This window comes from Myotis nattereri (genome assembly GCF_964212035.1).
Source record: "Myotis nattereri genome assembly, chromosome: 4".
Taxonomy (NCBI): domain Eukaryota; kingdom Metazoa; phylum Chordata; class Mammalia; order Chiroptera; family Vespertilionidae; genus Myotis; species Myotis nattereri.
The window spans coordinates 45,743,614-45,815,702 of NC_138079.1; the positions used below are offsets into that span (position 1 = coordinate 45,743,614).

Here is a 72,089-nt window from a genome sequence, read left to right on the forward strand (position 1 = left end):
TAGGCATATTGATTGCTCACAGATATTTGAGAGCATAAAGGCAATACACATTATTGCTGGCATTTTTTATTATTTGCATAGAAGGAAGTGACTTTCATGGCCTCAGATCAATACTGTATGTTTGTAAATTAATTTTTTAAAGGCTTCTATATGTGAAAAGTCACTTAATATTTATATTTCAAGTGGGAGTAAACTTTAATTATGTTTTCAGTGTTTCACTTATCCTTGAATTATTTCCAACACTATTGGAAAGACTTTATTTATATTACATGTCAAAATGGACTTGTGAAGCAAGGCTTAGCGAATAAGATGAGACGTTCTACAGCCCAACTGCCACAGAGATAGGTTTCCTCCATGGGCTCTCTAGTATCAGGCACAGTGTCTAGACACCATTATGCTGTACTGGTTGTGTTTCTAAGTTTCCGAGGTTCATCCTGAGCAGTGCTCTCCCACCAACCCTCCATACCTTGATGCTGAAATTCCCACCTCTGACCTTTAGTATGGAGCAAGTTCCCAATGAATTTGTCATATATCAACAGTTTTCTGTATCTTTTTGGTGTCAACTAACTACTATATTGTTAGCACACCTTTCTAACTAATGTTTATTCTTTTTAATCCAGTTAGGTAATTAGTTAACTTTTTGCCTTTCCCTTTGGAATTTAGAATTTTTCTTCCCAGTGGAGGGAATACAAAATAGAATGTTATCCTCTTTTTTATTTGGCAAAGAAGTGCTCTGATAGGAGGCCTCCATATCTTTAGCTGCTAGTCTTTCCTTTGTGTTGTCTAAAGCTAGGAAACGAAGGGGCAGGTCCTGTTCCCTCTGCCAATGCCAGGCCATTGGCCTCTGTGCCCCCTGCAGGAGACTCGGAACTAAAGAAGCTGGAGGACAGTAAAGAACATTTCTAGCTAATTTATTATTGAATTGTATCGTTGGTGTTTTTCACTTGCATCAGGGTGAGTTGCCGCAGATTCAAATTGCTACACCAGACCTATAAGCCAATTAGGAAATTATTTATACTTTTATTATGACACAGTTTATACATTTTACATTTTTTAGAGTTGATTAATCAATTAATTAATTTAGCAAATATTTAAATAAAATCTATATCATTGATCTAATTTTTATTAAAAACTATGACTTATTCACATACTTCATGGAAAATACAATACTATTAAACAAAATAAACCTTTATTTTTCCCCTTGATATTTGGATTATGAATGATTTTCATTTTATTTCTACCTGTATTTTCCAGTATTTTTACTATAAATATGTGTTAATATATGATAAAAAAATATTATTAATTTTTAAACTACATCCATAACACTATGCTAGCCTTTGAAGTGAGAGTGGAGAATTATTAAATTAATATTAGTAGTCTGTGCTTTTGTAAACTTATAATTTAGCTTAATAACCAAAAGTGTATGCAAATGAAAATTTTAATTATATATTAAAGAAATACACAGTCACAAAATGAACAATAATGATATTTCAAGGTAGTGTTTAATGATGAGTTATAATGAACTTCAAATAATCTCATTTAATTATGAGCAAAAAAGGTATAATGTTGGTACTCTGATCCCTGTTTTCAGATGAGGAAACTGAGCCTTCTTTGTTTATTTAACTTGTGAATCTATGTATAAACTATAATTTAATAAGTACTAATGTTTACAGAGTGTTTACTCTGTACCAGGAGCTGTTCCATCATTTCCCATGAGGTTAAACGTGGTGCACTGGTTAACATCGTGGCTTCTTCACCCATCTCTTGATTTGCTACTGACAAGAAGCGATGTGACCTTGAGCAAATCATTTAAACTCTCTGGGCCTTTGTTTCCTCATTTAGAAAACATAGATGATAATATCTATATTACAGGGTTAAGGGAATTAAATAAATTATATATGTAAAATATTTAGCACAGTGTGGTACATTGTGTTAACTATTACCAAAATACATTAATTCATTCAAATTTTATAACCCTATGAGGCAGGCATTAATCAGATATCACTATCTCTATAGTTAGTTGGGGAAACCAAGGTCAAGAAATATATGATTTCTCCAAAGACAGTACTTGGCAGAGCTGTATTTGAACCTCAGCACTCTGACTCTGTGCTCTTAACCACTGTATTGAATGCTGTCTTCAGATCATAAAACAACCCAATGTCTTTTATGTGATGAGTGAATTAGTGATAAGTAATAGGGAATGCTTGTTTCCATATGCATATGCCATAAAATAAATATGCTTTTGAAAAGCAGATACATTTACGTATTTTAATGTGTATTCTTAGAGTTTTAAAAAGTTGTCTCTGGCACCTGGTAAATTGATTTCATCAAAACATATATCTTTACTCAGGACAAAGGTAGATTCTTTCTCCCGCCTCCCTTTCCTAAGTCTCTTCTGCTCTGTCTCCTGCACCCCCAATCCGCTTTTCTATTTCACCAGCATCGTGTTGGCTTTTTTTCTGAAAGCCCCATGTTTGTAATGTAGAGCTCACAGTGGGAATAGTTCTCTTATTTCGGAGATATAATTGAAGACTCAGAAGACATTGACTTTAAAATTTTTTTAAATTTTTTTAAAAATATTTAAAAAATATTTGACACATTTACAGTTATAGCCCTCGGATATTAGTACTTTAGATGAGAAAGAGTTTGATCAGGAATGTGTATAAATGGTTTAAAGTCATCTTTGCAAAAGTGACAATAATAGGGCAGGCAGGCAGAGAAGTAGGTTCTTAGGTGCACATAACTAATGGGAACTATAACCAGAAGAAAATAGTACATCAAATGGAGGGAATATTTGTTTAAAGACTATTCTAAGTTCAATCAAATTTAAACCAATTATACTATTTTAAAAAGTATGTTTAATTGTGAACTATTAATAACAATATAATTCTAACTATTAATAACAATATAATTCTATATTGTTATTAATTGAATAGCTTTAATTTTTTTTTAAAGCTATTAAATTAATATATATCAATTGAATAGCTTTAATTTTTTCCTCCTAAACCTATTAAGATCAGTGGTTCTCAATCTTGGCTGCATATTAGAATTAACTGAGGTTGAGGAGAGATTTAAAAATTCTTTATGTCTTGGTTGCACTCTTTTTATTATTTTTTAAAGGTTGTTTTTGTTTTTTATATATTTTTATTTATTTCAGAGTGGAAGGGAGAGAGAGAAAGAGAAACATCAATGATGAGAGAGAATCATTGATCAGCTGCCTCCTGCACATCTTGAACTGGGGATCAAGCCTGCAAACAGGGCATGTGCCCTTGACTGGAATCAAACCTGAGACCCCTCAGGTTTGGCTATAAAGCAAGTAGTATTCCTGTGCTGAAGAAACTTCAAGGAGGCTAGTCACTAAGGAGAGGAAGCCAGGCATCATGATGTGACATCGTTACCCAGACGGACACTTAGCATATTAGCCTTTTATATATATAGACTAGAGGCCCGATGCATGAAATTCATACAAGGGGCTCAGCCTTTGCAGCCCCGGCTGCCTCTGTTGGCCCTCACAGGCCCTCGCAGCCCCTCGCAGCCCCAACTGGCCCTCGCAGCCCTGGCTTCTTCCGGAAGGACGTCCAGTCTAATTAGCATATTATACTTTTATTATTATAGATGAGTTTTGGAAGGCAGAGTTTACATTGATGAAAATCAATGGGAGAAACATATAAACAAAACAAAATGTATTTCAAGCAGGATGGAGACTGGCGATTGAGCCCTTCCTTAGAAAGAAAAATATGGGAATAAAATATTCTTAGAATTCTATCACCATCTTACATTTGTTGACAAAGCCAATAGTTTCATTGTTAGGTAATGGAGAATCTGTGCTTTCTCTCCATCTGGGGAGGGCTCCCCTAATAAACAGAGCTCAAGCTGTGGTCAGGTACCAACTGAATGAAAGAGCCACCTCTTAATAGCTGAGGCAGGTGATGCTGAACAGCCCCAATGGTCAGCGATAAGCTAAGAAGGAAATTGGTTGATTTCAAGAAAGGCCTGGAATCACCCTCTGGGCTGACCCAAGTTGTTTCAGATGATGAGTGGCTATGAAGGTGACAAGATTTTATTGGCCTGAAAGAAATACAGAGAAAATAAATGTTTTGTTTGCTTCTCTAAGGACAAAGAAAATGTGTGTAGTGAATTTCCTCCCTAAGAGTGGGGATGTAGTCTGCTGTCAATGTCCTGATATATCCTATCACCAGCTGAGAAGCAAAGACTACAGAGGCATTTTAAGTTGTGCCTCTAAATACTCCTAAGTGGACAGCCCAAGAAATCAAGACAGGAAAGGGAATATGCTTTTCTTACACTTTCAGTGTTAGTTTATCATTAGTTCATCCACGTCTCCCTCATATGCTCCAATAATCTTTTGCTTTTATTATTTTCCTGGCATATCTGACTCTCCTGGACAGGGTCCTTTTTACTCAAGAATAATTTTAGGATTAAGCTTTGTCACTTGGTTGGAAACTAAGGACATTACATCTGAACAGTTTAACTTGTTTTTATTTAAGCATGATGAAACTCCATAGGACTCTTCAGTACTAGTACCCAGTGGGTTTTATATATGATCAGGTTATAACAATACATGAAATTTGCATGCAAAGTAAAAATTATATACTTCATCTGCGTTAGAATTTAAACACTAAAAGAAGTTTAATTTCATCTTCTTGAAATTTCTTCTCCAAGGTTTTTCAATGTATTCCAAATTAGAATGGGAAAAAATTTAAGTGCACTTTTTGTTTTAATGTCAATGACTCAAACTGTTTTGGATGTGTTTGTGTTCAAGTCATTGTATCACCAATAGACTCTTGCACCCAATAATCTATTTCTACATACTAAGAAAATCCAAAAACAACTTTCCACACTGAAAATTCAGAAAAGGAATGGAAATATTAAAAAAAAAATATGCCCCTTGTTATTGGAGTGGAAGAATTTTATTATATAAACAGAGATCTTTTAACTCAGAACTAATAATTGAAGTCATAAAGTATCTCAAGTATTTTAATCTAATCACCAACACAACAGATTTATGGAATTGCTAACCAATGAGCAAAATAAATTATACTTCGCATCATATAAAAAGAGAGAGAAAAAAAGCCATTAGATTCTGGGATAGTACTACTGTTGATTTAGCAACACCATAAATATACTCCTTTTTTTCCTTAACATTGCAAAATTCCCAGGAAATGGAAATTGCTATGTGTTTACAATTTGAACTCAAATGTATTACCAAAAAATGGGTAGATGTCTTCTTTAAAATAATGTATTTATAGCGTTTGACACAAAGAATAATAGCTAAGGTTATACAATTCAGAAGAATCAAAAGATACTGCATTAACACAAAATTGTCTTTTAATGTTTGTTTACCAGTTCATTGTATCTTACAGAAAATGAAAACATTATTTTTATAATACAGATTGGTTCTTTTCCTCCGATTTGTACTCAGGAGGTATTAAATGCCTTTAAATACTGATTTTCTTTAATCAGGTGCCTTACTGACTTTCCGTATTTTTTATTTCTCTTGTTGTACATCATTGCTGCTCTGGCAGTAGTGAGCTGTGATACAGTTAACTTCTCAACAAAACTGTCAGTTATCCACTGATCATTCTTGATGCATTCTGTGCTGAGAACTGATAGTAATTCCCTTTAAATCCTCCCCTCCTAGTGGTCAGCTACTCCATAAGACCACCATATTCTTTGGAGCACTGAATCCAGAAACCCAGTATGGCTGCCAGCAACCAAATTGGAATCTCCTTTGAGTCTACATTTAATTGCCAAAATAATAAGCAACTACATTATTGCATAAAATAAAACTTTACCAGGTACCGGCCCCCTTCCTATGAGAAAAAGTTTAAACTTACAAATACCATATTTGACTAAAAATTACTGTGCTAAATCTGGCAGCAGTCATTAAGAGATGGCTTCCAGTGTTAACGTGATTAACTTGCTTCCATTCCTATTGTCTTTTCATATGAATCCTTATTGTTTGGTTTTCAAATGTAGGTCTCCAGGTGAAACTTGCAGATAAACTTTGTTGCTTATATGGGCTACAAGTGTGAATCATGGACAAAATGATCCAAGCAAGATTTTCTAACCCTGAGTCCCATCTTATTTCTCTGATAGTCTTAGAACCGAAGTCTGAGGAGCAATTTCTGAATTAGTCAATGTTGTACTGATTTTCAGTTCAGAAAGGTATTAGGATAACCTTTCTTTTTTCAATATTCTCAGTGATACATTGGGGAATGAAGTAGGAAAATAGACATTTGGTGGAAAAATGGAAAATGATAACATTAAAAAAGCAAACCAAGAACTATTCAAGTAGAAGTCCAAAAGGGTAAGGAGATCCTCATCCTTTAGGGGAAATCAGAAGATAAAAATTCTGCCCGGCAGTATTTATTTTCTTTACAAGCTTAGAAAAATGGTGTGCTATCAGTTTAGATTTTAATCAGCTAAAAGTCAGTCCAGAGTTTTTGATCAGCACCAGTTCCTCTACTAGTTAGTATTCAAAAGTTAAGAAATGGTAGCTACTATGCTTAACATTATAAAGGTAGAGCTTTGCAGCAATTGACTGAACATTATATATCTTCTTCAATATAAACTTGTTCCTACTTGCATTTCCAATAAAAATCTTATAACATGGGTAATAATCATTCAAGTATGGGCTTCCTCCAGTGAGCTCACCCCCATAGTTGAGGTGTTAGAGTCACTCTTTTGGAGTTAGTCCCATCTTTAAATAACATATTCATCTTATTATAGACCATTCAGATATTTTTAATTTAAAAGTTCAAGTTCTATTTATATCAGCAATGTTTGAGTTAAACCTCACAATCTCTTTGGATTTATATTTGTAATTTTTGCACAATTTGCATATCCAACCTAATGTAAAAATGTACATGCATACACTGTCATCTTTTAATATTAAAGCATCTGAAAATTTCCAGCTATGCTTTTGATAAAAGAAGTGATTTACTTTTATTTACAACATTTTATCTAGATAATGTAAGTATAGTTATGGTTTTATTGACTTCCAATTGTTCTGTATCTTCCACACATGTAACTCTACATTTAGAGAGTACATTTATTAGAATTATTACAGAGCTTTAAATGCAACCACAATCAATTCAGGAAACAGATTTATTAACTCATGTTCACGGGAAGAAAATCTACATAAAAACATTCATGAAAGCACACCAGCTATGTCATACTTGGGTTATGATACTAAATCCCATTTATTAGAACTCATTGTGAAACAATGGGAAACCAAAAAATGTAATTTGAATACAAATATTGGTCCCTGTGGGGTCTCAACAGTCATAAAAATATAGGAAAACAGAGCTTTATTTAAGATTGGAGCTGCTAATGCAAAAGTTGTTTTTCTGAAGCTGGCCTTACCTTTCCCTTACAGCCTGATGAATTTAGTGTAAACTCTATGATGACAGGTTCAGTGTTTCATTTACACCTAATGATGACCAGCAGGGAAAGTGATATCATGGACCACATTTTCTTATGGAGGAAGGTTTAGAACTACTTGGTTGACATTTTCCCCCCAACCACAGGCACCAGTTGGGCTTTCTAATGTACATACAAATAATAATAAAAAAAGAATTTTGAAAGTTGGGTCCTTACTTCTTGGTTAGGAAAGTGTGCAGTTATTCATTCCTTTTATGATTTAAATGTTTTAATGTAATGTAAATAAGAAGGAAATATTAAATAGTTTAAAGTTATTTTTATAGGACAATAACATTTCATAGGCTAACATAAAATCAAGCTGCTAAATTTTACAATTTTTCTGTCCAGCAGTTTATCTATATAACTGCCCTGAGTAGATGCTAAATGCTGCTTAGCCAACGACCCTCAGAATTTAAATGTAACTCAGTAAAGCTACTCAAAAGATAACGCAATTCTTCTTAGGCGTGTGTAATTTTAATTAGAAGAAGGTAGAGTCTCTCATGGGTTAAATATTATCTGCTTATTTAAATTTCATACTTCATATAAATGGGGTTATTAAGGAATTTTAACTGTTCTTTTTACTATGCATTGGAGTCCATATGAATTCTTCTTCTTCTTTTTTTTGGTCAAAAGGCAGGATGTTTGAAGAGTAAAATATTCTACTGGAGACTTGCAATAGGAACTTTTAGAAAAGTGTAGATTATTCCCCTGTGAGACTGAGTTTTGTGCCACCTCTCAGAATCTCAGTTTATGGAAAGAAGCCTTATGTCAAATCTGCTGCTCTAACTTGTTTCTTGTGCATTTCAAAATCGTACAAATGTGTAAAATTTGTGCTTGTGGAAGCTGCTGCTCCGGGTAACTTTCCTTTCCTTAACCCTAGCAATCCTCAAATTATTGCATGGCCCGCCCATGAAAGGATGCTTCCTTGGGATGATATAGCCTAAAGGGTTTGGCTCAAAAGCCTCCTTATGTAGGACTTTCCTTAAAATTATATTAATTTAAAATATATATTGAATGATAGCTTTACAAAAACAAATTAATGAATTGGTCTTTATGAAAATGACTCTTTACAGTAAGTAAAAAAAGGGTTATCACAGTTTTGGTAACTTGCATGAGTTCATACGGAAAACAAAACAAAACACCTTTCACATGTTCTGAATGACTTTAAACCCGACGTGCTCCGGGGCACGCTCAGTTGTATGCTCTGAAGCAGTAGACACCGTACAGCTTATGCTTTTTATCTGGGAAGCCGGCGAAGCGCACGGCGGCCTCGGTAGGACTGCAGCGCCTTCGTGGCCGAGAGATAGGGTAGCGGACGCTGCCGTCCTCCAACCAGCCCGCATCGCAGCGGTCATATCCCAGAAGCTTCCAGGCAGCGAACATCTGGCCCACTTTCGCAATCCGAGCACCGTCGTTGAGACAAGCTTGCACCGCCTCGTCGTAGGTCAGCTTGGTGGGGTGGATCAGGTAGTAGAAGCGGCCTGCGGAGAGGAGGAGAGGGGTCAACGGGCCTGTGTGCCGCTGAGCCACGCAGGGAGGGAAGGAGCCCAACAGACGTGGGTTCCAGTGAAGTGGGGTATGGAGCAATGTCTGCAGAGGTTTTGGAACCTGGGAGCGCAATCAAATGTAGTGCCCCTGAGTCGCTCTCCATTAAATCAGTTGATTTTTCTTTGCCGCTTAATCCATGTTCAGACATGCCCTTTTATAGCTTTGAAAAGGAAAAGGGAAATGGCAGATGCAGTTTCTGTTCGCTAATTAGTGACTAAAAGGCCCTTCTGTGGCGCTAGGGAAGACAGAAGTCCATGCTCAAAGCAAGGGCTATTGAAATTCTGGCTGTGGCGGGACTGAACCCCAGCACAAGTTTCTGGAGAGGCAAAATTTGAATGTGAAAGGATCAAAAAACATTCCTGACATAAAAGTCTATTTAAAAAAAATCAAAGCCCTCAAGTCCTTTTCATTACAGGTATCAATAAGACATTCTTCTTCTTCAAAGACTACAGTATGAAAATGCAAAAAAAAAAAAAAAATACAGGAAGTCACTTGCCATAAATAATACTGGCTCAGACTGTGGACCTAGTCTGTTCACTCCCTAGCAGAGGATGCATTTATTTTTTCCAATTTTATTCTGTGGGAGCCTGATACCTAAGTGTTTTTGGTTTTTGTTTTTTAATTTCACAAGAAAGAGCAAGCTAGTCTCACCCACTTATTGAATAATGTTAATTACTGAGATTCCTTCAATATGTATAAAATACATAAAATATGACATCAACTGACTGAAGTGACATATGCCAATTGAAGATTTCCGGTAGAATATAATCACTCTCTTATCTGATATACATTGTAATGTAATATCTCCTTACCCCTCATTAAACATAGATTATTGAAGTGTAAATCAATGCTTGCCAATTCTTTCTAGACTAAGATGATGTGGTTCTGAGAAAGAGTGGCGGCCGCTGGAACATTAGCTACTAGCGTTAGTTCTATCATCTACACCAGAGGTCAGCAAGCTACAACAGGAGTCAAATGAGGTTTCATTTGAACATAACCACACCCCTCCATTTAATATTGCTTATGGCTGCTTTTGTGTTACTATACACAAAGCTACATTGATTGAGTAGTTGAAAAAGAGGCCATATGGCCCACAAAACAAAAAATATTTACTATCTGGCCCCATACAGAAAGTTTGTTGATCCCTGATTCCTTGCAATTTTTTTCCAAACATGTCACCAGGGAACTTATATACCAATGAAGGGGGTCAGAGTTTACTTCACGGGTGTTTAGCCTGTGCAGTGGCACATGGCCTCATGATTAGCTTACTGCCTTGCTGTCACCATCTTAAAATTCTCAATGATTTTTGATCAAGGAACCAACATTTTCATCCCCACATTATGTGGCTGGGTCTAGATGGAGCAAGGTAGGCCTGGGAGTGATGTTGAAGGCAAAGAATCAGTCATCAACATGGAAGCAACCTGGATCTCTTTTCTTCTGCTTTCACTGGCAATGTTATTTCTATTTATTCTTTTTGCAAACTTCTCTTCATCCTGAGCTTTGTTGATCATTTATGAATATACTGACATTGTAAGTTAGTAAAGGAGAACATGACACAGAAGCCACCCTTACTTCAACCTGGAGAGCTATATCCTAGGGAGGGCACATCGTAGCAGCAGCATCCTAGCAATAAGAAACAGACCCCAGACAACATTATAGCTTAAACTATTTTATAGTAACAATCAGATGCAATAAAACCCAAGAATAGTGGAAGTCTACACTTTTGCTTGACTTCTGTGGATTTTTAAAAAATTTAGGACATCAAAGAACTTTTTTATATCTTTTCAAACTAGAGCAATACTTCAAAGCTTTTATCTTTTTAAATAGATAAGATTGAAAGTCAAGTGTAGCGTCATAGTACCTATTAGTCTATGGTATAGGGAAGAAGGCAGTTCAGTTAATATCTTACCATTGAAGTTGGATGTAAAGCAGAACACATCATATCTGCTTTTATCTTTATCCCAAAACCCATAGTTCCTGACACCAGGCACGGTATTCTGGCCTCCACAGGGCTCTCTGGGCTTGGTGATGGGGTATTGCACTGAGCCATCGCTGAGCCAGCCAGCGTTGCACCAGTCCAGCCCACCCCGCCAGGCATCATACAGCTGGTCGAAGGAGGCAATCACAGCATCCTGGTCAAGACAAGCCTGCTGTGCCTCATGAAAATTGAGATTATAGCGCCCCAGTCGTGGAAAGTAAGGGAATACCACACCTGTCCAAAGGAGAAAGCATGGGGTTATTAGTGGCACCAGAGTAACAGGTATAGGCAAATCACACTTTACTGGCAAAACAAAAACAAAAACAGAAACAAAAACAAAAGAAAACATAATAGAATCTCCACCAGATGAAGTAGCAGTTTTTGGACAACTTACAATGGTTTCTCATGGTCCCTCTCCCCTTCAAACAGCCTCTCAGCTCTAAGCATGTCCCAGTGTGCTATTTGATTTGATAACTTCAATGATTTATCTCTTTTGCTAAGAGTTCAACTCAAGCCTTGAAATTCTCCTTTCTGATATGATTCACCTGCAGATTATATTTTCCAAATAGCTCTCCTTGAGAATTTAACATCTGCTACTGGTTACTAAGCCTAAAAGTGTATTCCTGAGCTCCCTTTGTCTTGGAAAAAAAATCAATATTGAATACTAAGCATGGTAGGGGATGTAGAAATAGTGCTGAAAGAGAAGGTATATGTCAAAATTCACAATGTTTTTTTCTTAGTAATTATTCTTATATAATTACTAATTCATTTAATATTGTATTTTAAATGCAAAAACAAAGATCAATTATTCAAATGTAGATACTAATATATAATTTGTTTTACACATGCTCCTAAAAACTTGCAGATAAGTAACTTTCACTTAGAAGGCTTCTGATTTGGAGAAACCCGAAAGTGAAATCCTTTGCATATCTAACAAAAATCTAATTAAACAGTCTTATTTCATCTTAATAAAGCAGTTCTTTACTAGGAAAAACACCTCCATAAAAAACATCATAGCTCTCTTATTTGTTTCAATTTTTACTATAGCCCTTCATCTCCTCCCCCCACCCTCCTCCGCCCCCGTCCTATACAAGGTAGGTACAGAAGAGACATCTGTTGATTCAGTTAATGCCAAAGAATTAAATATTTTAAAGAGCAAAACCTTTAGCAAATGTAAATGGTGTGACTTGGCACTTGGCTTTGCCTGGGATGATACAATGGTTTTCCAAAAGCATGCTTTTCAGTCAAATAATCAAGAGGTGATTGAGTTGTCTTACAGCCTGCTGCACAATTACTTCAAAAGACACGGATTACATAAGAAAGCAAAGTTATACCATTTGCTGGACTTTAAGAAGGACCACTGCATCAAAATGTCTCCCCCATAGTTGCTAAAAGATAATTCAGTGCGATTGTTCAAGTCCTTGCCTTGGCTTTTTAGAATGTAATTAGAAATAATTAATATTTTACCATGTGGAATATAAAACATTGTCCCACTGACAGTAATTTGGTGAATTATATCACATGAGCTATTTTTTATGAGACCGCAGACCCTATTGAAGATGCATGTACAATTCACTAAGAGTGTAACCAGTACAGAGGAAATGTTTTCTTTTATAAGTTGTCCTGGAAGACTCTACAGAGATTTCAATAGCCTGGATCAAGTCGCGTCAGCCGAAGGGTTCTGCAGGGCACGTTTGTCCCTCTGGGGCAGTCCAGCTGGCACTGTCCACTGCAGGCAAAGATCCAGGAAGGCTTCCCGATCTCATCCTGCCTTCTCAGGTTCTTGGCTAAGGGATCTGTAAGCTGAACCAGAGCCAAAATGAAGGAGGAAAAGGCTCTCCGGGTTGCCACTGCCCCCTGCAGTGATGATGGAAGGGAAGGCTGGAGGTGGCTCTACCCAAGAAGAGCCATGCTCAGGCATCTGGCTAAGAACCTAATTAGCGCCCTAAAGGAACGGCCACAGTGCTCCCTGTCCCCTGTGCCTTACCTCTTCTTTCCTCAGCAGCCCCAGGAATGCTGCTATAAAAATACCTAATTTATCCAGTAGAGATTTCTTTAGCAGCTGAACATCAAATGAGAGAAAATCTCAGTCTCTCAATGTGGAGAGAGGAAGAAATTATATGGTTTGAATTCCTTTTCTCATATGGCTAAAGATGGTAACAGTGGAGAATGTAGAGTATTTTAATTTAAAATAATTAAAAAAAACCATGACAATATCTTGGGTTTAAATTTATTGTAGTATATTTAGGGACTTTCATGGGTATTAGGAAAAAAATTTTTCTTTAGTAATTAGTCCTTGATTAATCACTGAATGTTACTGATAAAATATTCATTCAGTTCTAAATCCAGTGTAACATATTTTTGAGTTTCTTTCAAATTTAACATAATTTCAAGCAAGCATTTCTTAAAGTAAAAATGAAACTCTATCTTAAAATTTTACTATTTTTCAATTATAAGAATAAATGATCAACTTACTGTTTTATTAACTTAAAAAGATATACATACATTATAGTTAATGTTTGATGATGCTGGGAAGAACACATTTCTAGTACATCAAAGTTACTGTCTATGTTTTACTCGGCCAAGACTTTAAAAGCTTCAGTGTATTGTACACATTTACTGCATATGTTTAAACACTCAGATGTTTCTTACAAGCAGGGGCATTTCTGAATACATGTTTGTTAGCATTTATTTATTTACCTATTTTACTTCCAGCTTGTTAAGATTTCAGCATCTTAGACTATGATTACAAAAACCTTCTTGACTCTGGGAAAATGTGCAATTCCTACAGCTGAATTATGGAGCAAACGGTGATTGTTTTTATCCAGCACTTATAAAAAGTTAAACTTTCATGGGTATGAAGAAGGGTGTATACCTATTTTCCAAGTATAATGATTTTATACTTATATGTCAAGATATAATGAGAAGCTCTTTACTTTTCCATAGAGGTCTGGTATGCATCACTACAAAAGGGATTAATAAGAATGATACATCACATGGAAATGAATAATATCAAATGATGTGAGTAGTTTCATCAGTCCAAATATGTTTTGAAAACACATTCATTAAGATTTACAATTGCATAGTTCAGTTCATCCTAGCTGTTGGCAAATATCAATTTGTTAGACATATGAAAGTTTTCATACCATGGTACATGTAGAAACTAAAGTAAATTGCAATAACTCCATAAAGTAAATATATTTAGTAATAAAAAGGCAGAGACCATGCCGCATAGTTTCACCTTCCTCGGTGCCTCTCATAGTGCCTGGCAGTGCTGTGTACATATGTAAAATTATTTTTCTATTTCTGAAAGTCCTCAGATAACATTTTTGTGTATTTGGCCTCAATTTCACCAATGTTCATGGATATTAATTTGAATTAATAAAAACTGAAAGCACAAGGTGGCTTTTGATCAGGAGCCAAGAACTACAACTAAGAGAGACGAGAAGATCATAAAAATGCACTTTACTCCATTGTGTAATTTATTAGATAAGTAAAGCTAATAGTTCTCCATACATGTGATGGGGTCCTGAGGGCTTCAGAGGTTAGATTTTCCATGATGTGCTAGTGGACCAAACACATACTTTCCCAAAGGCACAGATCCATCCTAGGCTGTGAAAGGAGCTCCTAACAAGCACACACTTACAGTTTATGTGCACAGAAAGAGGTTATTCTATCAGTGCAGCCGAAATGTATCCTCCAGGGCAAAGAAACTTGAATTCATGAATATAAGAAGTTCTGAGATACGTGAGAAACCACACAGAAGAGTTTCCCTACTGGTGGGGCATTTAGAGTGTGTGTGGGCTTTGGGCAGAGGGAACACAGGAGGACAAAGACACTTTTTATTATTTAGCTTTATATACATTTTTGTTTTTGAATCTACTGAATGCAATATATATATATACATATATATATATATATATATATATATACAAAATTTTACCTTATTGTTAAATTAAGTTTTCACAGTTACTTTACAGAATGCAATTGCATGTACTTCAGTTAGTAGATGTCCTTCACAAAACTTGTCATTATTTTGAAACTAAGATAATTTTAGAAGTATAATAAAAAAATATCAAATCTGAGAAACTAAGATGGCGGCATAGGTAAACACCGGGGAAATTGCTGCCTCCCACAACAACTTCAAAAATACAACGAAAAGACAAAACGGACATCATCCAGAACTACAGGAAGGCTAGCTGAGTGGAAATTCTACAACTAGAAGGGAAGAAAAGCACACTGAGAGCCAGAGGAGCTGCGGAAGTAAAGTGCAAAGGTACAGGTACGGAGGTTCGAGCGTGTGCACGGGGAAAGGGGCTGGCACCTGAGGACGTGGCTGTCTTTTTGAATCGGGAGGGAGTCACAAGCTCCCAACTGCTCTGAACTCCAGTTCTGGGAAGTCTCTGGGGACCCAGGATTCATACGGGGAGAAACTGGACTGTCTGGCAGCAGGCAGAACTCTGAACTTGAGGGCAGCTTTCCCTCAGAGGTGCTTGCAGCAATTTATCGGGACACTGAGATGCGCGGCCCCTTAGGGCAGGGCTGAGGATCCGCCATAGCTGCTTGCTCCGCCCTTTGATTCCCTGAGACCCTGCCCCACCCAGGCTGCGGCAGAGGCTTTTGCATATGAATGCCCCGGCCCTTTGCAACCTGAAAATTACCTAACAAAGTGCAGCTGGGCCAGACAGACCCAGAACTTCCAAGAGAAGGCCCAAGGCCCCACAGCAGCTTGCATTGCTTCACAGCTGGGCCTCATCAGGGCACCTCCAAACTCCAAAAAATGAAGGGGAATCTGCAGTTCTCTTCGTAGCTCCTGCCGGGTAACCTCAGGTAGAGGCTAAATTAGCACCTCCTTAGATCCAAGAGCCAGTGTACCCAGTGGTCAGAGTGGGACCATCTGGATGACAACTCCTCAGATCCATAAGGGACACACTCAGGGGGTAGACTCAGTGAGCACCAAAGCCCCACTGAAGCAAGTCTTGCCCCAGAAGGGTGTCTTCAGCACAGAAGTTCTCCCACTGCAGACACAGCTGATTCTCACTGCCAATTGGCCTGGAGGTCAATTCCTCCCAGTGATCCTACAACAATCAAGGCATAACTACAACAAGACTGTGCACAAAGCCCACAAGGGGTGCACCAAGAGTGTCCACCTCAGGTAACTGGGGAGGCTGAGCCACTGGGCCCTACAGGACACCTAGCACATAAAAAGCATAAAAAATGCGGAGACAAAGAAACAGGTCACAAATGACAGAAATGGAGGCAAGGAAACGACTGGATATAGAGTTGAAGGCCATGTTTATAAGGTTTTTCAAGAATTTTATGGAAATCGCCGATAAACTTAGTGAGACCCTGGAGGATATGAAAAAAGACCAACTAAAAATTAAGCATACACTGACTGAAATAAAGAATAATATACAGAGATCCAACAGCAGACAAGAGGATCCCAAGAATCAAGTCAAAGATTTGAAATACAAAGAAACAAAAAGTACCCAACCAAAAAAGAAAAAAGAAAAAAGATTCCAAAAATATGAAGATAGTGTAAGGATCCTCTGGGACAACTTCAAGCGTACCAGCATCAGAATTATAGGGGTACCAGAAGAAGAGAGAGGGCAAGATATTGAAAACCTATTTGAAGAAATTACCGAAACCGGTTTGGCTCAGTGGATAGAGCGTCAGCCTGCGGACTGAAGGGTCCCAGGTTCGATTCCGGTCAAGGGCATGTACCTGGTTTGCGGGCACATCCCCCATGGGGGGCGTGCAGGAGGCAGCTGATCGATGTTTCTCTCTCATCAATGTGTCTAGCTCTCTATCTCTTTCCCTTCCTCTCTATAAAAAATCAATAAAATATATTAAAAAAAAAAACCTATTTGAAGAAATAATGACAGAAAACTTCCCCTACCTGGTGAAAGAAATAGACTTACAAGTCCAGGAAGCACAGAGAACCCCAAACAAAAGGAACCCAAAGAGGACCACACCAAGACACATCATAATTAAAATGCCAAGAGCAAAAGACAAAGAGAGAATCTTAGAAGCAGGAAGAGAAAGACAGTCAGTTACCTACAAGGGAGTACCCATACGACTGTCAGCTGATTTCTCAACAGAAACCATGCAGGCCAGAAGAGAGTGGCAAGAAATATGCAAAGTGATGAATAGCAAGAACCTACAACCAAGATTACTTTATCCAGCAAAGCTATCATTTAGCATAGAAGGTCAGATAAAGAGCTTCACAGATAAGAAAAAGCTAAAGGACTTCATCACCACCAAACCAGCATTATATGAAATGCTCAAAGGTATTCTTTAAGAAGAGGAAGAAGAAAAAGGATCTCTTACCATTTGCCACAGCATGGATGGAACTAGAGAGCGGATAAATACCACATGATCTCACTCATTTGTGGAATATAATGAACAACATAAACTGATGAACAAGGACTGATCCAGAGACGGGGAGGCATTGATTGGACTGTCAGGCCTTGGAGGGAAGGTAGGGGAGGGTGGGGTAAGGGGGAAAGATCAACCAAAGGACTTATATGCAAGCATATAGGCCTAACCAATGGACATGGACAACGGGGGGGGGGGGGGTAACGTGGGGATAAGGACACATATGTAATATCTTAATCAATAAAAAATATATTAAAAAAAAGTTGGAAAAAATATCAAATCTGAATTTCTTAATAATTATGTAATGAGATTTAAATTTTGAATAGCATAAAGCAGTTTCTGAATATTATTAATTCAGTTACACTGCACATTTCTCCTATGTGCAAATGTCTTCAATTTTGCACATAAGCACTGTGTGTACCCTTCAAATATGAAAGTTGGAATCATAGAGAGACTACAAAATGCAAAAGAATTAAAAAATATGCTATGAATGGACTTTCGGTTTCTCACATCATCATTATGGTAGCCACTGGTCATGAAAAACAAAGAGTAATGATTAATTATAGTTTCTAAGTTTGACATGATTTATAGATACTTACCTTGTAAATCTAATGATACCACGGCAGTATCATCTTCTAATCCTTCAATCACCTCACACTTATATTTCCCATAATCCTCCAGGGTGAGGTCTGTGATCACCAGGGAAGCATCATTATCACTGCCTCCTTTCAGAAACACTCTCCCCTGGTAGCCTCCATAGGCTTTCTTGTGGTATCCCATGGAAACAAAAACGTCCACTTCCTTGAGGTAATCTGAAGTTAGTTTGGTCCACTTAATTCGGATTTTGTGGGTTCCTGAGCCAAATGCCGCAGGGTCTCGAAAAAATTTACATGGCAGTGTAACATTGCCACCTCTGTGTGAGAACACCTTGGCTTGTTCTGCTTCCACAAGTAAATGGGGGCCATTTTCTGCTGTAATTTAAAAAAGAAAGAAAAGAACAATTAAGATGCATTTAGACATTTTTATGAAATGAAATATGCTACCAATCCAGGGTATCCGATGAACAGCAACATTGGGTGATAAGCTTCTTTGCATTGTTGAGCAGTAGTCTCTTTGAGCCACCTAGAAAGGTACCTCTGATACTTAGAGGGCATAAAGTAGCTATGTCTTTTACTAGTAAACCATTGAAAAAAGGAAAAATGTGCACTGTAATCACTAAGAAATATTGGGTATAAAGCTCCATAGTCATCTGAAGTTTGGTGATTTCATAATAAATTTCATTTTTTACATTTAAATATAAAAATGTAGAAACAAGATGAAGAGAAATGACAAAGTACCATGGCTATTTCATTAATATAAACCAAAAATTTTGTAGGCAAACTTTTCTCTTCCTAGGTGAGCTTTCTAATACAATAAATCTGTATTGTATTTATGAAAAAAAGTATAAAACAACATGATTAACTTTTATTATACTTCTGGCCAAATAACTTAGAATAACCTCACACATGGCCTCTATTAAAATATATACCCGTGATTAAAATGTCATTCTGGAGTATTTTAAGCAGCATGAACATATTTTATTTTCACAAAAGGTATTTTTAGCAAAGGCTTTATAAAACCTGCAGATTTTGAAATATATTCCACAAAACTTGAATGTTAAAAGTGTATCCAAAGTTATACTTATTTTCTGATTAACCAAATAATTACTTCTTTATTCCCTTAGAGCTCCTTCTACTCCCTCTCTCTTTGTTTCCTGCTATTTCTTATTTAGCAGTTATCTTATCACATCCACCTTTCATTTCCTTGCCCTTTTGCTTTCCTCGTCCCTCCTCCAAGGACTTTATTGCCTTCCAGAGAGTACTGCAGTGCTCTAAGCTTGCCAAGTCAGCAGGGCTGCGGTTCGCTAGAGAACCTGCTGTTATTTTCAGATCTTGGCTTTCTCTGGGGTTTCCCCTGGTTAGCTCATTGTGCTTCTGACCTTGACAAGGTCTCTTGAGGATGTGCAAGATTTGAAAACGAGAAAGTGATATAAGAACTCCTGGAAACACAAAGCTTCTCATCTATGCACAGCCTTCAAAGGCTGCCAAGACTGCCTTTCATGTAGCCCTGCCTGCCTTAGGCAGGTAGGCACTGAGTAACTTTTGACCATGAATCATTTAAGATACACAAGATACCATGAAGAGTGGCCACTCATCTTCAGGCAGATCTCAAAACGTATTCAATGGCATGCCTAGGATTCAGATTTTAAAATATAAAAGTGTACAAAAATAGATACAATGGTTTTATTTTTATCATATAGAAAACAGAATTATGTAATATTGAAAAACAAACATAATTTCATGTATAAGTCAGCCCCAATCCTCAGAAACTGAAAAGTTTAACAAAGCCATTAATAATCCCACTTTGAATAGATTAAAAAAAAAGAGGAGAGAGGACAATTGCTTAATTAAAACGAATCCAGATCATTAAGCATTTCCTTTAGATTCTATTTTTTATCTTCTTATTTTAGGACCACGGAATTAGAGGAGATGAAAAGTAAATATCTCCCACTCTATCCTACATGTAATTTTCCCCTACAATATTCCCAATGACTGCATCCAAGTTCTACCTAAATCTCTCTAATGTCTTCTTTCTGGGAGGAGGAAAAAAGCTGTTGCCTAAGTTTGCTTAGTTATGTCTGAGGGCTACAAAGAACATCTCCCCAGCCCCGTGGGAGGACACCTGGGGGTTAGGCCTTCTCCTGCAGGGACTTGAGTTTAGACTTGACACACAGCTACAAGAGGTTTCCGCCCTGGTGGGTGTGGCTCAGTTGATGGAACATCCTTCTGTGCACTGAGAGGTCACTGGTTCAATTCTGGACCAGAGCACATGCCTGGGTTGTGGGCTCCATGCCCAGGAGGGGGCATGCAGGAGAAAGCAGATCGATGTTTCTCTCATCGATGTTTTCTCTCTCTCCCTCTCCCTCCCTCAATAAAAATATATTTTCAAAAAGAGGTTGCAGTTTCATGATTCTTCTAAGCTTTGTAAAGTCAAAACTAATGCCCAAATGCACTGGAATAGGGGTATTACAGTAGTTAGGCACAGGGCTTTAATGTGATAAAGACTGTGTTGTAGCTTCATCTACTTAATTTACTGGGTGTGTAGCCTTGAGCACGTTCTGCAACATCTAAATCCCAATTTTATTGTATGTGAATTAGGGTAGTAATATCTACTAGAGTAGACACATAAACCACTTAAAATAATGGCTCACCCAAAGTAAGTGTCTACTCACTGCTAACTGTTCCTACTGCATATACTTCCCACAATATTTCTCAAATATGACACTGCCTGATATTGAGAATAATTTTGGCATATATTAACCTATATTGTCATTTACTTATACATTTTTGATCCATATGGAGTAAAAAATATACAAAATACCACCTCCATTATGCAGGAAACTTGGAAATTATTGTGTGGTTTAGCATAATCATAAGGTGTTCCAGAATGAATACAAGATCTGAGTGTTTTATAAATTAAAGAGTTAAAGCAAAGATCAAAACTCTCGTGCAAAGGACTGAGACTTCTAATTTTTTTCTGTGGTTAACTGTAAATCATCTTGTAGTATTTTAGAAGTATAAGCTTCTGATTTTTTTTAGGCACTGTTTATTTTACTCCAGCATTGTGAGTAGATGGTGACTTTGTGCTATAATATTGAGAACTGAGCAGACACCAATAATCCACTGGCTTCCCACAAAACAATGTTTCTAATCAGCCAGAGTGTACAAATTTCTACCATTTTTATTTCTATCTTTTGGGGGGCTAGGTGCCAAAAGTAATAGATGCCAGAAATCTCTGACTGAAATTCAAAGAACCCTAAGAAAGATGTGTAAACTGTAACACATTGAGTGACTGAGAGCCATGTTCATTAACCTAAAGTCCTGACTTGACCTGTTGAGAATATCTTATTTTATTAGTTTGCTTGTTCTTAGAAGATCCACAGTGAAAATTATAGAGCATTGAAGGTGGAGGGGAAGTGGCCTGTTGCAGAACAGGTGAGATGTAGGCATGAGCACTGGCCAGTGAGTCAGGAGCTCCGGGTTCCACTGCAGGCTCCACCAGGATTTAGCTATTTGAGTGACAGATCTGTCATAAGGACATTGAGTTTAAGATTCTTTCAGACTTGCTATGGTAAGCTGTGGTGATAGTGATCAGCCAGGAAACACATTAAACTGGAGAGGAAGAGGGAAGGCACAAAAAGCAGGAAGGGGACTGAGTGCTGATGACAAACTGCGCTGTCTTGCCTAGAGGAAGTCTTGAATCTGATCATTGGATGCAAAAACCTGGACCCTTAAATTTATGTTTAAATCAAAACTGCTTGATCAACATGCAGTTGCAAAGCAAATATAATGTAAAAGATAAAAATAAACCTTGAGAACCAGAATGAGTATTGCTTGTTTTCCTTTATATATATACAAACAAACAAGGAACTTATATGTGCTTATTTGGAGGGTTTCAACTTTTCTTAAGTTCAATTTGTAAATTACATAAGTTTCCTATTTCTATTAGTGAGTTTCAATGACACTGACTTGAAATTTTGATGCCCTTCAAAGACTACAGTTGTCTCCAGGGGAAACAGCAGGACCTCGTTATTATTTTACAAATTTTGTGAAATCCAGGACACTTCAGTTTCACCAAATTATAAAAGCAGTGGCATGACCAAAGGACTGATCTTTGTATTGCTTTATAATTTAGGTGAAGTCTTTCAAAGAGTAGAAAAAGTAAGTAGTTGCAGAAAAACAATTTAGAAATATGGTATTGGGCTATTTATTGTTCTTAGTTTTATTCAAAATATAATCTTTTTTTTGCCATTCCTTGCCAAAAAAAATGCAAAGGTAACAGAAAGAGGAGAAGGTGCTACATATCAAAGTTTTCTTTTCAAAATAAATTATGGATTTTCAAATGACCCATCTTGGTTGGTTACTTTCTCACTGGTGTATAGATGAAGTAGTCTACAGACTTTTGGACTTCCTAGACCAATAAAATGTAAAAAGGAAAAACAAAAAATTGGGGACTATAATATGGCTGAATAAGGTACTAAACTAGGACATTAAAAATACCCCCCTCTACCACCATCATCTGAATTTTTTTTTTATTGTGGAAAAATATACATAGCATTTGCCATTCTAAGCATTCTAAAGAGCACATTTCAATGGCATTAATTACTTTCGCCATGTTGTGCAACTACCCCCACTACCTATTTCCAAAACGTTTCATCACCCCAAACGGAAAGCGAATTCCTCCCTGATATTCCAAACTGGGAGGCAGAGACTCAACTGTCAGCTCCATGATGAGTCATTTGAAAAAAACTGCACAGGTTTTAAAAATAGTTCCTTATTTTTGTGACATCTGTTCTCACTGTAGTGGGTTTGGATGTGTAAGACTAACACTTTGGAAGCTGTTACTTTCATTAGGGTAGCCAAAGCTGCCCGAGGATGAGCAGCCAGAACGGATTTGCATCCTAACTGCTGGGCCTGCCACAGTCTCCTGAAAACAATCCCTCTGCCTCCTCTCCACGCCTTGTTCACATTGTTCCTTTCACAGCACATAAGGCCTGGCACGCGCTGGTGTCCGTGACTGACATTGACCAGTGTGCCTAGAGCCTGTGCTTAGCTGTAGCAGTAGACGTGGGCACCTACTATTGCTTTATGCAATTAGATAGCTCTCAAAAATTAAATATACGTGTTAAAGACAATATTTAAGCAGAATGACTGATTTAGACATTGGGCTCTCATTGTACCTTACATAAGAAGAAAATGTGGAGTATCTTACTCATGAAACTTAAACTGTTTATAATTATGTTGTTTCCCTCAGATTGGAATGAATCTAATTTTTCCTAAAGTCGCTCACCTGGAGTGAGAAGCTCCCATCATTTCGCTGTAATTCCGATGTGCCTGCTCAGCTTTGCATTGGAAACTCTTTCTGGTCCTAGCTCTGCCCAACCCCTACCTCCATCCAGCCCTTACTGTCCTTTTGTGTGTGTGTCTTTTTGTTTATGCTTTTCTAAAAAAATATGTTTTTATTGATTTCAAAGAGGAGGGGAGAGGGAGAGAGAGAGAGAGAGATACATCAATAATGGAAGAGGCCACCTCCTACATGCCCCCAAATGGGGATCGAGCCCCCAAACTGGGCATGTGCCCTGGTTCATAGGTGGAGACTCAACCGCTGAGCAACATGGCTGGGCTTTACTGTCCTTTTGGGAGCTGATTACTTTTAATTTGTCAGAGACAGAACTTTAGTTTCTTCCCCAGCTATTCCTGAATGCAAAGGACTCTGAGGCTCTCTAGGACTCAGTGCTTCAGAGAGGGCTGACCTGAAGGGGGCAGGAGAGGAGCTTTAATGAGGATCCAGTTTGCCCTCTGCCCTCAACTACTTGACTTGAGTTTGAGACCTTCCTGGACTTGTCCTTAGCCTGTCTTTGTTTTCATCAGAAGTTCAAACTCTGCTCTAAGAATATGTGGTGCTCCCACCATTTGTATAAATAATAAAAAAGGTATATCTGCATAAACTCTATCTGAAAGGACTTACCAGAAACTAATAACCTCAGTAGCCTATAGAAAAGTGAGGTAAATGTCTCCTTCGAGCAAGCATGTCAAACTCAAAGGCTAGCACGGGCAAAATAAACGAGGCATGCACCCGTGGACCAAGAATTTGACGTGCTTGCCTAAGAGGAATCTTGGGAGAGTTTCACAGTGTATACTTGCACATTTTTGAAATTTCGAACCATGTGAATGTATCACCTATGCACAAACTAAATGAAAATGGTATGAAAAGAAATTAAATAGTTGAGGGAATTTAACAAACAAACAAACAAACAAACCTTATCTGAGTATCTCTAGAAAAGATACTTAAGAAGCTGGTAACAAAATTGCTATATACAGTGGGGCCTTGACTTACGAGTGTCCCGACTAAGTCAAGAGATATGAGCCGTCTCTCAGCGGATGTTTTGCTTTGAGTTGCGAGCTAAAATTTGGGTTATGAGCCAGCTTCAGATACCCCACCGCTAGTTGGCACAGCGAACGTCACAGTGAACGCCACAACATCGGCCCAGCATCACGTGTCTCACTCGTTCACTTTAAGATTTGACATACGAGTAATTTGAATTACAAGCTCCATCACGGAACAAATTAAAGTCGTAAGTCAAGGCCCCACTGTATTGTCATTATTGAAGGAGTATATATTTACAGAAGACCTATTGATCTGTTAATACAATGCTATCTTTAAATATGTCTTTAAAACATGAAAAATTTATCTCATATTCCTTAAAGATGCTATTGCCAAAGGTCCTCGCTGTTGTCTACTTTTGAACTATAAAGGAAAAGCCCAATGCTGAAAATGGGATAAGTGAAGGCTGCTCTTTGCTGGAAAGTGCTCACTGCTGTTTTTCACCATCTGTGATCTTGCCTTTGGTCTCACCGGCAATACGAATTTACTTCTCTCCTCCATCCCAACCCCTACCCCTACCTTCTCTCTAACCATGGTAGAGTCTTTGTGCCCTGCTGTTTCCCTTCAATCTACAGCTGAACCAAATTGTGTCTTTACAATGTCTTTAAGACCTTCATCAGATGACCTGATGTGCCATAAAGCATCCTCTTAGGTATTGACCATATCCGTCTTCCTTCCTTGCCTTAAGCTAAATTGTTTCTCTAATGGGAAATTACCCAACACCTAGATATAGTATTGTTTTGGATGATGATAACCACAAGTGTACACCATGTTATTATTATATCCAAGTTTCAGAGTAAAAAATAAGGATAAATGCTATCACTATTTTAGAGCCTAGAGGTTGATCTATGGCAATATTTAAAAAATTTAGAAACAGTGAAACTTTTTCTCCCCAAAGGGTATTTTAGACAAACCTTTGTAATATAAATGCGACAAAAGGTGAGCTTCTCTGCTTGAAATGTGCATCAAGAGTTCCCCTCCCCCCAATAGCTCTAGGGGGTCAACTGAACACAGTTTAATAAAAACCACTGTGCTGAGATACAAACTTGAAACTCCGTTAATATCCTGAAAAAAATGTTTTTTTTTCCTTAATTCTCTTTTTGTACCAGCAGTAGGATGTGACTTGGGCTCTGTTCTGCTGATTAAGTTCTATGTGAGTTTTTATCTTTTCACATTCATTATTACTTCATTTGTTTTTTAACAGAGAGTGTTTATTGGTTAAGTAAATACTCCATGCCCCTTACACTGTGTCCCTTAACCTCTCTGTGCCTCAGTTTCCTCATCAGTAAAATAGAGTTAAGCCACCTTCTTCCCAGGATCCCGGTGAGCGTTAAATGAGGTCATGTGCTGAGAACTTCCTCCTGCCTGGCGTACTGTGAGTGCCCAGAAAAGCTGGCTCTAACTAACCAAGAGCCACTGAGTGTCCGAAGTGTGGCAGGTATGCAGCAGCTTCCACCTTCCACACGGCCTTCTTTACCTGTGCTCTTAGAGACAGTTCCTAGAAGCTAGTTTCTGAGAAAGTCACATCTTACCAACTCTTGATGATTCTCTAAATACATTGGTTCTCACCAGGTCAAGAGTGCATTTCAGGACCACCAACTAAGAAGCCTTTAAACAGCGGTTCTCAACCTGTGAGTCGCGACCCCTTTGGCAGTCGAAGGACCCTTTCACAGGGGTCGCCTAAAACCATCCTGCATATCAGATATTTACCTTACGATTCATAACACTAGCAACGTTACAGTTATGAAGTAGCAACGAAAATAATTTTATGGTTGGGTCACAATATGAGGAACTGTATTTAAAAGGCCAGAAGGTTGAGAACCACTGCTTTAAAAGAAATCTATCTGAATCTATATAATCCACCTTCTTTCTGCCGCCTCTTGAGTTTCCTTGGGGGGTTCCAGACAGTCATCATTGGGGGGTGGGGGTGGAATGTGTTTACACAGCTGCCACCCACCCCTGCCTCATTCCTCTAACTCAGTGGTTCTCACCTTGGCTGCACATTAGAATCACCTGGGAATCTTTTTAAAACCCTGATTTCTGGGCCTCATTCTCTGGAAATTCTGTTTCTTTGTTACTAATGTTGTGGCCCCACCCCATAACAAAGAAACAGAATTTCCGGAGGATGAGGCCCAGAAATCAGGATTTTAAAAAGATTCCCAGGTGATTCTATTGTGCAGCCAAGGTTGAGAACCACTGCTCTAACTCCTCTGAAGAATCACCACGGTGACCTGTAGGAAAAGTTTCTCCCAGGTCCAAGACCAAGATCTTTTTTTAATAGTGATTTGATTTCTTTTGGAACATAATTATATTAATTGAATGGAATAAAACGGGGGCCGATTTACCCACTGCTTTACTTAAAAGGTTCTAAGTAAAGGTATATGGAGGCTGTATGGCTCCTGTGTGAGAGGAGCACAAGAGCTGGCCTGCCTGAGCTTGAATCTCAGCTTCACTGCATAATAACCTTATGACCCGGAGGCAAGTGACTGAACCTGTCTCAACTTCAGCGAAGATAACCACCTTTCTCCAGTGTTGCGGGAGGGCTGAATGAGATGACTCAGGTAATGTACTTTCCATTGTGCATTACACTGTAATGTAAGTATGTTAGTATTATTGCCACGGCTATGTCCAGCACAACTTGTCCCAGAAACTAGAGACAATCTTAGTGTTTTGTCAACTCAGAGTTGTCTGTTTTGGTTAATAATTTTCAGAATTTACATTGATCCATGTTATCAAAGGTTTGTGGATAAAGAAATAGATTTAATTCTTATATTTTAGACTTAGAATAAGCAAATTGGGCTATCATAGCTATAAAGAGATTAAGGAATGCATTACAGGAAAATAAATTGGAAAATAAAATTTGAACATTTCACTAACATGGTGAATGACATTCTTAATATAAACATACTTTGCAGGATTTTAACTATAATGGAGGCTTGTTTCCAAAGGTATGGGGAAACCAAAACATTAGCATGAGTCATTCTTCTTCATTAAGTTGTAATTAACCACACAGTCCTTAATTATTGGAAATGTCTTCATGTGGTCGAAGGGTAGATCTCAAATCTACTTGTCTCCACTCAGACCACTTCCACTTTGTGGTGAAGTATAAGGTCAAGCTATCTGTAATTTTCAGAAAGGACACTGTTGGTTAATGTCTTCACTTAGTATAAAATATACCAAATAATAGTGTCATGGAGTCAATCCTGGAGGCAAAAGGGATCCTGTGATTCTTTATTTAATAAGCAATCATGAAATGATGGCATTCAATGTGCCGAGTATTAAATTTAGTGCTCAAATAAAATGAAAGGTAAGTCAAACACAAATGCCCAGGTGGGCAAGGCTGAGGGAGCACCACTGTCCTGAGGACAGCAGGGAGTGGGAAGGACATGCCCATTCTAATGCATGAACTGGCTCCCACTGATGTTGTCCAATGGGAATGCAGGCTGAAAGATGGCACATCTTTGAATTTTTCAACAGACAAAAGGTTTTAATGTTAAAAAAAATCCCCCATCTTAAAATGTATGCAACTAAATTAAACTTTGGGAAAAAATTATATGAGAGAAAGTGGCCACAAATCAGTGAAAGGATTCAGACTTGGAGAACATTTGCATCTGGGAACTTACACATCCCCCTTGTGCCCACCTGTTGGTGCTGTGGGTCTCCAGATCTCAGACCAGGGTCATCTCCTTGCCTCTATCTGCATTTCCTTCTTTTCCAGGTGATCTCATCTAGTCTCATGGCTATAAATACCACTTATGTGCTAACAATTGCAAACTTTCTAGTAGTACATTTTTCCTGAATATCAAAATTAGTAAACCAACTACCTGCTGGTCATAAATTGCATGTCCAATAGATAACTTGAGTCCCCCCTCCTTTGTCCAAATCTGTTCTCCCAATCTTCCTCAATGTAGTTTATGCCCAGCAGCAACTTACCGAAATTGTATATCAATCTATAATAATTTCATTCCTTGATTTTACTATTTATAATCATTGTGTATGTGTATATAGGTATAATTATATGTGTACATATCTAGTGTAGCAGCTATATAGTTGAAGAAAGATATTACCACATTTGACTTATATCCATAATTTAAAGATACTGCTTTTTTGAATGCTTCTGTTTAAGGTAATAATATGTAATGTTATCTTCTCTCTATAGAATTCCATAATTTTCCTTATAGCAGTTATCATAATCAGTAGTTTTAAATCCACAGAAATGTCTGTCTCTCACTAGACTATAAGCTCAAAGAAGACAAAGCCATGTGTACTGTTTATCATTCCATCCCCACTGGCTATGTATAATAGGTGCTTGTTCTACACTGAATGTTTATTCCCCTCTCGCTACCACTAGCAAACTCATTTGTTGAAACCTGATCCCCTATGTGAAGACATTTAAAGGTAGGGCCTTTGGGAGATGGTTAGTTCATGAGGGTGGAACCCTTAGAAATGGGATTAGTACCCTATAGAAGAGACCTGGGAGATATCCCTTGTCCCCCTCAGTGATTTGAGGACACAGAGAAAAAAATGACAATTTATGAACTAGAGAGGTAGTTTTCACCAGACACTGAATCTGTCAGCACCATATTTTTGGAGTTCCCAGCCTCCAAAACTGTGAAAAATAAATTTCTGTTGTTTGTTAGCCACCCAGTATATGGTACTTTGCTGTAACAGCATGAATAGGTGTGTAAATGTATGTGTGCAGTATGTGAGTATTTTTACATCTGGTAAAATAAAAAGCTAATATGCAAATCAACTGAACGGCAGAATGACCGGTTGCAATGATGCACACTGACCACCAGGGGGCAGACACTCAATGCAGGAGCTGTCCCCTGGTGGTCACTATGCTCCCACAGGGGGAGCACTGCTTGGCTCACAGCTGGAGAGCCCAGCAGTGGTGGAGGGAGCCTCTCCCACCTCCGCGGCAGCGCTAAGGATGTCCAACTGACGGCTTAGGCGTGTGAGGAGCAGGCCTACACCATCAGTTGGACATCCCTCAAGGGATCCCGGACTGCGAGGGGACGCAGGCCTGGCTCAGGGACATACACACACACACACACACACACACACACACACACCATGCACGAATTTCGTGCGCTGGGCCACTAGTATGTACATATTTGCCTATATATACATTTTCCTTCTGGACTCCTTTATTATATTTGTATGGTGATATCTTAGTTTGACCAAATGATAAGCCTGTATTCAAGGTAGTAGGTTCTTCTGACATTTTTGGTTTCATGTCTTATAGTAAAAGAGATTTTAGAATTAGTTATCTAATACTCATGATATTGCTAATTCTTATGATTTCATGATGAAATTCTGATACTTTATAGCTAACATTTTTTAGATAGAATTATTAACACTGTATATATTTATCTAAATGCCATTTGGAAAATATACTTGATATTTGTGAATTTTTCATTTGTGGCTGTAAATAGCATACTCTGTCTTAAAAAGACAAAATGAATTAATTTAACTTTTCATAGTAGACTCATAGAATTCAAATGAATTTTCAGTGGAAGAGAGAAAATTAAGCTGGAGTAGCACTTATCTACTTTTCCCATTAAACGTTGGCTCAGTGGATGGCTTGTGATCATACATTTTTAAATTCACTCCACTTCTTTTGATCCACTCTGCACCACCAGATCCCGACTCTGCAGATATTACATAAGGAACAAGGTAGCATTGCAGTGACCAAATATAAAATGACTGCTCTTCACAGCTGCATGCACACATTAGGAAGATTGCTGCGTCCTGCCTCTGATGGACCCTCATGGAGAGTAAGATGCTGTGTGCAGTGTGGGAGCCATGCGTACGACCAATTACCCAATCTCATAATCCTCTTCTTCATCTGCTGCCTCTCTTTCTACGAACTGAAACTATTTCCCTGACATTTGGAAAGACTGACTAGAACTTAATTAGGAATAATACCGGGATCTTGGTCCTGGATTTATTCAATAAACATGTATTGACCACCTACTATGTGCCAGGTACTGATTTAGGTGACTTGGATACATCAGATGTCTCTGTCCTTGTGAAATGGACCTTGAGATGGACACAGATTATTATGCAAAATAGGTGAAGTCATTAGCCAGTGCTACAGAGAAAAGGAGAAGATGTGAGAGAGATTGGGGCCCATAGGAGCAGGAGACTGCAACAGTCAGGGAAAATTCATTGAGAAGGTGAGACATGAGCCCATACTTGAAGAGGGGAAGGGATTAGCCAAGAGACACTGTTCCTCATTAGCCATGCTACCAGGGACAAGAAATATAAAATCTCTGGGTCTTGATTTCTTTATTTGTACAATGAGATATTAATCTAGATATCATATATTGAAGTCATCTTAAGTCCTTAAATTCTATAAACTATGGTTTAGCTTTTATCATCATTATAATGAAAGCAGTCATCTAGTTAATGTTCATTAAGCCTACACACTATGTCATTACATTGCTAAATGCCCTGGATGCCACAGGATTTAAGAAATGCTCATTATGATAATGGTAATTTGGATGTATTCCATTATACTCATCCATTCATTCAACAAACATATACATATTAAGCGCATACTATGTGCCAGGCACAACTATACAGTTGTGGTGTTAAAAATCTGACCATCTGATGGGGAAATGGAGCTATTTTAACAAAAAAGTAACCCATGCTAAGCGGGGACAGAGGAGTTATTTGAGCCACACAGGATAAAGGAGCCAAACCCCTGGATGGGGAATGTCCACTTCTGCCAAGGATTCTAGATATACATTATTTTTCTACCCAGAGAGATAAACTTCTGACAATTCTTCCCTTAACAACTATTACTGTTTTATCTTTTGAGAAAGTGACAGTACATTTTACTTATTAAATAGAGGGCAACAATTTTATTCTTGTTATTTTGAAACTATTTTTAAAATTATAAAAGAACAACATTTAGCTTATCTGCATTCACCTAATAAGTCTATTAAAGGAAAATTACTTAAGTTTGAAAAGCTTCTGTGTTTACAAGGAAAGTAAAAGGACTGGATAATATCTAATACTATTGGGGGAAATTTTCATTTGTGAAACTAAAGAAGACAAAGAAGGCAACTTATAGAATGTTTACTTCATTAGAACTAAGGTTCTGTTACAAATAAGTTTGAAAAGCATGAGCTTTTCCACCAGTCTTTGTACCTCCTTTTCCATGTCAGTGAGGAAGTAACAAACATGATGATGATAATAACCGTCATCTATTGAGAGTTTATTGTGTGCCAGGCTCAGTAGGAGGCACTTATCCAAATATTATCCGAATATTACCTAACTTAATTTCTACAAAGCTCTAAGGAATAAATGGTGATTATGCCCGATTTTATAGGTGAGGGGAAGGAAACTTGAAGAAATTAAATGTCCAATATCTAAAGTCAGTAGTGGCACTGGGGGGAAAGTCTCGAACTTGTCGGAAGACTGCATTTGACCACCAGAGGAAGGACGCCATTGGCTCTCGGACCTGAATACGGTCAAGCAGTTTTGCATTCACTATTTTGCTTTTTACGTTGTTTAATGGGCAAATGGTCATATGACTTCTCTGGTGTCTATGTAAATGTCTCCTTAAAAACAGTTTTTAAAAAGTGTATTCCTTACCTTTGAACATCTACTGGTAATTAAAAATGTACAGAAAGAGTTTTTGGACCTCATCCACATATTTATTTAAAAGAGACTTTTGTGTGATTTGGTATTCCATATAAAACTCTTCCTAATGGTCTCAAGTTTCAAAGGAGTTAGAAGTTGTTTGACTAGGCATATCAGGAAACGAGGGATGTCATGTATTAGTGGAAAGTGTTGTAGAGACAGTATTAACAGCAGCTACCTCTTCCTGTAGCTATATTTTAAGAAATTACTGTCTTTTACATTGGAAGCTACATTAGCAGACTCCATGGACAAGTAAAGCTTGCTTTCAAACAGCTTCAATAAAAACGGTAAAAGGCATGAATGAGTATACGTGCATTTTTTATCAAAGGCTGTGTCTTTCTTCATGGGAAACTGGGACAGTTTCCTTTTTCATAACCAGACACATGCTTTTCACCAGAAACACTGCACAGGCTTCTATACTTGCATTTTCTTTCCTGGTAATTCCACTTTTTTTAAAAGAAAAAGCCAGATTAAATGTTTTTGTTCCCATGTATCTATAGATGCTCCCATAACAAATTTGGGAGGAAGTCTTCAAAAAATAATTAGGTAACTCTTATGCCTGAGACTCAAGAACATACTACCTAAGTGTTGAACATCTTCATCAAAGCAGCGCAGGGGAATTTGGGAATAATGCGCATATTGCCCTGGTGTCATTTGGGCCTGGGAATACAAACATGGAAATTTAATAAACGTGGGGAGATAGAAAAGGTGTTTTTGCAGTAATGCGAATTCTGAACAATTTTCTATCACTGAGAGGAGCCCATTGTGCTTATCAGTACAACTCAGGAATTTGAAAACCAGATTTACTAACTTAGTCATCTGACTACAAAATTCTTATAAAATTTTATGAGGGTTTAAGCTCCTTTAAATTCCTTTTGGGCCATGTTTGACAAATAAAAGTTTAAATATAAGAAACTAATGTAGTTTGACAAATAAGACTTTAAATATGAGAAACTAATAAGTTTGACAAATAAGAGTTTAAATATGAGAAACTAGTATTTCAAGTGAGGAATGCAGATTATCTGCTATAATGATTCTCTCGTGTGCTATACATGCTATTTTTGCATTATAAATGACAACCGAAATTATGTCAGGACACTTGGAGGTGTTTCTCTGGAGGACTGAAGATATGAATGTTCAACCTAAATGCTATCATAAAGGAAAAAGAAAACTTTTTATTAGATGAAAAGCAACAAGAACAGGTATTTGGAGCAATTTTAAAATAAATTAAGATGTATGGACATAGCATCATAATCCTGATTCAAATTACATTTCAGTATAGGCTTCTACAAGCAAAAGGTAGGCTGTCTAGTTTTATTATTTGAAAGCTATGAGTAACTTTCTAAGAATATGCATTTACAATTAAAAAGTGAACTATCAAGTTATTTTTTTAATTTGATAGTGTATGCAATACCGTGGATAATTCTGATACCTTGTGTCAGAAATTCCTTTGCACTAAATTCCAGCAGAGTATATGGGATGGAAAGGCTGGGGCCACAGAAGTTTTCCTTGCTGACGAAACTCAAGTCTAATTTAAAGGCTCCCCAGTAGTAACTTTTAAAATGTTAATACACTCCCAAAATAATATTTGCATACTCTGAGTGCACTTTAAACTAAATGGTTTGTACATAGTTCATAATATAACAGATATCTGTCTAGTAATAACTTGAAACCACAGCTAACGTTAATTTTACATCAGTTTTAAACCTGCTATTGTTAATCATGACTCAGTATTAACCTTTTGGCTGAACTATATTCTGTGACTAGATGTTAAAAAGATGTTGTTCCTCATCAGAAATCTCTCTGTGTAAATATAGTGTCTGGGAACAGCTTTGATTCCTCTACTGTATACATTAAAAAACAGCTGAGTCAGCAGCTTGCATAGTACGATTTATGATTATATAATTCCTTTTCACAGTCCAGCAAAAAACATAAAGCTGTTGGAAGCCAAAAGAAGTGAAAGAGATACGTCTAAAACAGCAAGCTATTGTCAAATTCAGAACCCTATTTGTATAGTCACAATATGTACAGGAAAATACTTCTAGCCAGACTTACACTATCATTTGACCTTCACAACTCATACTTTGCAACAGTGGATGCAATTTTCTGAGACTACACTTTTGACCTTGAGGATATAACTTGATGTTTTATGTCTCTTAGCGAACTTATAATGCTTCTGGTCCCCTAACTGAGTTCATCTAAAATTAATGTCATCATATGTTTAAACTGTTAAATCCTGTCATTCTTCTTTTAATTATTCAGCACACCAGGGCAAAGAGAGAAGCGGCAGCTCCTTTAGAACGATCTTTTCCTTATTGCATAAGTCTCTTAGCTTTCTGAGTGCAGGATGCCCCTCGTCTGAAGCTGGGACTGAGGAAATAGCTGCATTGCACTGCAGCCCAAACCTCCTTACAGCTCTAAGGCTGAGGGTTCAGCTGAGCTGAACAGAAACATGCAGAGGCAACATACTGGTCAATCAGAGCTAAATATTCACCAAAGGAGATTATAATGCGGTGAGTTACTTTCTCCTGAAGCTTAGCTTGCCTGACTTTCATTTTCACATAGTTTTTCCTAATGCTTACTCTAGCTAGCAGCATGACCTTACATCGTAAGTTTTACTTCCTATTTCTCCCCACCCCCTTTGCCTTGCACTGAAATAAACTTTATGTCCTCTGTTCTACTTACAAGAAAGGTAGCAACTGTGCTAAGAAGCCTGGAACAATTACATCAATTCCCTGCAGTCGGATATTCATAAGCCATTCCACTTTAATTGTCCCCAATTCCTAACTCTACGGTCATGCTATCGCATTCAAAAGCCAGGGAGCATGTTCACCCATTAGCAGAAAGGGAAGGGAAAAGTCAGTGCAGCAGAACTAATGAAGAAACACAAACCCAGCATCTCAACTCTAAGGAACTTGAAATTCCTTTGACGTTCATAAGAGAACCTGTGTTTTCTTACCTTGGATGTGAATAACTCTGCCATGATCTAGAGTGTAGTTGTCTGAAGGATGATCAGCCCAGCAGATGGAGATCAGCACCAGAAGAAGTAGGCTCTTCATCTTTATAGCCCCAGGAATCTTCTTCACTGTGAGAGCATCACATACAAAGAGGCGTGTGAGATTTGGAGCCCTTCGGAGGGTTGCACTGCACAACTTATTGCCGCCTTATCATCGCAGAATGGGTCTGTAAAAATGTTTAACCCAATCTGTTCAGAAAGTTTCTGTAGGTGTCTTTGGGAGCCGAAGACTGCAGCTTTGAACAATTTCACTTTCCCTCATGTAGCCAGAGTCCAAATAGTGTTTAACTCTATCTTTGCAGAATTGTAAAATTTAAGACAGTGTAGTTTTGATAAGAGAGTGCTATAGCAAGTTACAAAGATATGTGGCAAGGATATAAAAGACTTTTTTTTTTTTTTTTAAAAAAAAGCTGTTTGAACCTCTGAATTTGAATGTAAGTTAATAAAACAATTTTATACATATCTGGAAATTCATCACTGAATGTTAAGCCAGGGCAAATAGAGAATATTTGCATGAAACTAGACAATATCATTCATTTTCCATGTGGCTCCCTAAGCAGGTTAGATTTGCTTGTTCTAAATGGAAAAGAGGACACACACACACAAAAAGCCTGATTAAGCAGAAGCAGCACTTTTGTTACAGATTCAGTTACCATCTTAAACACTGCTTGGGTCTATGGTGACTAGCTGAAAGGTATGGACAAACTAGGTTAGAGTTGTGCGTGCTACCACTGCAGTCATCCTGATTGATTTTTCATTCATTTCTACCTAAAATGCTGACGCACCAACTTCGAGTGCCAGGTAGGGTCTCTGCAGTCAGCTGAGCCACAGCTGCAGGGAAGGTCCCTGCCAGGCTCCCAGGGCAATTAGGCAAATGAAGAACTGAAACAGACATCAAGGAGCAGCTCTGGTCCTGAGTGAGAGGCAGAGCCATCACCTGGCTGTCCTCTATTGCAAGACTGATGGATACAAAAGGACACAATCCACCCCCCAAACTTTGTCATGGGAAGGACCAAAAAGTCATTCCAAGTGATACAAACCCTGTGACCTTTGCAGTTTCGGCAGGGCAAAAATGTCAGTGTAGCAGCTCTGTTTTAGTGTGGAAGCAGAGGCAAATATGAACAAGGGCTTTCTTTTTCTCTCACGCACACAGCAGCCTTCACAATGCCTGGCTATTTTTAAAACTGAAATTGCACAGTACTGGCTTCTCCCACTAATTTGTTTTTTCCAGGAAAGCCTGACTCCCTGGAATACTTATTAAAGAGCCCTGAGCCTGTTCCTGGAGGTCCTCGCAGGACAGCCTCTGCTCCGGAGCCCAAGGCAGTGTCTGCAAAGTTCCCCGAGTCTCTCTTGGGACCACAACCTCTCTGCTGTCTCCCCTCTAAAAATTGGCATTGTTGTGATGCTTAGGGCTTCAGTTTTTCATGTTTGCTTTAACCCTTTTCTTCTTCCTCATTGTGCTGCAGAAAGAAGATTGTGGGCGAGCAAACTGAGAAACTTACTTTTCCAGGAAACAAAGTGTCGCCTCCAAAATTCTACCTGATTTACTCATATTGTCAGAAGTTCACTATACTGGCTTGTGCTCCTGAGGATTTTTTGCAGAAATGATTATTTTTTGATGCTACTGACTTTTGTCCATGGAATACCATTATTAAATACTAGAGGCCCGGTGCACAAAAATTTGTGCACTGTGCCTGTGCCCTCTTGCAGTCTGGGATCCCTTGGGGGATGTCCATCTGCTGTCTTAGGCCCGCTCCCTGGGAAATTGGGCCTAAGCTGGCAGTCAGACATCCCTCTGGCAGCCCAGGAGCCCTTGGGGGATGTCCATTTGCCAGTGGGGACCAGGCCTGAGCTGTAGTCAGACATCCTTAGCGCAGCTAAGGAGGTGGGAGAGGCTCCCGCCATCACTGCTGTGCTGGCAGCCATCAGCCTGGCTTGTGGCTGAACAGAGCTCCCCCGTGTGGGAGCGTACTGACCACCAGGGGGCAGCTCCTGCATTGAGCATCTGCCACTGGTGGTCAGTGTGTGTCATAGTGACCAGTCATTATCAGTCATTCTGCTGTTAGGGTCAATTTGCATATTACCCTTTTATTATATAGGATAGAGGCCTGGTGCATGGGTGGGGGCTGGCTGGTTTGCCCTGAAGGGTGTCTCGGATCAGGGTGGGGGTCCCACTGGGGTGCCTGGCCAGCCTGGGTGAGGGGCTGAGGGCTGTTTGCAGGCTGGCCATGGCCCCTTCAGGGTGGGGGTCTCCTGGGTGCCTGGCCAGCCTGGGTGAGGGGCTGATGGCTGTTGGCAGTCTGGCCACAGCCCCTTCAGGGTGGGAGTCCCCTGGGGTGCCTGGCCAGACTGGGTGAGGGGCTGATGGCTGTTTGCAGGTTGGCCATGGGCCCCAGCCACCCAAGCTCCCAGTGGAGGCTGGCTGGAAGCAGGTATCTGGGATTTGTTTATCTTCTATAATTGAAACTTTGTTGCCTTTAACGGAGGCCACAGCTGGCTCAGGGTTGGCAGGAAGCTTGGCTTCCTCCATCACCTGGGCAACCAAGTCTCCTGCTTGCTCCAGCTCTGTGGCTGCCGGCCGCCATCTTGGTTGGGTTAATTTGCATATAGTCGCACTGATTGGCTGGTGGGTGTGGCTTAGGGCATAGGGAAGGTACGGTCGATTAACATCTTTGTCTTTTATTAGTGTAGATTATCTTTTCAGCCCAGAACATGCTTTGAGTGAACAAATATAATAAAAGTGACTCTTTTGGAATTTGGAATATAATTGGGACAATTATACACACAAACAAAAAATAATGAGCAAACCAGCACAAATTTATATATCACCTTTAATTCCATACCAAAGTATTAAAAAGTATGCCACTAAGTGCTCATTTCATTGAGTTAAGGTATTAACTATCCAAGGCTCTAATTAAATATGCAAGCATGGGGAGAATAAATAATAATAGTAACTACTTTTAACTGAATATCTACTATTTGCCAAGTGCAATCTATGCTAAGCATTGTGCATACAATGGCTCATGCAATCTTTGTAATAATACCATGAGACAGATATTTCCATTTTCCCTGACACACTTTCTTGCTGGAGGTCATACACTTAGTAAGCAGCAGCATTTATATTTGCTTTCAAGCAAAAGCAATACCCACATTGAGTTGTGCTTATTTTCCAAAAAAAAAATAAATAAATAAATAGAAACTTATTTGTTTTGTTGCCTTTTAATTTAGGCTCTTTAACTTGAACCTACTATGATCTTAAAACTTTAATTTGTGTTACAGTGAATATAAGCTTTTTTTTAGACTTACATGTAAGAAGTCAGATGGCACTTTGCTTAGCATGCTTGTGCCCTGCCTTGCTTATGATACCACCTTGGTGCCATGAGCACTTCCTTGGTGGCTCATTGTGTGCACACACATGTGCATTCACACACACACATCAGCCTCAATTTAAAAAGCTGAGGATATTGCACATCTTCAGTGATCTGTAATTAGAATAGAGGCATATATCAGTGAGCACTACCAAGTACCTCACTGCCATTAATACACGCCAGGTAGGAGAGAGTCTAAATTATCTTTGCCATCCTGGACGCATAACAACCGTCTCACCAAAAGATATGACACTAGAAAATTGAACTTTAATAACACCATCTTCAGCCCTGGATGGTGTGGCTCCAGTTGGTTGGACACCATCCTGTGCACCATAAAGGTTGCCAGTCTAATTCCAGGTCAGGGCACATGCCTGGGTTGCAGGTTAAATCAATGTTTTGCTCTTCACAACAATGTTTCCCTCTCTCTCTCCCTCTCCCTTCCTCTCTCTCTAAAAATCAATAAAAATATATTTTTTTAATTTTCCAAAGAGAATTTAAAATGGTTTATTTAAAGGGCTAGAAATTTTGAAATCTGATATATATATATATATATATATATATATATATATACACATATATATATATACACACACACACACACACACATATACACACACACATATATATAATGTTTTCAAGTTATTTTATTCTACATTGCTTATGTGGTATGTGCTAAGATGTCACACAGAACAAAAAATAAGGTTACTAGTTTACTTTTAAAAGAGATTATACAAACAATGGGTGGCCAAATATGAGGCTTTGCATCTATTATTTAAATTATTGTGTTAGATAATGGATAAATTAGCCTAAGTGGAAGGCATGCATACTTTTTTCTGTGACTGGAGAGCTAATGTCGCATATTTCCTTACATGCTAGGCACTGTCTCACACATTCAACTGTTATTTCTTAGAACAACTCAGTTGAAGTAAGTGTATTAGCACACACCTTTCACAGTTCTGGAAACCTCAGAGCAGTAAAGTCCCCAGCATGTAAAGTGAGGAGCTTGAAGTCTGGGCAGTGTTCCCCAGAGCCTGCACTCCGCACCCCCTTTGTCTTGTGTACCCTGAGGAATGTCACAAGCTTTCATGGGCAGCTCTCATGTGTTTTTCAAAACTTCACTCACACAAGCTCGAATGCCCCCTCATCCCTCTTTACCAGCTGTGGGTGTGTAGCACTGATCACAACCCTGTTTGCACAAGACACCAGTGAGTTTAAGTCCCACTGCTTTCCTCACTGCACGCCCCGCACCCAGCACTGTCCTGTGGGCTGAAAGGAAGGATGAATGGGAGAAACAGTTACTAGGACTAAAGGAGCCAAAACTGAGGGAGATTTTGCTCCATTTAAAGATTTTATGTCTTATTATGTGGAGGATTGAGAAGAGCTTTTTCTTTTTCTTCCATCAAGGGTATAATGACATGAACATGTTTCAATTTAGTGCTTGAAATTTAGTTTTAAAATTATGAGAATCAATGTAAAGTTTTCTAGAAATCGAAGGAACAAAGAAACCACAAAATATTAAACAGAAGAATCTTATTACAGAATTATTTTAAAGTAGATGAAATCTTCTCCTCCTCGATACCTTTTAATAAAGTCTGATCTACTTACGGGCAGAAGAGGGTTGGCCAGTTTTTCCTAAAAGCTGGTCAGTGGTGCAGGGAAATGAACAAAACAACAACAAAAAACTGCCAAATGTACTTTTCCATTGGGTTAAATTAACTCAATTTAAACAAGTGTTCTTTTTTCCTGAAGTTACTTTTCTTGCTGTTGTGCTGTTATAAAGACCTTCATAGAACTATAAATTTTACACTGTTCAAATTATAGATTATTTTATCCTTACTTTTTTCTTTAATGGCAACCTTATGCTGGGCCATTGATTGTTTTGTTGCTGTTGGTTGGTTTGTTTTCTGTTTTAACTCTACAGGTATGTACAATCCAGAAGTCAGGCTGCTGACCCAAATGATAGCTAAAGACCTCAGACTAATGATGCATTTGAATTGCTCAGTGTGTGCAGGACAACTGGATCTTTACTTAAGCCCCAGGATTTACTCACACAATGGCGAAGAATGCAGAACTGCTTGGACTATAACCAATGTTCAAGAGAGAAGCCATGATTGAAAAAAAATCCTTGTTCAACTATACAGCAATAGCTCCGCTCAGGGAGTTAGTCTATATAAACTTCAAGCGAAGGTAGCACTCTCCCAATCATCTTGCATTGTTCTAATGAAGTGCAAACTGCTGAAGCAACTAAAGAGCATTTATGAGGCCCTGAATAGGATGTCCAGCCATAGTCCTCATGGTGACTTCCTAATCTGGCCCGGTCAGTCTACTGCTTCCTTACCCTTGGCATGATCCTCTGGCTACCTGAGAAGCTGGGAAAATGTCCTAGATCAGGAAGAAGAAAACACAGGTTCTACTCTGGGTCTCATATCCATTACATCTGGTCTCAATGTCGTCACCTACGAAATAGTAATAGTAATAATAATAAATTCTCCCCAGGGTGAAAAGTATTTTTGAAAAAGTATAAAAACTGAATAAACTATTGTTTTCGAGATGGCATGACCCACCTCAAACCTGACTAATTTTTATGGATAAACATAAGAAAAATAACAACCTAAAGATAACTTCAGAGGCAGGTGAGTTCTAAAAGTTCACTATTTGGAGTGAGTGTAGGTGTCAAAGCAAAGTATGAGTCTGGGAGCAGAAGAAATGCCAGGAAACTTGCTGAAAAAGCAAATTATTGGGCCATACCCAGGATCTCTTGAATCAGAAAGTAGGGGTGGGGCCTATTGATCAGTATTTCACAAGCCTCACCCTCGCTTAGGGGAGTCTGACAGGCTCAAATTTGAGAACCACAGGTCAAAGCCTTTAAGAATGGTGGTAGGGCCCTAGCCGGTTTGGCTCAGTGGATAAAGCGTGGGCCTGCAGACCAAAGGGTCCCGGTTTCAATTCTGGTCAAGGGCAAGTACCTTGGTTGCAGGCTCCTCTGTCTTTCCCTCTCTCTTCTATTCTCTCTAAAAATCAATGGGAAATATCCTTGGGTCAGGATAAAAAAAAAAAAAAAAAAAAAAAAGAATGGTGGCAGAGAATTGACGTGGGGTAGTGAACACCCAATACAGTATACAGATGCTGTGCTGTAGAATTGTGCACCTGAAACGGGTATAATTTTGTTGACCAGTGTCATCCAAAAAAAATTTAATAAAATGAAAAAAGTTTTACCAGGTGTTTTTCATCTGAAATGGAGCTTCAGAGAGTCCATAAATCCCTGGAAATAATGTTGGCCTATGTTCATTTTTCTTCCCTAATTTTCCTTATTTTTTTCCTACAGTGCACATGTGTTTATTTTTTAAACTGTTACATTAAAACACTGGAGAGAAATGCACACAACATGCTAATTATTTTCTTAAAATATCAGACAGATGGATACTTTCCTCTTATTTTATAAACTTTTCATAATGTTGCTATGTTTATAAAATTAAAAATGCAGAAAACTAGGCGATTCAATTTGGAACAATTTCCATCCAAAAATGGCTAATGATTTGAAAAATATATTTGGCATTACAAAAGGTTATTTGCCATGATTTATATCCTCTAAGTTTGGCATGACTGTCACGTTACTGAAACAGTCTTAGACACTTTCTGAGTCTCTCTGGACTTCTGACAATTCAGTACATCTGATGTTGAGGTTCCCTCAAGTGCTTCAGTTCTGGGCCCATTGCTGCTCTCTAAAAACAATGTGGTGGAAAGTGGATAGGAATGGAGTGAAAAAGAGAAGAATTTATAGAGGAGATATTAGGAGAGTAAATAAAGAGGAAGAAAAGGCCCCTCAAAAATAAGAAGAAGGGCAATAAAAAAGGTAGCAAAGGAATAATAAAGAGAATATTTGGCACACTGTCTCTGAGTTTGAGGAAATAAAAATGCCACAAGAAAATGAGTACCGTATTACAATTCCCAGAACCAAGAATGTCCTAAGATGGCTTCTCTAAGAAAGATTACAATCTCTAAGATTTGTAATATAGCCTACAATCACCGCTGAAGTACACGTTAGCCACCTGTATAGAAACTGCTTATCTCATTTCAAAATGACCACTTTTTAAGTATCACTTTATTGTAGATATTTCTACTATTTATATGGTTTCTTTCCTACTTAAAAGTCTCAGAAGTCTCAACAAGTCATAGATTTGTGCCATTGAGGTAAAACTTGAGAGGTTGAATCTAGGACCCTCATGATTCTCAGAATAAACTGCATTTTAAAATGTATGAGTCATTTCTTTCTCTCTTCCTCCTCTGCATTTTGTAATTAGCCCATTTTCCTTTCATCTCCCTCCTCAAATTTTCCATCCTTTTATTTTTTTCTCTTGTTTTTTTTTTATATATTTCTATTTCTGCATTCATTGCCTACAAATCTGACTCATCATTTTTTCTCTTCTCTCTTCCCTATGTACTGTTATATTTATTACATTATTTTGATATTTGACATGATCACATGATTCACCATCTGAACCAGGGCACAGAGTGATCAGGAGAATATTTATAATTAGATGGGAAAACAGTAACATGTAAATTGAGTCTGTCCAAGGGAGGTCGGGAGCTATGCAGTGGGTGTAATGGAGGAAAGGCAGAATTCAGTTTTATTTCTTGCTCTGCCACTTTCTAGTTGTAGACTGTGAGAGAAGCCACCCAACTGCTTCAAGTTCAAGTTTTTCATCCATCAACTGGAATATTTGATGACAAATGTCAAAGCCTTACACATATTAGTTCTTCTTCTTCTTCTTCTTCTTCTTATTATTATTATTATTATTATTATTATTATGTTATTGGTGATATCAGGCCATCCCTTCTATTCCTATTGTGTTTTAGGACTGTACTCTTCAGCAAAACTTTCCTGGATTTTTAAAAGGATAATGACAATAATGTTTGTTCAGTAGCATTTTAATTCACTTTGCTCCTGGCTGGTTATTCTTCACCAGCTCTCTCTTACAGAATATTGATATAGTTTAGGACAAACTCTGCAACCCTTCACTTCTTAAAGCACATTTAAGATCTCCTTAGTGGTGTTGTTTGAATATCTAAGGTGTAGGGGGAAAACAGAGCATATACATACTAAGTGTGGGACTTACTTGGACTGTTTTTTTTTTTGTTTTGTTTCTGGGTAACTAATAGTCTGGTACTGCTGAACAAATAAACAAATGAAACACATATAGCAGGATTCTGACACTCATAGGTTACAAATTAAATGAAAATCTATCCTAAAGGTGATGCTTAAGAGTTGAAAACATTTCATTCAACATTTATTTGCACACAATACCTTCAGTTGGAATTGTATTCTCCAACCCAGGTCTCACTGAGGTTGGAAATGAAATTTATAGACAGAATAAGTGTAGTATTGTGCCGGGGTCCAACCCCAGCGGGTCCAGGGGTCCCCAAAGGTGTGGACGGAGTTGGCGAAGAAGGAAGGACAGGGAGACAGTGTTCAGTTGATCAGCAGCCTAGCCAGGATCTCTAGCCAGGATCTCCAGCCAAGTTCTGGTCTGGATCTCCAGAGAAGTTCTACTTAGGGTCTCCAGCCAGGTTCTGTGTCCATGTTCTCTTGCTAGGTTCTCCAGGTTCTCCAGCCAGGTTCAGTCACCAGGTTCTAGTCAGGTTCTCTTGCCAATTTCTGTAGTCAGGTTCAGTCCAGGATCTTTTGCCATGTTCTCTCGCTAGGTTCTGTCTCTAGGTTCTGAGGCCAGTTTCTGTCCAGGATCTTTTGCCATGTTCTCTCCAGCGAAGTTCTTCTGTCTCTAGAGAACGTTCTGTGTAGGTTCTGTGCCTACGTTCTGTCTCTCTTCGTTCTGTCTTCTTACATCTGTATTTATACCTGTTGATTCCAATCCTATCAATCTCTATTTCAAAGGTTAGGGCGTTTCTTATCTCCATTCCAGGGAGTAAAGATTATGTAGCTTAAGCATGATTGTTTGTAGTGATTAACTACCCGCCTGGCACTTAGTTAAGGAGTTTCATCCCCTCCCTGACTTCAGGGAAAAATTCCTACCTGGGGAAACAACCTTTCTCAGAGACCTTGGTTAAAACACATAGTGCCAAGAAGGTGAGCAAACATATTAAGAACAGTATGCCATATATGCCAGGTCCTTTGAAACAGCAAGGATGGACTGGCTCCCGGCAAATTCCCCCTTTTTTATTTTTTAAAAGCGGGCATTAAAAAGAAAAAAAAAAACCCAAAATTCCCCCTTTTTTATTTTTTAAAAGCAGACATTAAAAAGAAAAAACCCCAAATGCTCTCTTGTATCCATTTTAAGAGTAGGATTGACGCTTTCCACTATTACCTGAGTCCTGATCTATCACCCCAGGGAGAGCTTGCCAATCCTGCACTTTCCCAGGGTGGAAAGGCTGCAGTGGGGTTAAGGATAAGGCTCCTTGGGCCTACCTTCTCCCATGCCTTTACATTTACCTTTCCGGCACCTTTCCTTCCTCAGAAAAGCATGGACGTATTTCTTGTATAAAATGTTCCATCTGACTGGGAGTAACCTTAATTCCTCTGCTAGCAAGCATATATGTTAAAAGATCAATACAGAGTCTTTTTTCTTTAGACTCAGTATGGCACATCTTCTTAATCTAAAGATCAATACAGAGTCTTCTTTCTTTGGACTCAGTATGGCACATCTTCTCAATCTAAGGATCAATACAGAGTCTTCTTTCTTTGGACTCAGTATGGCACATCTTCTCAATCTAAGTTCTGTACTATCCACCTTCTTACCCTACTTATCTTCTATAGGGGGGTCTGTAGCACCCTGGTGGAGTCCTATCCATCCCGAGTGTGGGGGTTCTCAATGGAGGGGGCTTACCTAGGGGAATCCTGTTCCAGGGGTTCCCAAAGGTGTGGACGGAGTCGGCGAAGACTATCCACCCTCTTCCTACGGTGGAGTCCTATCCGTCCCGAGTGCGGGGCGCTTACCTAGGGGTCCCTGTTTGGGCGCCATATGCCGGGGTCCAACCCCAACGGGTCCAGGGGTCCCCAAAGGTGTGGATGGAGTCGGCGAAGAAGGAATGACACGGAGACAGCATTCAGTTGATCAGCAGCCTAGCCAGGATCTCCAGCAAAGTTCTGGTCTGGATCTCCAGCGAAGTTCTGTTTAGGATCTCCAGCGAAGTTCTGGTTAGGATCTCCAGCCAGGTTCTGGTCTGGATCTCCAGCGAAGTTCTGTGTCCATGTTCTCTTGCTAGGTTCTCAGGCCAGGTTCTCCAGCCAAGTTCTGGTCTGGATCTCCAGAGAGGTTCTGCTCTGGATCTCCAGCGAAGTTCTGGTTAGGATCTCCAGCCAGGTTCTGTGGCCGTGTTCCCTCGCTAGGTTCTCCAGCCAGGTTCTGTCCAGGTTCTCCAGCCAGGTTCAGTCACCAGGTTCTAGTCAGGTTCTCTTGCCAATTTCTGTAGTCAGGTTCAGTCCAGGATCTTTTGCCATGTTCTCTCCAGCGAAGTTCTTCTGTCTCTAGGTTCTGTGTAGGTTCTGTGTTCTTGGTTCTGTCTCCTGCTGTCTTGTTACATCTGTATTTATACCAGTTGATTCAATCCTATCAATCTCTATTACAAAGGTTAGGGCGTTTCTTATCTCCATTCCAGGGAGTAAAGATTATGTAGCTTAAGCATGATTGTTCATAGTTAAAGTGATTAATTACCTGCCTGGCACTTAGTTGAGGGGTTTTATTCCCTCCCTAACTTCAGGGGAAAATCCCTACCTGGGGAAACAATCTTTCTCAGAGAGGAGACCTTGGTTAAAACACATAGTGCCAAGAAGGTGAGCAAACATTTTAAGAACAGTATGCCATATATGCCAGATCCCTTGAAACAGCAAGGATGGACCAGCTCCCGGCAGTATTGCATATTTATTTTTCCTTATTTGACTTATTTTCCCACTATTAAGAGAGTTGGCAGAGTAAATATGCCTCTCCAATCTTGTGGTATGTCTTCTTCAATCAGGAATCTCTTCAAAGGGGTAATAGTAGTGAGCAGGTAGTTGTCAAAATCCACTCATGACAGGAAAGAAAGAATATGAGTTGTAACTATAATAAAAATCAACTTTCTGGTCATGGTGTGTTCTTAGTGCCTTTTGCATGTGTAGCCATATCAAACAGGTACGATGGGGTGTATCGCAGAAACACCAATTTGTTGTGTCATGGCTACTCAAAAACGTTTTTTCCCCCTATGCATTTATATGGGCAGTCACTAAGACTCTTTTCAAGTCATGCTGAAGAAATTCTAGATTTGCTCTCAATATATTCCAATATTCTAGCAGATAATTAATTCACAATATGTTAGAGAAAAAATACTGTATAACAGCTGGACAAGGAGACTTATGGTCACAAAGCCCTAGAGTGTAGAAGTTGGTGCAGTAGTTTCAGTACATTTCTGTGAGTTCTGTCTGTATGCTATCTGTAGGTGTTCTCACTGTCTACTCAAATGTTTTCCAGCTATATGAGATTTCTAAGTTTCCAGGGTCAGGAGGGAACCTGTCTCTTAAAATTATTAATCTGGTTTTTTTTAAAAAATATATATTTTATTGATTTTTTACAGAGAGGAAGGGAGAAGGATAGAGAGTTAGAAACATTGATCAGCTGCCTCCTGCACACCCCCTTACTGGGTATGTGCCCGCAATGAAGGCACATGCCCTTGATCGGAATCGAACCTGGGACCCTTGAGTCTGCAGGCCAATGCTTTATACACTGAGCCAAACTGGCTAGGGCTATTAATCTGGTTCTTAAACAGATAGTTGCTAGTGGAGTAAGTCAAGAAATATATGTTAAGCAATACATTTTGATAATAATGGTGATTGATATTAAAAGAAAATAAACATCTTTCCTTCTATTTATCTTTGAGGAACTTATCCTACTTCTAATGACTTAAAGTCATAATATTACTATAGAACATTAAAAATTAGACTATAGCCAATGTAAATATTACATTGCTCTATTCTTTAAAATGCATCCTTCATGGAATGCAGGAGAAAGCATTCATTTTCTGTCATAACACATCAAATATTGTAAAAAATCAAGGCATCTCATGAACTAGTCTTAAAAGATGATTAAATCTACCAGAACATAAATTAGTTATGCTGCAATTTCTCAGACTACCTCAGAATGTCTTTTAGTTTAATGTGAAAAATGTTGCCATGGTGTATCGACTTTATAATAATGATTAAAATATGGGAGCAATAAGCCCACATGCTAGATATAATTTTAACTAAAATGAAAATTTCAAAAATTTTTTGTTTTGTTTCTGGCTTAAAGTAATCTCCACAAACAACCTAACAAAACACTCGAAGAGTATGCTTTCTAGGCATGCTTGCATAGGAAGGACGTCATCTTAGAGATTCATTCTTTCTTGATTCCATAATCAAAAATCTCAGTAGCATCAACCACAAAGCATTCTATTGAATAATACAAAATTGCACTTTACAAATACTTCTTAATGTATGAAATCAAATAACTCATTGTCATTATCAGTAATAGTAAATGATTTCTGAATACTGACAAGGAATTTGGCACTAAATTAAGAACTCTACCAAGGTAGACATATTTCCTAGTGAATTACAATTCAAATAGAACTTAAACATGGTCACTTTAAAGAGAAAGAAACACCCCCTTTAGCCAACAATGTGTAGTAAACAGTTTTTTTCCCTGAAATATTATAAAAGAATGCATATATATATATGCATATATATATATGTATACATATACATAATAAGAACTTAGATTGCTATCTCAATGGTTTCTAACAAATAAAAAACCCCCAAAGCAGACAAAAGCAAATAAAACTAAACAAGTTCCATTTTTTTTTTATTATCCTTTTACATCATGTAAAGCCATGGACAATAATTCTCTCTCTGTTTTAAAGTCCAAATACAAGTAAATTGGCAATTGTTAGGACTGCTTTAAATGACGGTTGTATAGAAATGAGGGTGGAATCTAGCTCATACACTCACTACTAAGTAACTACAAACCTTCATTTTAGGCTTTATAATTGGAGACAAAAGTTTTTAAAATAAAATATTTAGAAATAAAGGTTATAAAGCTAGAAAACTGATCATAACATCAACTTCAATTCAATCAGAAATATTTCTAATTAAGCTACAAAATCAATATTTTAAGACTCAATTTCCTTTAAAATTTTAGCATTTCTTATAAAGTTCAAAATTTCAACAGCTGTCAGTTAAACATTATATTCATACTGGATCTAAAAATGCAGCTACAAATCATCTTACAAGACACTTTGGTGGCAATGCAAATAACACATTTTCTACATATGCAAATCCATCTCTAAGCTCATCACTGCACCCCCACATGTAATTCTAAACTAGTCGACAAACAACAAGAATCAGGCAACTCACATATACTTTAAACAGTGCTCATACTCTGAGAAGGTGTAGAAAGATTTTAAGTATTTGTCAATTCTTATTCTTTACTAAATACAAAGAAGAATTTTATGATCAGTGATTTACTGAGATATCTGATTGTATTAAGTCATGATAAAAACAAAAATAAATCCATTCTTGATCTTTAGCAGCAGAAACTTCTCTCTCCTCCCCACTTGATGCAGTCCCCGCCCCCCTTGGCTGTCACTTTTAAGATATCTTCCAAGGCCCTGAAGGAGGTTTACCATTGGTCCACATCCTACGTCATCAGAATTCAGTTCTTTGGCTTATGAGGAACAAAGCCTGTTCCAGCCCCAGTGTCTACACAGCACAAAAAGGGAGACCACAATATTCTCCAATTAACTTGGCAAACATTGACAGCTAAGCTCATTAAGTTGAGCTTCCAAACTGGTTTTGTGATGCAAGACACAAACCCAGAATTTATTTTAATAGGCTTTTAAGTTATAGTAATCTTTGAGAGTGTTTTTTAAAGCTTTTAAAACTTAATAATCTCATTTACATCTTCTTTAGCTGAGAAATTTGTTCATTCTGCCAATTAAGATCATTGGACCCACCTTCTTTACAGGCACTGAAAGCTCAGCCAGTCAGTTAGAACTAACTCAGGACTAAATAATCATTTATGAGTATAACACAAAAACATGGGCTGTATTTTCACAAGAAAAAGTAGGGACAGCAGGTATACCTAAATCTCAAAGGTTTCTCAGTGTCCCAAATACCATAAAATTACTATCCCACGCTTCCCACAGACTCTCTCTTCCAAGGTGGCTCCAAAATCCCAGCATTAGAGTTACCAATACAAAGTTCCTCAAGGTCTTTTTTATTTCACACTTGACCATGGTTTTGTAACATATTATGGAGAGCCTCAAGTCCATGATCGTGAGAGTGACAGAGCTCCTGGCTGGGTCCTGTCAATGTCAAGAGAGAAGAAGCAACCATAAAATCAAAGTTTCTCTCTCCCATGATTTCCATAAAAAGAAATGGTCGTTCCATGAACAATTATATTAAAGACCCCAATTCTCATCAATGCTAGGCAAATGACAGTTGAAGGTTACTTGTGTACTAATGATTATTAAATAAACTCTTCCACCTGTTAACCTTAGCAGATACATAGATGGATTTATATATAGGTGTTGAAGTGGAATCCCGAAAATATAGGACCTAGAAAGCAAGGGAAATGGTAGCATTGTACAACTCTTCAAAAAAGGAACTGCTAGTCAAAGGTTGTAGAAAAACCTCACATACACTACACACACCGCTGTCAGTCATCACCCTCAGATTCAGGTAATAGCTGCATACCCCAAAATAATGTTTAATGCACACAATACAGCAAATACTGAGAGAACTGAGGAAGATATAAATGGCTGGTTCAGAGACTGGCTTCTAACAATGGATGATTTGTAGGCAATTGTTTGAAAGGTGCAAACTCCTACCACTGAGAAGCAAGTAGAAGAGAACATGAAAGAGGAGGAGGAGAAGGAGGAGTGGGACAGGGAACCGAGGGAGAGGGGATGGGGAAGGAAGAGCGTAGAAAAAGCAGACAGACAAGGAGGGCAAGGGGGAGGGATGGAGGAAGAAAACTCAGCATCTGGGAAGAGGAGAAGCAGTGTCCCTTAGTGCCAATGGGCCCCTAAAAAGTCAGCCAGCAGCACAGCCACCAGAAATGAGAGAAAGTCAGATATCATAAGAGAGAAAAAAACAGCCAGAGAGGCTAAGTGAACCATCTGAACAGATCCAGGGAGAGAAAACCTAGCTTAAATATCTCAGGAGCTCCTAAATCATGTACTATGCCAAAGGAAGCCACAATCCAAGTAATTATCCCCCCACAGGCACCAGTATATGCCGGGCACACGGAAAAAGGCTCAGCTTCAGATCCCAAAGCAGTCACCCTTCAGGGAGGCCGCCAAGCAGTAGAACAGAGCAGGATGCCAGGCATACCCAGGATACGTCCGTAGAAAGAGAAGGGTCTCTCCACTAGGCACAGGGAACAGCACCCCCTGGAGCTGTGCAGAGCAGTAGCCTTGGCAGGCACCTCACCCAGCCTGAGAGTGGACCGAACGGTTTTGCAAAGATGATTGCTCAGCTGGATCTGCAAGAGGAGAGCTAGCTAGGGAGGAGGGGGCAGACACTGCTGTCTGCTATAGTAGTCCCGCAGGGGAAGCGAGCTGTGAGAGGGCTCGGGCTGCTTGTATGATTGTAGGGAGCTCAGTGGGACTAGAGAGGAGGGTAATCAGAGGGACTGGCTGGAGACCAGGCTGGTGCTGGCAGTTCTTCTGGACCAGAGGTTCTCAACCTGTGGGTCATGACCCCTTTGGCGGTCGAACGACCCTTTCACAGGGGTCGCCTAAGACCATCCTGCATATCAGATATTTACATTACGATTCATAACAGTAGCAACATTACAGTTATGAAGTAGCAACGAAAATAATTTTTTGGTTGGGTCACAACATGAGGAACTGTATTTAAAGGGCCAGAAGGTTGAGAACCATTATAAATGCCACATCCACCACACATTACCCACCTTATCTTTACATATCTCATAGTAATGCCCTAAAATTACATCTGTGTTAGAGCACATGACAAAGAGGATTGTCCTAATCATGTCATGTATATGCTGCTTACAAAGGAAGATGAATGCAAAACTTACCTAATAAACAAATCATCACAATTCATACAAATGTAGAAAACCATCACATAATTTTCAAATGAATGATGAAGCACCTGAAAGTGTTACAAAAGTTGAAACTGCCTGAGGACAAAAACCATATTTGAATAGTCGTTATAGTCCTGGCATCTAGCGAGTTTCCAGTGAGTGTTCAGTGAATGACAAAAGAGATTGGCATTTCTGCGTCCAGAACACAGCTGATGGGGAGGGTGCAGGAGGGTTCACTTCATGTTGTGTTGATCGCTGTGACCCTTTCTGGCCTGCCTCAGCCTCAACCTGTCATGGGCCAATCTTGCAAGTTTGCTGCTCATATGAAAAGTATAATCTACTCTGACATATAAGCACCACTTTTGGTCAAAAGCAGGCGATTAGTATACCTTTCTACCAGTATTTCCATACACGTTCTTGAAGTTCATTTGTAGGGGAACATACAGTAAAAGAGCTGTTAAGGCATTTACATGGGCTCTCCTTGGTAACTGTCCACCTCCTCTACCTCCACTGTAATGCCCAGCCCACTTTATTGATAGAGTACGCTCACGCTGATGGATAACAAGCACAGTGCTAGCCATTGAGGGCTCGGTGAGAGTGGGATTGATTTGCATCAGCAGTTCCTATTTCGTTTCTTCTGGTACTCTGGAGAAGGTTTGAAACGGTGCTACCACCAATGGCAGACTCAAAACAAATAGAGTCAAATAGGGGAACAAGAAAAGAGCAAGACTCCAGGCCAAGTTGTCTATCTCGTTTCCTCCTGCTTCCTAATTTAAAATTTGCTTAAGGATCATGCCCTTTGATGCAGCCCTTGCAGGCTTATTTGCCCGCTGTCTTAGGGAAAGGTATGACTGGTACTGGTGGCTGTTACTAGTGGGCAAACAGTGGAAGGGACAACAAGACCAGAGTCAAATATAATCTCCTTAGTGAGACTTTCGAACTCTGCTTGTCCTTTCCTGCCAAGCTTATGGAAATCTCTCTCGGCTTGTATGAGAGAAAAATATAGTGAAATCCCCATACTTTATCTGAATTGGTCATAGTAATAGCAGCAATGAAGGAAGAAGGCTCAGTGTCATTGGACTTTAGAGAGTAATTTATAGCAATGAATAAATTCACAGGCATCTATGTCGCCTCTTCATTCTGCTAATGCTGACTGAAAATGCAATGCATCAAATCCCATGAAACACACTCATATGTCCTATCTCTCACCCCACATCTGCCACTGGAGACAGTTCAGCAAGTGAACTTAGGAAAGTGTCCTGAGACTACTGTCGGAGAAGTAAAGCGTTGGAGAAGACAGTAAAGCAGGTGGGATGCAGTGACACAAAACAAAAGAAGGTCGTTTAAATTATAGGAAGTTCAAGGGCAGGGTAAGTTTATTTTCTCCACATCTGGAAGGGTGTGTTGGTGTTTTTTTTTTTTCATTCCTGAATTTCAAGGGAAGACTTTCATTCTGTAAAAATGCCATTGATAACAACAACAACAACAAAATTAAAAGGATGCTTAAGTTGGCTGTTTTAAAGTTAAAGTGGGTAAGGTGACAAGTATTTTGGCATCTATCTATCTATATATCTCTATATTAAAATAATATATTTTTACTGATTTCAGAGAGGAAGGGAGAGGGAGAGAAAGATAGAAACATCAATATTTAGAAAGAATCATTGATCAGCTGCCTCTTGCATGCCCCACACTGTGGATAGAGCCTACAACCTGGGCATGTGCCCTGACTGGGAATCAAACCCTGGCCTCCTGGTTCAGGAGGTCACTCAACCACTGAGCAGCACCAGCCAGGCTATTTTGGCATATAAACAAAAGAGGAAATGTACTCAAAATAATGTAAAACATAACTGGTATAAAAAAGGGCAACTGGTTGTTTAAAAAAAAAACACAGGAAAAGAGGAAAAGACAATAATCTTATTGAACCATTAACTTCAGTGATCTGATCTAGTCAAAATCAATTTTTAAAAACTGCACAATTGGCAAATACTCTGTATGTGGCGAATGGCCCAAGGATGCATCTGCTTGCGGTTTCTCCCATTGAGGAGAAAAGCATGGCCCTCAGTGAGAGACCTCTTGAGCACAATTTGCATTTTTAGTAATAGTTTATGAAGGTCCTTGCAAAATAGCCATTACAGCCAAAGCATACATTTCTGTTTAGCCATATGGATAGGCAGAACAGCTACTTACTGACATTTTATTTAAAGCATGTATTCAACAGTATTTTAAAGGCAAGTATATAAAATGCAACCCATAGCCGCAAACATCTCTCACCATTATGGAATGACCAGGAATGGCCTCTTTAAATCCCATTGGATGGCATTGCCGTCATCCTAATGTGACTAGACATTTAACATCCCCAATTAAATACAACTGCCTTGGTCAGAGCAAAGCCCACGTTGTATATTTTCAGTCCTCGAATCTCCAGCAAATAGGGTGGAAAACATCCAAATATCCTCATGACTACTTTGCAAGTTATTTCTGTCAATGTTAATGTTTGGAACATCCTATTCTTTAATTCACATAATGAAAAAAAAAGAGAAATACATCAGGAGATTGACTAATTTTTGTGTTAAAATACCTAGTCTCAAATGCATTTATATATAACATTCCTAATTACTGCTTTTCAACGGAAACATTTAAAGGCTCCTTTTACCCCCTTGATTTCCTTCAGGTGCAAATATTAGATAGATAAAAATTCTAGGTCACAAAATAAGCCAGATAAGACCAAGTAAATTTGCTCTAATATCCCTTCCTTCCTTCCTTTGTTTTCAATCTTTATTTTTTTCTCTCTTTAGAACACGCTGGTGTCTGGAACATTCTAGCTACTGACAGATCTACCTTTCTAGGCTCTCCCACCTGTTAGCTCCTTTCTGATTCTCTTCCTTTGAAAACAACACTTTCTTTCTTTTCTTTCCTTTTTTTAGTTTGTTAATGATCTCTTGCTTCTCTAATAATGCTTCTGATTCAAAGGTTCATCTTCCAGAGTGAACATTTTAGGCAACAGGAGAAATATTTTGTCCAAGAAGTCATCCCAATGACCACTGAATCACACCATCCTCCTTGGCTGCCTATTCTGAAACACAACCTGTATTTATCTCTATGCAGCAGCATGGTTCCTGTCATTCTTTATTTGGTTCTCTTCACAAGTTGAACTTTTGGTGCCCACAATGGATCTGGCATGAGCTCACTGGCACAGTCCCCACTTTAAGAGCTCCTTATTCCCAATTGTAAAATTGAGCTGCTTCAAAATACTAGCATAATTGGCAAATCAAATTCTCTCCAATAATTAAATGCACATGAAAAGCAAATGGTTGTTGACCTTCTTTGTGGGCACCCACAATTTTGGCTAATTTCCTGGAATAGTATTTGCCAAATGCAGCTTTCAGCATTTTTTTCTTTAAATTTTGGATAATGGGTATTTGAGGAAAGCTTATTAGATGGGAATTATCAATACAGACTGGGGAGACAATAACACTAAAAAAATGGTGTATTCGGGGCAATGATGAACAGAGCAGGAAACTTCTCTTTCTCCTTAAACACAGTGAAGAATAGTTACTAATAATTCCACTAGTAAAGCCATAAGCCAAGAAAACTAAACTGAAGGCCCTGACAGTATTCATTTGCCGGCTAATGCCTATTTGGTCAAGAGCTGAGGAAACTCACCAGCACCATGGGGAATTTTCCTCCATGTTCTGCATTCAGGCGTAAGTCTGATTCTTTGTACAGGCATTGCATTTACACAGCCAAAAGTGCCATTTAGAACGAGCCTGCCTGGAGGATTTGCAGTCTACAATGAGCGCACAGTCTGTCTTATTTAAATTTGCTCAGTCCACTAACCAGTCATCCCAATTATTAGGCCCCTATTTGTAGAAGATTTTCTTTTTTTGTAACAGATTTCACTACCCTTTCTATTTGGGGTGGTTGGATGGGGAGGGTTTGGGGTCACTGGATTTAGCCAAGGTCAAAATTAAACATTCTGAGCACCTGAAGGGTGACTGTTTTCACCGCCAAACTGTTCCATAGACACAGCCAGTGTAGTGATGAAAATCCCAGCTATGGGGGTCTGTGTGGTAAAGATTACACATACTGTCAGCCTGTCCTTCGTTTCTCTGGAGGGCCCCGCTGCCTAAATGGATATTTTAAAGGTCAGTGAATGCTCTCACAACGGAAATACACTTTTTTTAACTGACCAGCCGAAAAGAGGGAAAAGGAAAAAGGAGTGTTTGGAAGAAAATGGCATGCCCACAAAAGCAACTTCAATGACTTTAGTATTTTGCCAAAGGCAAACTGTAATGGGAGGATAATATCAAGAGAACACACAGGGGTGATTTCAGAGCTGAAAGAATCAAATGTGTGAAGTAAGGCCAAAAATGGCCAATTTTCTCAGAAATAAAAGACACTTTTTATGTATTATATATCCCCAGATCTTTTAAATTTATCATACACTGACTTTAGTACAGAATGTAGCATGTGTGTGTGCACATCTATTTACATATAAAAAGAAGCAAACCAAGTAGTTTACACACACAATTAGTTAAACTTGGCTAATTCTAAGCCCAGTTGCATACACATATTTTTTAAATAAAAATGTCTTTTACTGGATTTATGTAGAAATTTTCCCTCTTAAAAGTCAGAGATAGGAAATTTTATATGAATAAACAAAAACACTAAATTGCTTTTCATTCTTTCTTAGCTTCAAAGTTAAAGGACTAATGTTATTTTACATTTACAGTATTATTAGTTCACTGCTTTCTTCAAAGAAGTATTTTTGAAAAGACCACCCAGAAGTTTCAACTAATTGAGGAAGCACTCTTTACCTTATTTAAAAAGAAAGGCTGCATTGGACACATTCCTGGCATCAGTACTCTGTCCTATCTGTTTGGGCTGGATACAATAGAAAAGACATTTTAAATTATGGAAATACCTTGGTCTTCTCTGTTTGCTCCTAAAACACCCAAAGCAAGAAAATAGTTAGAAATCTCTGAGACCTTTTTCAGAGACATTGTTTCATAATTTGAGGGTTAGAAATGCCAGGGGAACAAATGAGCCACCCAAGGAGATCATAAAAGCCAAAGTCACAGATGTAGAAACAGGTTTTAGGAGTGTGATGAGTTTCTGAGTTTGGGGAAAGCATAAGATGTTATTCAAAGTGGAGCATTTAGGCCATGGAATTCTCATTAGCTGCTTGGTCATGGAAGAAACATCTGTAATGGGGACTGAAAGGTTTTATAAAAAAATGTTTGAGGAGTACACTGGAATCTAGCATAAGGAAAATATTGGGTAATTTATACTTACAGCCAAGTAAATGCTATTCTAATAGTTACCATTGTAACATTTTAGGGTTAATTGATATGGGTTTTATATCTTTCTTTTCAAAACAGGTCTTGCATTTTCTTCTCCTAAATTATTATATTTGTGAGCCTTGACTTTATCCTTAAGGCAGCGGTTCTCAACCTGTGGGTCGTGACCCCTTTGGCGGTCGAACTACCCTTTCCCAGGGGTCGCCTAAGACCATCCTGCATATCAGATATTTACATTATGATTTATAACAGTAGCAACATTACAGTTATGAAGTAGCAACGAAAATAATTTTATGGTTGGGTCACAACATGAGGAACTGTATTTAAAGGGCCAGAATGTTGAGAACCACTGCCTTAGGGGGAAATATCTCATGAAATCTGGATATTGGTAAAGAAGTTGAAAGCTATTTATGTAGTTACATATTAGCTATCAGGCATGTTAATGTGATTAATTACCAAATAAATCTTTTAATACTACACTGCTTATTTTATTTTAAAAAGTCACATATTTTATATTCCACAAATGAGTGAGATCATGTGATATTTATCTTTCTCTGACTGGCTTATTTTGAAAGGAGAGGAGGGGGTTAGCATAATGCTCTCCAGTTCCATCCATGCTGTTGCAAATGGTAAGAATTCCTTCTTTTCCCCCCGCAGAATAATATAATGAACAACATAAACTGATGAACAAAAACAGATCCAGAGACAGAGAAGCATCAATCAGACCATCAAACCTCAGAGGGAAGATAAGGGAGGGTGGGGGAAAGGGGGAGAGAGCAACCAAAGGACTTGTATGCATGCATATAAGCCTAACCAATGGACACAGACACTGGGGGGGGGGGGGTGAGGGCAAGAGTGAGGGGGGCAATGGGAGGTGAAGGACACATATTTAATACCTTAATCAATAAAGAAAAAAATAAATAAAAAATAAAAAGTCACATATTTTTAATGTCACAATTTTTATAGGTATGCGTGTACTATTTTAAAGAAACTAGAAAAATAAAAAGAAGCAAAATATGAAAATAAAACCATTTACAACTTCAGTTTCCAATGCAGATGGAGTAAGAGGAGCCGTATTTACCCTCTTGTCTAAAATAACTAAAAGAAATGGACAAAATATAGACAGAAACAGCACTCATGATACTGGACATTAGGCAGAGAAAAACAGTAACTTCTGATTAACGGGAAACAAATGAAGTGAGCTGTGTGATTATCCGAGCTTATTGCCTAAAGGTCGTTTGCAGTGCAGGAAGATGGAACGTATGCAGAGCCCATTGGACAACTTGAGCTGAGGGGATGGAGCCCAGAGTTCTGGAAATCTAAGGAAGCTAGAGATCACAGTGGTCATAGGATAATGGAGAGGAAAGGAGGGGAAGGGAGGGAGGGGAGAGAGTGGCAGAAAGAGAAAACTCTTGAGATTTCTAGAAACTGTCCCTGAAATATTCAATTGAGGACTTATTAATACATGTGGGTGAGGAATCTGCCCAAGTCCAGGGAATAATCATTCCAAAAGATTAGCATTCACACAGCACTGGCAATAGCACTAGTTTCCAGCAGCCAAAATAGAAAACCTCATAATTCACGTGGCATTGGTTTAGAGTCCTAACAAGCATCTTTACTCAGCAGTGGGAGAAAATTAAAACTAAAATAATGCCACTCTGGTACCACCTAACAAAGCTTAAAAGAATGATCTGAAAGAATCAAACTGTTTCTAAGTAGCCCAATCACATTACCAAGCAAAGTATAATAATGATTGAAGGAATAAAAAAATAGTCAGCACAAAATAAGGCAAATTTCATATTTTATGGCACTCAATAAAAAGCTACCAGGCATGAAAAGAAACAGAAAAATATCCCCCAAAAATAATGAAGAGAAAAGGCAATCAATGGACTGACTCAGAAATGATACTGATGATAGAATCAGTGATAGATATAGTAGATAAAATAATTTAAATGCTATATTATAACTGTATTCCAAATGTTCAAGAAGCTATAAGAATTATTGAACATGTTAAATAGAGGCATGGAAAAGATATTTCCAAAAGACACATAGAAAACATTTAGAGATAAAGACAATGTCCAAGATGAAAAATTTACTGAATGAAATTAATGGCAAGTTAGAAAATACAGAAGAAAAGATTAATGGAATTGATGTTAAAATAGAAGCTATCTAAAATAAAGCACAGGGAAAACAGACTGAAAAACAAAAAAGAAAATCACATAAGTACAGTTTAAGTGTTCAAATAAATATGTAAATAGAGGTTTGAAAGGAGAGGAGGGGAGTTAGGAAAAATTGAAGAAATAAAAACTGAAAATTTTCAAATTTGATGAAAACTGTAAACCCACAGATCCAAGAATCTCTACAAAACTCAAGCACCAGAAACATGAAGAAAATTAAAGCAAGGCACATATTTATATTTCATAAAACCAGTGGCAAAGAGAAAATCTGAATAAAAAAGGCCAAAGGGAAAAAAAATGCACCATATGTGCAGAATAAAGGTAAGGATCAAGGCAGATTGCTTGTCTGAGACAAAAGTGGAGCAAGATCTTTAAAGTACTGTCAACCTGGCATTCCAGGCACTACAGATGTCCTGTCTCTGAATGACCCTCTTCCTCCCATCAGTTTGAGGGGACAGTTACCGACTATAGCAAATCTACTGCCATTCAGAATCTAGAAGCATTATCATTATTCAGGGGGGTCTCAGATTGTTCTCCTCTCATTCTTTTTTAAAAATATATTTTATTGATAATTTACAGAGAGGAAGGGAGAGAAATAGAGAGTTAGAAACATCAATGAGAGAGAAACATCGATCAGCTGCCTCCTGCACACCCCCTACTGGGTATATGCCCGCAACCAAGGTACATGCCCTTGACCAGAATCGAACCTGGGACCCTTCAGTCCACAGGCCGAATCTTTATCCGCTGAACCAAACCAGTTAGGGCCACCTCTCATTCTTATTATGGATATTGTCATGCTGGTTTAGGCAAGATACGATGAGGGTGGGGTAGAATGGGGTGCATTTTTTCCAAGGATGCACATAAATGTAAGTTAAGATCTCATTTTGCTTTATAAGTGAGTTGGCATTTTCCTTTACTATTTAGATCTCAAACTCATCAAACTATTTCATTTTACCTTGGAGCAATTAATGCATTACCATTAAAATAGCTATCAGACTAAGCTAGGTTTCAATTTTTGATATGACTTGTTTAAGAAATCAGATATTTAATGATGGTACAATGCTCCTCTCATTCTGCTGCCTGAAGATTAATTTGAAGTAGTAACAATACATAATGAAATAAAGTCACAGTGAGAGTGCAGATGATCTATGCCTTCTGATTTCAAAATAAAGGTTTTCAACTCTGCATTGACATTTACTTTCCATTTCTCTGCTGCACCAGCTATTTGTTTAATGAAAGGAGACCTTTCCAGTGACAAAGACGTTATCTTATTCATATCTATAATTCTCTGAGCATGATCAATTCAAGAGGTTTGCTTTCAAGTCATGTTATTATAAATGAGTTTTTCCCCTTTTAGTCTTAGAATTTCAAGACTCAAAACCTATACTTGGGTGATAATGATAATACTAAGAGTAATTGCAATGTGACTTGGGAGCTAGAAGAAATAAAATGATCTGCAAAGTGGAAATCTGTGTGCCTGAAATAATAAAAATTTACAGAACAAAACATAATGTTTAGCATTTAGAAAAAAATTGCCCAGATATGAACCAGGGAAGATATTAAAGTTATTCAATGTAGCTTCACAGGGAAAACCTAGAAAAATGAATGGAAGTTAAGGAAACTGATTTTGCTCAATGTGAGGAAGAACTTTCTGGTAAGTCCTGAAAAGTGAAATGAATTGCCTGTGAAATACATAGCGCTTTCTGCCACTGCAGGTGTTGAAGCAGATCGACAAACATCTGTCAATTACATTACACAAGGGATTCTGCTAGTGGGTGGAAAGTTGGAACAGATTAGTCCTTTGAACTCAGATTCCAAGTCTAACCTTTGAGGTCAGAACTCTGAAGGACATGAAATGGATAAAACAATTGGCTAACAAGGAGGCTATAAATTAGGGAAAGAAAGACATTTCAACAGTTACAGTAAAAATATGTAGAAAAGAATACTAATTGAAGTAATGGTACATACAGAATATTAAAGAGAATTCAAAAATAAGTGACTAATTCCAAGCAGTAGTTCAGTGTAAGGTTGCCTGGAGGAAATGTTATGTTGATAATGCTAGTGTGAGCCCTATTTTTGGTGGGAAGGACAGAAGGTAAGGGAGTCCTGTCCAAGAGAAGGGCTCAGCAAAGACTTAGAGGAGTTGAACTTCTTGAGTGTTTGGGAAGAGAAGACAGATATTCTGGAAATGATCAGAATCTTTGTGATAACTTTGCTTTCACTCTCAAGGCCTGCCTTCCGGTGCATTAAATATAATAGTTATGATATTGTAAAATAAACTGTATAGATCATAAACTTTTCAATCATCGTATTAATTTCCTCTTTGCAATTTAGAATAACATCAGATAGTGATAAAGTTACAAAGTTCGGAAGCATCTTCCTTTCCAAAGGAAAAAAAAGAAATAAAAATTTAAGCCATATACCTAGTTTGAATCTGCTCACAAGATCCATTGGGTCCCTGCTTCAGTTCAAATAACACACTGTAAAATGCATGTGGCATCTTATGTTTTAACATGATTTATTGAGTTCCATCTTTGAATTATTCTTTTAAAAGCTTCTTTTTTCTGAGTAATTGGTATTTGCACTCTCTCCAGTTCTTGAAATACAAGGTATTCCAGATTAAAACAAATAATCACATTAGTGATAAAGAGGGATATAAATCTTCCAGACAACTTCCGTAATTTTCCTAGGTAGCAATAGGATGGTACAGCATCTAAAAACAAGTTGTAGAAATGGGTTGACACTAAAATATATCTCCATCCAGCTTCTCCGGGGCACCAGGTGCACCTACTTCCCTCTATGCAGGAAGACTTTGCTCTTTCAGAGAAAGCAGACCACGCAGATAATATCTACCCAGAATGCAGTCAAACCAACCCACTGATTTTTGGCATTTCCTAAAGTGGAAAGAAAAGCATTATTTCCAACTGGCTAATTTTGCTACTTGTTAGTTGATCTGAAGTCCTTTGTTTCTGGAAGCTTTTAAGAGTCTGACATGTCAGCAGTTTCTCTATGCCATGTCTGGGCATGGGTTTTTTACTTTTTATTTTTGATTACTTATTATTTATCCTATTGGGGCTGTTGTGCTATTATTTCTAAGAGACTGTTTCTGTCCCATTGCTGTTTCTCCTTCTGGGATGCCAATGTCTACATCCCACATAATATGTTTACTTCTTCCCTCCACCTCTCACCCAGTAATTTTCTTCCTTTTTTCTCTCAGATTTCAGTCTGGTTATTTTTTTTCAAACCTACTTTCCAGTGTGCTAACCATCTCCTCAATGTGCCTAAACTTTTTGAGAAACTCATGCATGAACTATTTAATTTTAGCTATTATGTTTCTCTGTTCTAGAATTTCCATTTGAATCCTTTTCCAGTCATTTCAAGTTCTTTGGTAAAAATTCTCTTACAATCTAATTTTTTAAACATATTACTCATACAAAATCTGCATCTGCTAACTTGAATATTTATATCTCATATTAATCTGTTTCTATTTTTTTGTCTTGATTTTTTGGTTATTTGGTCCTGTTAGCTGGTATGCTAGGTTATTTTAGATAAGGGAGCTTAGTCTGGAAAAGTTAGCTAAACTTGATTACTGAGAACCTTGCAAATTATCTATATGTATAAAATGCCAATGTCCATGACAACATTGATGACCAAATGACCAGTCACCATGAGGACGGGTGGGCGGAGCTGCGACCAGCGGTGGGCTACCGCAGGCAATTTCACACGCTGGGCCTCTAGAATTAAATAATTTGCATTAAATTTTCACTAAAAGAAAAGGCATTTAAGGGTTTAAGTAGGCGAATATTTACAGATTTACAATTTAGAAAGACTACTCTAACTTCAGGGGGTGCTGGGTGGTTGGGGCTGGGAGGATGCATGAGAAAGCAACATGACTGGAGACACAGACCAATGGATAGATTTTATAGAATTCAGGCAAAGAGGATGGTAACAAAGGATAAGTTTTCTACTGATGGAGATAGAGAAGGGTGTGTATATTCAGGAGATACTTATGAAATAGAATAAAAACATGATGACTCCCATGTTTTTATTTTTGGAAACAGAGTAGAGAGAAAATGGAGCCAAATACAGGAGAAAAAAAAAGTTGTTCATTTGGGACCTATGGAATGTGAGATGCTTATGAGACCTCCTAGTCATAAGATGCTTGTGGTTTGGACACTCAGGAGAAAATTCTGGACAGATGCAGTGATCTGGGAGTCATGGGCCCATAGGTGAGGGTGGTGTGATGCAGGGAAGCAGATGCAAGTGCACATGGAGAATAGGCAGGCAGAGTGAGGGCCAGGCGCCCTGGGCTATTAGAACGCAGGCTGCCAAGGAGCAGGTAGGCTTCTCCTTAGACACCTGAAATGGAGAGGGGGACTGAGTCATCAAAGAAGTCCCGGGAAAGTCAGGAAAGTGCGATGTCACAGAAGCCCAGGGGTTTGGGAGGGGCGGCTGCCAGTTAGAGAGGGTCAATGGGAAAAAAACAGAGGGGCATCTGCAATACTATCAACAATGAAGATAATTTTTTAAAAAAGAAGCCAAGAGGTTGCTGTGAAGGGAACTTGGCCGCCAGCATTAAATGCCACGAAGAAAACATTGAAAACAAGTCGCTGGTGAGTCTCCTGAGGAGCCTTTCAGTGGAGCAGGTGAGGGAGAGAGCACGTTGCAGTGAGTTCAGGGGTGGAGGGGGTGACGGGGTAGAGAGTGAGCAGAGGTGATTCATGAGGTGTGGCTTTGGTAGGAGTAAGATTGGTAGATAGAATGCATGTGAGAGTAGGGAAATTCATATATTTCAAGACAAAAAGATTTGACCATGATTAAATGCCATGAGGAAGAAATAGCCAGAGTGGGAAAGATGAAGATACAAGAGGGAAAGAGGCTAATTGATAATGGATGTTTTTGAGATGATGAAGGATAAGGGACCTAGAGCTCAGGGGGCAATGTCTGCCTTAGACTCTAGAGCAGTGGTTCTCAACCTTGGCTGCACATTAGAATCACCGGGAATCTTTTTAAAATCCTGATTTATGGGCCTCATCCTCCGGAAATTCGGTTTCTTTGTTATGGGGTGGGGCCACAACATTAGTAACAAAGAAACAGAATTTCCAGAGGATGAGGCCCAGAAATCAGGATTTTAAAAAGATTCCCAGGTGATTCTAATGTGCAGCCAAAGTTGAGAACCACTGCTCTAGAGGTAAAGGAGACCATTTTTTTTTCTCGTAATAGAAGAGTAAAAGAACATGTGGGGCTGCGAGAAATCAGGGACTAATTTGGGTGGCAGGACGGTGAGAAGGTAGTTCTTTATAGCTGGCTTCTATTTTCAGGATAAAGTAGGGAGGCTTGGACATCTGCTGCAGAGAGATCAAGAAGCAAAACACTTTGAAGAAATATGGTAGGACAGCCACACAGCATTAAGGACCAGCTGAAGCCAGAAACAAGAAGGTGTATGGTGCTCCTATTCTTCAGGGTGATACAAGTTTTTCCTGGAAGTTTACAGTAGTTTGGATCAAGCAGAGAGAGTGAATACTTCAATTTTTCCTAAAAAGGAATTTTTGACTGGCAGATCCCTCTGCAGACAACAGGACAAGGACATTGAGAATGTCGGCCAGTATGATGGACAATGGAGAAGAAAGTGAAGACAGAAGGGAGAAAATAGGTAGAAGGAATATAGGAAGTCTGGGATGGAGGCTCCCACTCAGTTAGATGAACCAGTAGTCCGTAACTCCAAATTTTCTAGTTTGGTGACTAGAATTACTTATATATAACGAGACCAGTTTGCTTGAGCTAGTATTGGCTTATACCTATTTAGCTGAAATAATTAGTAAAGCATATCATCTATTTCCAAAAGTGTTCTGGTTTGGATAATAAATTATATGGTATTGGCATCCATTTAGAGATTACATGTTGTGGTAGAATAAAGATAATGAGTTCCATTTTGGACACACCGAGTTACAGTTTATTGGAAATTCAAGATGAAAGGTCAAGTGAACTGAACACACATGCAGATGCAAACTAAATTCACGCATAAAAGATAAATTAATGTAGTACTAAATGACACAATTTAGTAACTATCTTAAGAATGACATACTGATTTGCAGATAATATATTAAACTCCTAGAAAATAATTGCATTAAGTATTTGAGAGCTCTTCTTTGGTATTAAACCATATTAAAATTTTGGGTAAAATGAAAAAAATATTAAGCACTTGAAGGATGATTTTAGAATTAACCAAATTATCTATCTGGTGTAACATGTGAATGTACTGAGTTAAGTTGCCATACCTCAAAACATCACAAGGTGGCAGCACATTTACAATATAACATTACAAGGGAAAAGATCCCTTTTAGATATTCTGTAGTTAGAATATTTGAGAATTTATATCCATTTTACAGTATATGTATATATATTTAATGTAGGCTCTTTCATTTAAAATTGTTTTGTCATCATTGCCAACTTGAAAAGGTGAAAATTTAAAAGTTTAATTTTTTAACTCGCACATTATTTAAAAAATATTTTAGACTAAAACATGATCACTAATGTACATTTCTGGCATTCTTAAGATAGCTATTATTATATAGGGTATAAAACACCATAGTTATAAATGTTTTATAAATTTGCATCTGGTTGGTATATTGTAGTTAGATAATTTTATCTCTTTAATACAGTTATCTCACTAATGAAAGTAAATTCAATATCTTATTTGTTGACATTTTGAAGGAGAGTTTAGATTACAGGGGTGGGCAAACTTTTTGACTCGAGGGCCACAGTGGGTTCTTAAACTGAACCGGAGGGCCGGAACAAAAGCGTGGATGGAGTGTTTGTGTGAACTAATATAAATTCAAAGTAAACATCATTACATAAAAGGGTATGGTCTTTTTTTTTTTTTTTTTTTTTTATTCATTTCAAACGGGCTGGATCCGGCCCGCGGGCCGTAGTTTGCCCACCGCTAGTTTATTTTTTTTTAATTTTTTTTTTAATTTTTTTATTGCTTAAAGTATTACAAAGGGTATTACATATGTGTCCATTTTATCCCCCCGCCCTAGACAGTCCCCCAGCCTCCCCTATCCCCCAGTGTCTTATGTCCATTGGTTATGCTTATACGCATGCATACAAGTCCTTTAGTTGATCTCTTACCCCCCTACCTCCTGCCCCCCAACCCTCCCCGGCCTTCCCACTGCAGTTTGACAATCTGTTTGAGGCAGCTCTGCCTCTGAATCTATTATTGTTCAAAAGTTTATAATGGTCTCTATTATCCATGAATGAGTGAGATCATGTGGTATTTTTCCTTCATTGACTGGGTTATTTCACTTAGCATAATGCTCTCCAGTTCCATCCATGACGTTGCAAATGGTAAGAGTTCCTTCCTTTTTTGAGCAGCATAGTATTCCATCGTGTAGATGTACCACAGTTTTCTAATCCATTCATCTACTGATGGGCACTTAGAAGTTTCATGGAGAGATTCTTTTTTCGCCATATTCTAGTTATAGTAACTTCAAGTGGATAAGTAGGGTTATCAAATTTAGTCATTGCAAAATACAAGGCACCCAGTGAAATATGAACTTAAGATAAACAACAAATAATTTCTTGTATTTGTATATAACATTCAATATTTGACACATGCTTATATTAAAATTATTCAATTATTTGTTGTATTTTATATGGCCAACCTAGTGGGGTGGTGGGTGCAGTGGAAAGGAAAGTTAGACCAAAAAAAGCACGTTTTTGAGAAACCAGAGAAATTTAGGATTTTGGTCTTCAAATCTAATCTAAGATTTAGAGGTCTTCAGGATCAAGGAACCAGGAAAATAATTAAAAATGGACTTTAATTCAGTTGCATTCTGTGGCAAACTCATTTATATGTTAAACTAAACAACATGGGCTAAGGTTAATCAAGTACTCTGGTGAATTACCACTTACACCACACATTGATTACTGATTTTTAAACAACAAGAAAAAAAATGCACCAACATATGTTTAAAGCCATCTCAGTATTGGGCAAAATTGAATAAATAACTACAATTCAGACATGTTGGGGTCTTACTGAGGCTCAGGGTTATCATTATGAAAATCTTTCATTAGAGCATCAAGGCTGGGGAATGACATTTTAATTTCATTTAATTCAACAAACATGTCTGATACCTTCTATCTGCAGAGGACTAAGACTCTGCACTATAAGAATTAATAAAACATTGATGCTACCCAGCTCAGTGCACATTTACAGTTGAAAATATAAAGGTTAAAATAATGGCAAATGCATTCTTACCAATTTTTTCCCCCAGAGTTTCAGCTCTTGGTCCACCATCTGCCATTGCTCTTCCCTGAGATGATTTTCTTCTCTCTTGAACTGAGGGTCCTTATGACTTTGATTAAATTTTGTTTTAAATCCTAGCTGTAGAAATCATATCTATCTATCTATCATCTATCTATCTATCTATCTATCTATCTATCTATCTATCTATCTATCTATTCTCCTCAGAAACCTAGCCTTTTCCCCAGATAATCAGCAACTCCCGTAGCAAAAGACAGTACCGGTCCTGAGTAATGGTCACAGAGTCCAAGCCTCTGGTAGACTAAAGGCAATCTCTTGATCTAAGTGATGTTTCAGTTCCTGAGCCCTAAGGTGGAGCAATCCCCTGGCTACTTTCCCATGAGATCAGACAGGGTTGCTGGGGGAAAATCTCCAGATCTGTCCTCAAGACCCAAAGAAATGATTTATTATTCCTACCTCCCCTCCAACCAGCCAACTCTCAGCATGACCTTGAACCCCCAACCCACGATTTGTTGTAATTTTGCCCCATGTACTCTGTAACCTGCAGGCCATTGAGGAGTTTCAGCTTTGCGCAGTAGCTTCCTGTTCTCCTGGGTGGCGCCATTCATGAGAAAATAGTCCATCTTTCCCCACTGCAATGCTCAGTGTCTAGTTTGGCTCTGCCAGCACTGGGTGGGCAAATTCTTTCTGTTCTGAAACACAAATGGCAACTAGGGAGGGACTCGGCCCTGAGCGGGCTTTCAGCTCCCTCTTCAGAAACCCCTGGCTGGTAGCAATCTCCCAGGATCTGTCCGAGCAGCTGCCTGGACTGGTTGCTTCGGGGATGGACCTGCAGGCCTCGCCCCTGACTGGCCTCACCTGACCGTCAGTGCTTTCATTTCTCAGTGAGAGAAACTGGGTACTTGGTTTAGATGTTTACTGGTGAGTAGCCTCAAGGTGGGTGATCTCAGGGACACACCCCTATTTCTTTTGGTTGGGCCCTTGAGGCACTCATTTGACTTGGTTTGGGGATCACCCTCATGGCTGTATTAGGGAAAGGGCACTGAGATGTTACAAAGAGCAACTAGGATCGACTACTGGAACTGTATCTGTTATTTGTGGAGTCTGTGTTGCATCTCATGGGTTGGGGGGCCAACTCTGGCCACTTTTCCATATTTCAGCAGATCTTGAAGGAGTGGGCAGCAGAAGCTTGACCCAGCCATGGAATTTTGTTTTTAACTTGAAGCCAATTTTGAGTTTGGTTTAAAGCTGGCAAATTAAATCTGAAAGTATTGTATGTGTATGTGTGTGTCAGGTGCGGGGGTGGCGGGGGGGGGGGGGGGTTGGGGTAGATATAGGAATGTGAGTGAGCGAGATATGTTGCTTGTCCATATTATTTGTTTTACTGTATGCAAAGCTTTGGTCATCTGAACAAAATAATAAATTATTCCATCTGCTGGAAATATACTTTGGATCCAATTGTTCCTCTAAGTTTTGAATTGTACTTGGGATACAAAGTTAGTGATTAAAATTAAAGCTGTGAGATCTCTGTTTATGTTTATTTGTATGTTTATGTATATCTATGTATGTGTGTTGTAGATAAAACATATTTCTACTGCTGAATGGTATTGCTTATTTCTAATATTAAATTGGCTTAAATAAATGGTTATATGGTAATACTTAAAAATAGAACAAACTAACCCAAATGCTTTTCAGAATCACATGATTTGGAAAAATATTTGCTATTAAAGCTGGTTCTGAGTTTGGTTTGGTTAGGTTATATAGGCACATCTTTAAAATCACCAGCATTAAATAATACTTTTATTCCACCTGAGTTTATTAGTCAAGTAAACTCATGTTATCTGTGTTGTAAACTTTGTCAGCAAGAAAAATAATTTGGTATGGTAAATTTTTCGTAATAATCTAAACTTGTTAGAAGCAAGTAAATTAAATGAATGTAAATTGAGTAAAAACCTTTCTTTTAGCTTACCTCTTTAGCAATAATTATAATTTATGTGTACTTAAATCATTTTCTAAATGTCTTTGGTAACTTGAAACTTTAGAATTTTACTGAGTTTGGAATAAAAATTACTAAATATCTAGATATTTCCAAATCTTCAAATGTTAAGCTAAACAACATGGGCTAACATGAAATAACAACATGAAATACTAAAACATTAATTGCTAGATATGTCTAATTTTACTTACTTTAAAAAATATATGTTTTTGTTGATTTCAGAGAGGAAGGAAGAGGGAGAGAGAGATAGAAACATCAATGATGAGAGAATCATTGATCGGCTGCCTCCTGCACGCCCCCTACTGGGGATCAAGTTGACAACCTGGGCATATGCCCTGACCAGGAATTGAACCCTGGTTTATAGGTCCACCACTCAACCACTGAGCCAGGCCATCCAGGCTGTTTGCTTACTATTGACCTCTTATAACAGAGAAACTAAAAGATAAATTTACATGTTAATGAAAATGTTTGTTGCTTTGCCAGTAAAAGAACACATGTTTCTAAAGGTTATGATTTATAAATTTGCCAATCTAAAGAATACTGATTACTTATATTTTAGTTGCCAGTAAAAATTAAGGTTATAAGGGTTATGCATTCACATTAATATGGAAAGAAATGGTGTATGTTTTCAGTGAAGGAAGGTATAAGGTATGGAAATACATTTTTTAAGGAATTAAAAGAAAGTTGTTTGTCCTAAAATACAGTTGGTTATTTCTGAATAAGTAAGAAGAGTAAGAGGGACTAGGAAAGTTGTAGAGGTTTTTGGAGAAGGAATCCTAAGAAAGGAAAATCTATGAATGGTCAAGCTGAAAAATATATACTAATAAAAGGGTAATATGCTGATTAGACTGGACATCTTCCAGATGTCCTTCCTGACAAAGCCAGGCCTGGGCAAAGCCGCCCACAGTCCCAGGCACCTGCGTCTGCGGCTTCCCAGGAGAAGCTGCCCGTGGTCCCAAGTGCCTGTGGCCAGCCAGAGGGAGGGAAGCACAGGTCTCGGGTGTGGGGGCTGAAGCAGAGGTGGTTAGGGGCAATCAGGCAGTCAGGGGAGCAGTTAGGGGCGATCAGGCCGGCAGACAGAGGGGTTAGGGGTGATCAGGCAGGCGAGCAGGGATCGGGCCTAAACTGGCAGTCGGACATCCCCCGAGGAGTCCCAGATTGGAGAGGGTGCAGGCCAGGCTGAGGGACCCCTGCCCCCTGTGCATGAATTTCGTGCACTGGGCCTCTAGTATTAAAATAAAAGTAGTAGATTAAGTTAACTTAAATACCTAAAGTAAGCTAATACAGAATTGAAGTTTGGTTCTTTCACACTGTCACAAGGACAAAGTTTCCTATATTGTTCTGCACCAGATATTGTGAAAAGTTTTCTGCTTAGAAAGCAAGGACTGAATATTTTATTTAAATGCATTTGTGTGTTTTTTGTTTTCTTAATCAGGTACTAGATCCCTCAAGAAAACAGTCTTCTTAATCCTAAGAACTGAGGCTTTGATGATAATAGGTAACCTACATTTATCTTTGACATCTTTTACTTTCACTCAGAGCAAATGGATGATTTAATATTGTTTCATAATGATATGTAATATTTTTTGGTCAAGCATGTTTGACAAACTTTCCAGGGCTCAGGAGGTAAAAGGAGATTATTATTATTTATTTTAACCTGGATATGGATTTGGGTAATTCCAGTGGGTGCCTGGTATGCCTCAGAGATTTGTTCTCTCTCTCTTTATAAAAGATAAAATTTAAACAAATTAGGCCTATTTGATATACTAAAGTACATGGAAGGCTTTGTCAATAAAGAAATAATAATTATATGGTATTTGTATGCATTACTAAAAATGAATTTTCAAGAGATTATATTTTCCATGAGTCTGTAAAGTCCTGATATAATATTTTTACTTGTAATTCTAGTTGGTATCTTAAAATGTTATATTGTAGAAAAAAGCAAATTTCTTTGTCAATTGCATTACAATCAGATCTATTATTTTTTTGTCATTATTTTACTCTGATACTTTTACAAATATGTTTCATCTTCAGAAAGATAGAGAGGATTCTTTATTCCCAATACAGGTCTCTGAGAATAAACTTTAATATTATGCCTTTAAAATGGATAAAGATTTATAGAACTCTAAGGAATAATTGTAATCATGAAATGATTAAGACAAATAAGAATTTATTATTTGCATAAGCTCAATAAGAATCTGTTCTCTTTATAAGAATCTGTTCTTTTGTAGATATTAGATTCTAGTTATTTTCATTGGCTTTTGGTGTGTTTTTCCCCTGCTTATAAAATGGAATGGATCCTGAATTCTTTTAGTTTCCTCCAATATCTGCTATGATTGGCCAAACATGTTTCATTTTTCTCCAATCCTTTGTCTAGGAATCATTGAGAACTAAAACTGTCTTTCCCCAAAGCCATGAAAACTAAAGATGGACAGCTTGATATACAATTGCCACAACTCACATTTGAACAATCTATGACTGATGCTGTATAAGCCATGAAGAAAGTTTTCTTGGACACCTGATGATGTCATCAGAGACATTGCAAACTACCAAAGACGCCTGTAGCCTTACATCTGGAAATCTCCACTGACAGCTTTAAAAACTCAGAAGCTGGTTTATTTATTTATTTATTTTTAAATATATATATTTTTTATTTCAGGGAGGAAGGGAGAGGGAGAGCCAGAAACATCAATAATGACAGAGAATCACCGATCGGCTGCCTCCTGCACTCCCCACACCGCAGATCTAGCCCACAACCCTGGCATGTGCCCCGATCAGGAATCGAACTGTGACCTCCTGGTTCATAGGTCAACACTCAACCACTGAGCTACATCGGCCGGGCCAGGAGCTGGTTTATAATTTGCTCTACTTAGCCTTCGTTTTTACTTTGTTTTCGTAGGCACAGC

At 38.4% G+C, this 72,089-nt stretch overlaps 1 protein-coding gene across 1 annotated transcript; it reads right to left on the reverse strand.

The window, feature by feature from the left end:
- Window positions 1-8,067: 8,067 nt before the first annotated feature.
- On the reverse strand, window positions 8,068-35,271 carry HAPLN1 (hyaluronan and proteoglycan link protein 1). The gene is made up of 4 exons (XM_081088614.1): window positions 34,947-35,271; window positions 17,947-18,318; window positions 10,901-11,203; window positions 8,068-8,924 (listed from the first exon to the last, which is right to left on the reverse strand). Exons 1-4 carry the CDS (start codon window positions 35,044-35,046, stop codon window positions 8,635-8,637), a joined length of 1,065 nt encoding a protein of 354 aa, XP_080944740.1. The 5' UTR covers window positions 35,047-35,271; the 3' UTR covers window positions 8,068-8,634.
- Between the last annotated feature and the right edge of the window lie 36,818 nt (window positions 35,272-72,089).

Bases quoted from the DNA above. Each gene is read 5' to 3' on its own strand.
- HAPLN1 (XM_081088614.1), bottom strand. From the start codon at position 35,046: ATGAAGAGCCTACTTCTTCTGGTGCTGATCTCCATCTGCTGGGCTGAT. The intron at 11,204-17,946 runs GTAAGTATCTAT...TCCTTTGGACAG, and splicing joins GGTATCATTAGATTTACAAG to GTGTGGTATTCCCTTACTTT. The intron at 8,925-10,900 runs GTAAGATATTAA...TCCTCTCCGCAG, and splicing joins CTTTACATCCAACTTCAATG to GCCGCTTCTACTACCTGATC.